Below are 69,107 nucleotides of genomic sequence, written 5' to 3' on the forward strand. Positions count from 1 at the left end.
TATTCGTCGAAGGCTGTGTGGCGACAGCCGAAAGGTCATTATTTTTAATATTTTAGCCAGTAAACGTTTTTTGTTGTTTTTTAATATGTTTGTTTCCTGTTTTGAAGCTTTCAGATGGAGATGTGAGTTCTGGCTGAAAGGAACGAAACAACATCTTCATCCCGCATCGTGTTGGGTGAAGGTGACGGAACGTTTACGCTGTCTCTTTATCAAGCTTTTATTTTTATCTCCGACATTCTGTCAGCGATATATTCTCTCCTTTGGCGGAGGTAACCAAGCTGCGGAAAAACTTTACTGAACTCAAATTACGTTTTTAATTTTTAAAAGCATTGCCTTACTTTACAATCTTTACTAGTTCTTGGCTACTATTAAGCTGTTTTGTAACAACGTTATTTTACAATCGGTACTTATATGTGATTTCTCCTTACAAATCATCTTTGCAATCATTTCTACGTATTGGTATTTCCTAGCTGGATAAGAAGTAAGTTAACCCACTAAATAAAGATACATCAATCAAAACCTATACATTCCTATCATAATTTTCAAGACCTGTCAAGATCTTGGGCCAATAATCTCTTAGTGCGGACCACGAGCTTGGTTAATAAGATGCAAAAAAAATGTAACCCGCCAAAGCTGATTTAAAACAAGAAATATATCGGGTGATGACAATATGGTGATGACAAACCAAGGGGTGAAGTTTATGTTCAATTTTTACGAATAAACTAAGTAATGTTTAATAAATGAGCAGCAGTGTTTTATCAAGTTTAAAACAAGAGGCGCAGCCGAGTGTTTTAGACTTGATAAAACACGTACTGCGAATTTATTGAACGGCTTAAAAATCTTCTGATGTAGATCAACTCATTCTTGTACTAATATTTAGATTTTGGGTTATTTTGGCCTAGAAAATTGGACGCAAAGTTTAGCCGTGTCTTTATCAGCTATAAAGACCCTCATTAAACATTAATTTCTTTTGTATTTTCTTTATGAATTATTAATGAGTTTTTTAACATTAATTAAATCCAAATTGGAACCATCTTTGTCACTTGAACATGTATGTGTACAATCTGAATACGTTATTGAATGATTTAGTGTAGTACCACTTTAAATTGAAACTTGACAAAGGAGCGTTTAAAAAGTTCTTATTAAAAAGAGTGTATTACACATTGAATCAATTGAAATTAGTCCTATCGAATCTTACTTATACATTGTTCATCAGCATTTACTACTATTTTATTTTAAACAGCAAGTTTAGAGTCTAAGCGTAAACTGGAACCTGATTTTCTTGAAGATGTAGCTCGCGGTTGATCCTACTCAACGAATCCACAGATTTAGTGAGTAGGACTGGGACGGAGCGTTTCCTGTATTAGCATCATAACCAAAGTCATATTCACTTTCAGTCGTTCCCATATCAACAAATGAAGCATCGGCAGTTTCCGTTATTCCAATCCCGTGATCAGCACGTGTACAAGCACTTCCTCCTCCACCAATCATCATCACTGATCCATCACCGCTCCAGTCACACCAGAAGCCGATCTTGTTGGCGCTTTGGATGTTTCCACTGCACTCGGCCTGTTGAAACCCGTCTGTTGACTTGTACTGACCGCCATATTGAACCGTGCAGCTTCCCAGACACTTGTTACTGGCCCAAACTTTGCCATTTCTAAAGTCGCCATAACTTGTGATTTTAGATCGGAATGTTTGTCCAGCCAAACAGTTACCTGTGGTCTGTAACAAAGGAGTGTGACTTGGGTCATCACTGCGCGTGATCTTAAACTCTCTGCCGCTGACCAACCAAAAGGCTGGTGAGATCATGTCAGTGTTAATGGACGGATCTGTTGTTGTTCCCATGGCAACTTGTTGGTCATACCACCAGTCCCCGGTGTCTTTCATCCAGTTCTTGTTGTCATTATTTGAGAATCGGGCGATAAGAGTCCATCCTTCACGACCGGCTAATTCGCAGTACACCTGTTAAAATACAGGTTCTTTCAGTTTGTTTAAAGTGAAATTATTAATTTAAAAAATAAGTCAAATAATAAACGAACAAACAACCAAATAAATATTAAAATAACTAAATTTATTATATGACTGCAAAAGTAACTTCACTGTTGATTGGCTTAGCATGCGAACACAGACTGAAAAGCTCAAACAGACTCGTGTAATCTTGTAGAGGCTCTTGCAATTTTAAGATAATTTTCAAATACGCTCTGTACGCTATCACTCAAAGCGTACGTAAATCCTTAATTGAACTTAAATTTATAAGGTTACCAACACAAATAACGAACTAAATAAATCATAAAAAAATGACCGACCGGACAGCCGGGGAGTGAGGAGGAGGAGGTGAGTGAGTGAGTGAGTGATCGCATGAGTGAGTGGACGACCGGCCGGATCGATGGATAACTATTTTTTTTGGCGGCAAAACAACAAAAAAGGTTTTCTTGATTGTTAGCAGAGACACTTAATAAATAGAGTCTAGTCGGTGCTGTTAATGAGAGTCAAACAAAGTGTTTCCAGTTTATATTTGAGATGCGAGTCCGCTATAATAGATTTCTAATTTATTTATTTAAAATACCTCAAATTCTGAAGACTTTATTTCGAGTTTATAACTTCCACTTGATCTTCTTGACTGCTTAGATGCAATAGCTTCACAAGAATCTGCAACTGCGAAAAATAATTCAACAATTACAGACTCGCTAACAAAATACACAGCAATTCCGATATTCAAAAGTCGTTTAACTGATAAAAGAAAATGTTAAGGACACTTATTTGTTAAACTGGTATATTAATGCACAGGGCACAGAGGAGTCAAGTTTGTCCGCAGTTCAAAATCTCTATCGTGCAAAACGACCTTCAAAGCGATTGTGTAAGCGTACGTGATACAGCGCCGTCATGCGATACTTGTTTGCAGATCGTCTGGTGATATCGCATTCTGACAATGGTCGCCTGGGGCGAAAAAATCGTCGCCCGACGGGCGACGATTTTTTTTCGGAAAGCGAAGCTTTCTGGTCTCTCTGGTAACGCCCACAAACATTGCTGTCTGCGGATGTCGCATGAGGGTACGAATACGATATCACCAGACCAGACGATCTGTAAACAATTTAGTATCGCATGACGGCGTTGTATCACGTACGGCTTACACGATCGCTTTGAAAAGCTAGCGCTTTTGAAGGTCGTTTTGCACGGTAGAGATTTTGAATTGCGAACAAACTTGACTCCTCTGTGCCCTGTGATTAATGAGAGAGTATTTGGATATAAAGGGGCAGAGATTGGTATTTATTTGTCAAGGAAAGTCACTTGACCCATCTAAAGACACCATCCTACTTTAAAATTGTAAATTGAAGTCAAACCTCGTAAAAATGTTCAAAATGCGCGCCATTTTGTTTTGAACTGGCGTGAAACGTCCGTTTTTACTGATATATAGATAATTTCAAATCCATTTTTCTCTCGCGGGGTCAGCTTGAGTGCTAAAGTTTTGTCAGGTTTTTGATAGCTGTACTTTAACTGTTACCATACTATGAGGTCTCTTTGGTAACTTTATTTTTGCCTGTATTGCTCGAATGTTGGGCGGAACCCATCTTAACCTAACTGTGTAGTGAATTTGGTTCCATCGCCATTCTTGTCCCCTAAAATGTATGGAATAGACTATTTTCTCCGAAATCGTCTTTGACCCAAGCAGCCACTAATGAACTTAACTAGTAGTTACAGTATTAAGAGATCTTAAAAGAAAAGTAAATGCTTGAAAATTACCAGCCTTTCTCTGAAATCCCAGGGTTGTGAAGGCTGAGACTGAACCAAGCTTGTTTCTTGCAGTACAAACGTACATTCCAGAGTCTGCCATCGAAAAATCTTGAATGCTTAATGTCCCATTATGAACAGTACTCCGCCCTTTTGGCATAGTCGCCAGCGCACGTGTCCACGTTATAGTAGAAGGTGGATTACTGAGTGCCTCACATGAAATTACTGCTTTTGTTCCTTCCTCAATAAGACGAAAACGGTCTGGCACTTTGATCAATTTGGGTGGAGCTGTTGATAAGAAAGATCCATACAGTCAAGGCAGTATTAAGCGAACCTGTAATAAACGGATATCTTCAATTGTAAATCTGCTATTTCGCCCTCCCCCTCAAATAATTATAAGCCCTCCTCTTCAATGATACCCTATCTCCAACCTCTTTAATAGGTCCCCCTCTCAAATTAGGGGTTCTTTTGGTTCACAGGAATTTATATCCTCCCATGGCCACTTTTTCCAATTTGTAATTTTGTTTATTGCAGTTGGGTAATGTCTAAGCATTCAAATTCGTGGAGAATGTCGCGATGTGATAACCAATCAATCAATCAAGGTATTGACTGTTGTCATTGGGTAATCAAACGCTGTTAAATAAAATCAAACAAACAAACAAACACGAAAAAACAACAACAACAATAACAATAATGCATAAAGAAGCTAGGCTGCTTCTTACCTTCAACAACAAGCTTTGCAATCTTCTGATCTCTTCCTAAAGCACTTACAGCTGTACACATGTAATCCCCCGAGTCATTGAAGGTTGACCTTATTATAAGGCCGCCATTTTTATTGCTTGTCACGCGCTCTGCCACAAGAGAGCCGTTGACTTTGCTCCAGGTCACGACAGGCCTTGGGTTCCCACTGGCCGAGCAATAAAATGTAGCGGTCTGGTTCTCAGTGACTGTCTGTGTATCGGGTGATACGGTCACCTCTGGAGATGAAACGATCTCCCCGGGATCTCCCTTCAGTCCTGGTATCCCTTGGGGACCAGCTGCGCCTGTTAATCGCGTTTAAAATAGAAAAGACGTCTTGAGAAATTTAACTCAAACAAAACAAAGACAACATTAATTCGACTACCTTTCTCGCCTTTGTCTCCTTTTAATCCTTGGTTTCCCTTAATGCCTTGCTTGCCGTGTCTACCAGGTAAACCCATGATGCCTTGCGTTCCCTTTTTACCCTTGGCACCTTGCGTTCCTCGTCTTCCTCGAGAACCTCTGCTTCCTTTCTTACCGGGAGGGCCTGAGACGCAAACTTTCTCCATTGGCTGGCACAGTGAAGCTGGTTTAAGTTTATTAACCTGTTTGGTGATTTCACTGCGAACATCTTCTATGGTGAGAGATTTGTTGCTGACTGTTAAGCTGCGACGAAACTTGGTGTTTGCTTTCATCACGAGATCTGTATGAAAAAGGTAATTACAATGAACATACCACAAGGAATGACTTCTCGGTAGCAGCGTTAAAATTTTGTTATATTTTAATATGACAAGGGCAGTATAACACTTTGTTCTGATATAGATCTTTTTAACAAGTTTTGAACCCCGCGGTAACTCGAACCCCGAAGGGAAACGAAAAACAGTTCGAGTTAGCGGGGTTTTCGAGTTAACCAAGTAAAAATGACTGAAAAGTGGGTCTAAGGGAAATGGAAGTTAGTTCGAGTTAGCGGGATTCTACTGTATCTACATTATGTAACTAATACGAACTAACAGAGTATACAACTGCTTCTCATAAAGTAAATATTGTAGATATAGAAATAAAGACTGTTTTCTTTGAATTGTAATAACAAAAAATGCAGTGCCACTTTAACCCTATTCAGACCGGGGGGGGGGGCTTTTGAGGCCCGCGATGACTTTGAACTTTTATAACTTTTTTAAGATTTAACCAAACGCTGCCAAACTTTCTGAGTTTTCCTAAAATTATCTGGCAAAAATTTGATAGGGTTGGATGATGTGTCAGGAACTTGACATCACCATGGCAACGACATTTTGACAGGCATGTTTTCCCAAATTTGTAATTTTGCATGTTTCTGTTAATAAAAATCAACTTAAATGGAATTATTTTTACATATTTACGGTTTTAAAGCATATTTTTATTCATTTTGAGTACTTTGCAGTGATTTTGGGTGGTTTTCTGGCATTTTGGAAGAATTTTGAAATCCAAGATGGCGGATCCAAGATGGCGGCTGTTTTGACATCATGATGTAATTGTCACGTGATGTGACGTCACCATCCCACGTGACGTATACCAAAAGAAAGAGTTTTGGACGTACAATACATCCTATAAGTTTCATGGTGATTGCTTTAATATTCTGGAAGTTACATAGGGGGGCTTCCGAAGCCCCCCCCCCTCCCCGGTCTGAGAAGGTCCAAAAAAGCCCGGTCTGAATAGGGTTAAATAAAAAAATATATATATCAGCTAATGTTCGTGTACTGTCACTATCGGCCTATGCCCGAATGAAGTAATAGAAAAGGACTGTTATATAAATCCGAAAGTAAATGGATTCGTTTCTCTTCATTTTGAAACTTTGCACTGAACCGGGTAGTCTAATACGTGACAGTCCTTACTGATTTTGTCATTTCATTGCCTTAACTTGAAACTGAAACCAGTGGCGATATGCCAAATATTTCTCTTTCTTGACAAACATAATGACCTATTGAGAGACATCTTTCTTTCAAAGTCTTATCCGGTGTTAAATAACGAAACTGATTAAATCGGGAAAACAAATACATGTATTTGGAATTATAGTCAAGAAAACAGGATGTTTGATTTTAGTATTGTTTGATGACTGATAAAGGGTTTAAACGTATTTCCTGTTTTTCTTCAGTGTCGTGGTTTTCTACCGTAGGTAGGTTGAACGTTTCCCAGAAAGCGCGTGGCACGAAATATTACTCTTCTAAGTTTTGCGGCTGATTTTCAGCTATACTTGTTCATAAGGTTGTTTTACCTGTAGTTCGATTATATACACAATAAAGAACAAACGACTTTTAACGATGTGTTGAAAATTGCATATAACCTTCAATCACACGACAGAAGAAAAAGAATGCCCATTCCCAGGTTACAAATAACAGAAATTGATTCCATATACCAAAAAACTAGACTCTCTAAGTCGCAAAAATTAGATCTCGCAAAACACATAAAAGTCACCAATGCGCAAATTAAAGTTAAAATTAAACTTCTATGACGTCACGTGTGTAACTAAGCTGTAATAAAGCTTTGTTTATCAAAGTTCTAGCTGGTGTCGAATTCGACCTGGTTCTCTAGCTGACAGTTCTTTTCTTGAATACAACAGACCAACATTTCTCGATCATGATCACTTCCAAAGGTAAACTATACATTTTTACATTCTTGATAATGATGGATCACAGTACGAGCCCGCAGTATAAAACTGTTCAAAGGAAATGACAACAACAGATCTATAGCTACACCACATCTTGTCATAGCTTCTTTTCACTCTAACCAAACTTTATAGTTAACTTTCGCACTGGCGCAAAGCAATTACAGAAACTCTGACGATTAAAAATTCTCTTCTACTTACTCTCTGGCGTTTCCATTTCGTGTTTGTGATCTGTTGTCTGCGGTGATCGTGTCTCGACGCGCTTTTCGACATTCGTAATGCGCAATTCATTCATCTCCGTTTTCCTGTTTATCGATTCTATCCTCAAAAACAGCGCCACAATCAACAACATGGAAATAAAAGACAGAACCGAAGAACCTTTGTGGAGAACCTCGCCACATTTGGCGGAAGATTTCTTGTTTGCGTCCATGATGGATTCCAGTTAACAAACAGTTGTTCAATGAAGCTCGACTGCCGTGCTAACTGTTTGATTTCCCTTCAGCAGTTTCATGTTCCTGTCATACGGGACATGCCAAGACATAACTATAAAGCGAAACCATTGTTAATTGATATGTCATTGCGTGTGGCGGAGGGACTTTAACCACCCAACATGTTGTTGTGAATTGTTTTAGTTACCAAGGTTGTTCAAGGTTTAGCCCACACTTATAGTTCCTTGGTTTTTGAGCAGTTTTGTCTAGTGTCTAGTTTGAAAGAGTCGTTTGGGTTGTCGTAGTTCTTTTTCTTTGAGTAGGCATGCTTGGGAACCGTGTTTCCCACCTATATGGGGGTCTCGTTTGATGAGTTCTTAGTTCAACTTCGCTCGGTTTCACCATTAAAATTTAATTGGTTATTCTCTACTTTTGTTGATCATCTAACAAGTGTGTTCTCACGAGTTTAGTCATGCTGTGGGATATGCGGTAAAAGTTCCCACGCTCAGCAAATCCAAACATGTCTACATTACAGCTATAGTAGCGGAAGGGCTAGTTGTTCGCTTTAGTTAGTTTTAGTTGTGAATAGCTGTGCAGTAGAAGACGAACATTAAATAATTGAAGTTCGAGAAGACGTTCTAAGAGTCTTGGTACCTTCTTCAGCCAAGCGACACAGCTCCCAAGTTATTCCTGATAGCAGTTCAACAATGTCAGTTTTCTCTATATCTAGCCTGTTCTAGGCTTCGGTTTGTGGGCGGGAAGAACGAAAAATGCGGGTGAGTGAGGAAAAGAGGAGGAGCACGCTTTTTTCGCGCTTTCCCACAAACCGAGAGCCTCTCTTATGAGGGTATTTTCGTGAACCGTGATCGGCCCTTTTTATTTCTCGTAAAATGTGATCAAATGGCTATTCTTTTTTTCTCGTGAACCATGATTTTCTAAAACGTTCTACGTGAAGCGTGAGATGCCAATATTATATATTTCGTGAATTGGGAAAGGGTCGTTTAATTTTCCGTGAAACGTAACGTTATCTATAGCACCCCCTCTCCCCCCCACCCCCCACCCCGCCCTCTCCTTTACCACCGAGAACCTTACATGGGGTGACTTCTTCGACCACAGATTCCTTGTGTTATTTTTGAGTGATATACCAGCTTAGTAAATGAGTAAATGGTAACCCCACATATCTCTTTCCTGAGTCCTCCCCTGAAGCGCCTCCGTCCCGTCCTGCCTTACTCCAGGTGTCCTCCTCCTTGGTCGTGCACGGATCGCTTGGCGTTGTGGGCCTGATGCGGCTCGCACCCTAACCATCAACTCCCGCGCTCTAGTTTTCGCGCCTTACTGCCTTAACCGGCGGGCGCCTGGGGACGAGACAGCGCCCTGTCCGTTATTGACCTTGTCATTCAATAAACTTGATTTCAGTAGTATAACATTTATACTTTCTTTTGTAATCCGTCCCAGGGCGCTTTTCCTTTCTGATTTCTTGGTCCCTTTAGTTCTCGAACCTCCCGATAACTCGAACCAAAACGTCGTTTTCCCAATTTTCCAGTCACTGTTCAGTCGGTGAAAACACAGAAATTCAAATTACGTGTACCCCTTACCTGCGATCAGGTGACAAGTAGGGAGGGACGGCATGATCCTCCGACTTCTCGAACTCCCGCGGCCGATTTCTCGAACCAATTTTAGTTTCAGTTAGAGGTCTCATGTTACAATGTTTAAAGGAAATTGAAAAATTATTAGTGGGAAATCGGCAACCAATCATATAAAGCCCAGCATCTCCTCTACTAGGATTGTTTCGTGTTTGCTTTTGTAAGTAGCGGATGCGGTGAACATAGTAAGGGGGCTTGGAATTTCATCTGGAATTGTGATTCTCTTCCGGCGTGTGGGAGCAGTCGCGTGACGAGCCCAAACAACGGCTGCAAAGGAGACTGACTCACTGAGGATTGTGATCCGCCTACTTCGGAAGTGAACGTTGAACTCATCTGCCAGATACAATGAGGACGGTCAATGAAAAGCGGTTCTGACAACCAAAGGGGACAAACATACATTACAGTCCACATTTTACCTGTTTTTATTCTCAGAGACTCAGGGGCAGACTGATGAGTGGAGGCAAGGGAAAGTAGAAACTGCGGGGAAAAATGGCGATGGAAATTTGTAGCGAAAGCGAGGAGCCCTTTGAGAAAGAGTCTTACCACTCGCACTGCGTGCATTTTTTCGGTGCACAAGACAGACAAGTATGCCGAACTGCCGCCAATTGATGCATAGCACAGGTAAACAACCCACTACTTACGTGTATTTACGATACCTGACTAATCAGTCTTAATCGACTTAATGAAAATTTCCGTAGATCTTGAAATTTCTTTCTTTCCGGGCATCCGAAATTATTTCCCGACTTTTTTCGACTTTCTGAACACACGAAAGGACTCTATAAAAGTTACTGTTGGCCGATTTTGCAGAATAATACAAAGGTACTAACGGAGTTTTTCTGCCCAATCAGGAGGTAGCATTTCTAGAGCTGTTTGGAAATGGGATGGTAAGACTTTTTCCCCAGGGGCTCCTCGCTTTCGCTTCAACTTTTCTTTGTTCGCCGCTTTTTTCCCGAAGTTTTGACTTTCCCTCGCCCTCCACTAACTGCCCCCTGGGTCTCCGAGGATGGCCTGCTTCACCTTCTAGTTTTGTGGCCGTTCCGAGGTTGCGCGAGTTTCAAATTTCAAGTAATCGATAATCTGACACCACCACATGAAAGATCGCGATGAGATTGGTGATTTGACCAAGTTTTATGCTTTCAGGTTGGAAAGAAACGAAGTTATGGACCTTGAAACATGGTTAAAAATCCATACAAACGTCTCTAATTGTAAGCCAGCGTCCCCCAGAACTAGGCATGAATAGACTGTGCTAGTAAATTCAGGAAAAGTTGCTTCACAATTTACCCAAAAGTTGCTCTAAAGTTGCTCAAATATTAAAAAGTTGCCACCAAAAATTTAGAAAAGTTGCTCGCTCTAGAGTCGTTTTGTTTTAGATAAATACTCACAACGTGTTTGTTTGTTTGTTGTCATTTAAACATTTTCATTAAATATTCTTACAATCATTAAGAGAGGCCAAAAAGCCATTGTTACATGAGAAATATAAATACTTCGTTGTAATCAATATATGCTTTAAACTCAACTTAACTCTTAACTTCAATGATAGATAAAAACAAAACAAAAAAATAAAAAATAAAAATAAAAAATAGATAAAAAAGATAAAAATCCTTCAAAATGAAACGACCTTTTATGGTTTGGATCGGTTTTATATCTATTTGTTGCTCAAAAGTTGCCAAGGAAGGCAAAAGTTGCCCTAGGTTGCTGGTACTACAAAAAGTTGCTCAAAACGCTAAAAGTTGCTCAAAAGTTGCCGAACACAATCTATTTATGCCTACCCAGAACCATATAAACTCTTAAAATTTTTATCCGTTTTGTGACAGCTGCAAAATCCTGCCAAAGACCCATTATTTCAAAGAAACTAAGATGAAAATCACTATGTTTGCCCATTTTAAAGAGTATCACAAAAATCATAAAAAATTTAAGAGTTTATATGGTTTTGGGGGACGCTGTCTCAAAATAAGAGAGGTTTGTATGGATTTTTAACCATGTTTCAACTTTCAAGGCCCATAACTTCGTCTGTGTGCATCCTAAAAGCGTCAAACTTGGTCGAATGACCAATCTCACCGGGTTCTTTCGTGTTGTGGTGTCAGATTATCGATTACTTGAAAATTGAAACTCGCCCCAGTTCCCTGCGCAACCTCACAGGGAACTGGGAACTGGGAACTGGGAACCATTACCACCGAATGGTTACCAAGCTTACAGCATAAACATGGCGGACGGTACATTTCGATTGTAACAAGTCAGAACAATCGCAGTTATTGTGAAATGTACGGTGGTCCTCGCCGTCCAACCTTCTCTCCATTTCAAGGGCGAGCCAGAGCACCTTCACCCAACTTTAGACCGCGGTTTGAGAACCCAGGATTTCAACCACCGGGCCATAATGTTTATCCATCTCAAAGACAACCTTTCCCGCCTCCGCAGAGGCAGTTTATGAATTACCCAGCTGGCCCACAGAGAGCAAGACCAGGTTTTCAGCCAGGGGTTTGGCAGTCAGCTGGACCAAGACAAGGCTTTCGACCTACAGGATATCCTGAACAACAAAGACCCCACAGGGTATGTACATCATATATAATGAAATGGGCTGTTGCATAGGGCCATTCCATAATTTTAATATCCGCACTCCCCCTATTGAGGGTTTTTGGTCTCACCCCCCTCGGAAATAACATTTGAAGACCCCTTCAGAATTTTTTGATCAAAGTGCCGACACATACAATTGATCTTCAGCAGTAACTTAATATTTACATTTTGGTTAATAAAGTAACAACCTCTCACTGCCGACATTGGCATTTAAAGAAGGTTGTAGTTCATGAATGTATAAGGTCTCTTTACGACCTTCTTTAAATGCCAATGTCGGCAGTGAGAGGTTGTTACTTTATTAACCAAAATGTAAATATTAAGTTACTGCTGAAGATCAATTGTCTCAGTCTCGGTTCCAGACCCCTTTCATAACAATATATAAATAGTTGCCATAATTTTAACGGTCATACTTTTGAAAATGTATGTAGCTTAGCATACGAAACTTCAAGTTTATAAAAATGCGATTTTTCATAATGTTTATCACCGCTGTTTGTGTTATATTTTTAACAAGAATCTGCAAGCAGTTTTCAACCGTGCGGTTAGTGTTTAACCACCTCTTTCAGTTCTTTGGCTAGAAAGGCGCGGCGCTGCACAGTAAAAAAACTTTAGAAAAGCAGTCACTTGAGAAACACACAAGTTGTGTTTGGGTCAGTCACGGAGTGTGCGTGACATGAATTTCCTTCAGCACGACTGGCCGGAGAAATGCCTGCTTACGCATACAAATATTTATTTTGTTCTGAATGTTCAATAAAATAAACACAAACCAGTTCATGAATGGCATTAGAAGAAGTCCATTTCACCGGAGGTCTTTCCGACAACTTTCTCGAATTAGCTGCAAATAGCGCATACTTGCCTGCGCAGGTAATTCCCCTGGCGCGATGGCATGTATCCCGTGCCTTGACACATTCTTGCTGAGCTTGCAATATACATTTCGATTCCAAGAATAAACTCAAAACAAAAATTGGAATATCCCGAAAACAAGTCGTTGTTTTGCAATGTTCAACACATTCCGGGTAAATTGTACGACTTGTACTCGCTCCGAGCCAAACGCCTGAATAACACAAAAATAACTATTTCACACAGAGCGCAGAGTGTTCGTAAATATTTTTAAAATAGGTGAATGATTATTTATAGCTACAGGTGAGCGATCGCGTGGCATGGGTCTGACATAGTGGTAGTTTTTAAATAGCTTGGACATGTCCAAGCGGTCATCAAATCTTGCGTGACCGTGACAAAGGAGCCGGCTGGGCCGCGTGGGTCTGGATTGATTTACCGACAAAAAAACTACAAAAAAACGAAAAAACGCCGGCCAGATTATGAACGGGCGGAGCACGGTTAATCAGGAATGGCCCATATTTAAAGCTATGAATACTGAATTCTACTATGAATATTGAATTCTGCAAAGAAAATTTTCGGCACTTCAAAGAAAATGCGCTAAATATTTCCGAAATAATAAGGGGGGACCCAGGCCCTGCGGTACTTCAAAGTGGATCTGCCACTGGCAAAGACCCCGGGGGGGCACCCTGTATATTTTTGGGTGGGGGTGTGCCGCTGGGAATTTGAAGGCCTTACCCTATACTAGACCATTTTCAGCTGATTTTTGCAACCCTATACTAGACTAGACACCGAAAATCCCTACCCTATCCCAGACTTGCATTTTTTTAGAACTGTATCACTATCAGTGTTTTAATGGAAAACTATCTGTCAACAAGGATGCCGCGATGTTTTTATCAACGTTTAGGAATTAATCCTCTTTCTCTTCTGAGTTTCTATTCCTATTCTGGACTTATTTCGTAATACCACCGATCAGTTTCCCGGCAAATGCTACCCTTTTCCAGACCAAAACTCTCTGATTTCTATGTACCCTATCCCAGACTAAACTGCTTGAAAACCATACCCTTCACAGCGGCACATACCTATATAGCTCATGTATGGGAGTGCCCCCCCCCCCCCGGGGTAAAGACCCACTATCAGACTGCAGGACCCACTATTGAAGGAACCTAACATACATTGTAACAGTCCATTTTGATTAAACATTGCTATATTAGAGCACTGAAACTGTAAAATGAGCATCTGGGCTCAAATGGAAACGGAATGCAACTTGAAAAAGTTAGGCTAACGTTTTCAAGTTGTTACACACATCATCAAAAGATCGATATTTATAGCCGTAGGTGGTCTAGTGGTCAGTTATTTATTTAATAAGTGATTTGCACCTTCAAAAAAATCACCTGTCAATCTGTTTTTCCTAATTTCCAACCCTGCTATTGTACATCCCTGTGATTCATATATTAAATAATCATCTCAAATTATTTCTGTTACTGTTTTCCTGCATAAAGATTGCTATAATAATTGAATTAATGCTAGTGTTACTTGTACAAAAGAAAAACCTACATTTTGTTAGAGCATTTTGACGTAATTTTATATTTTGTACAAAGTCCTTGTCTTGTTGCAAGTTTTTGAAATCTTGTACATGTGTTCCTCAAACTTTAAGGTGATCTATCTAAAGAGTCACTTATATTTAACTTGAGGGTGGTAAAGGGGGGGTATAGATCACGTTTCATGAAAAATAAACCAGCCCTTTCACAATTCACGAAAAATAATAATGGTATTTCACGCTACACGAAAAAAAGGTTTCTTAGAAGCATACCGTTTAAATACATTTTGAAAAGTTACATCCAAAGCAAAGCCTTGTTTGAGGTTTTCACTATTAGTCCGCCTCGCGTTCAGGGCACTTAAAAAAAAACAAGCTCTGAGTTCTATGTATGATGAACAGCACCATCTTCCTCTACTACAAAATCAACAGAATCGCTGTCGAATGAGTCGTCATCGTATTCGAATTGCTGATTGTCTCCTGGGTCCCTTGATGTAGACGCGTCTTCTCTTCCCTCGTCCTCTGATAATCCAGGTTGTTCTTCGAATTCTAACTGTTCTCCTTGATGGGTAGCGGTCTGATACACATTAAAAGGAAGAGTTACAGCTTTATACTTTTTTATTTTATTTTATTTTATTTAATATTTATTTTTTTTTATACTTGGTCTCTTACCATGTGTGTTTGTCCAGTTTCTCGTCATATCTTGGTCTGCTGAATTTACGAAAGGGAGGCTTTGTTGCGACATTCTTGGCAAATCTTGAACTCAAGATGAATTTGTGTTGAGGGCTCAGGATAATATGATGTCGTCTGTGTAAAGTAAAAAGTTGACCACTGTGTCATTTGTTTTGCTGATTCGAGAGCGGTGATCCCAAAATCCACTCTCCTGTCACGTCACGCAATATTATTTTTTTAAAAATCACGGTTCACGGTGAAATAAACATCTATTTCTCATCTATTTCTCATTTTGCTACAATAGAAATCACGATTCACGAGAAAAAAAATAGCCATTTCACATTTCAGGGGAAAAAAGGGGGGCCGATCACGGATCACGAAAATACCCTTTACCACCCTCTAACTTCAGGCACTAAATTTCGTAACAATGGATTGCATAACTCACGCTTACACACAAGTCAATAATCCTTTTGAACCGTCATTTTATATTTCTACTCGTGCTCCATGCAAAATGGCCGTGAGTTCTTCGATAGGTAGTTTCTTCCCTATCTGGACGATTTGGTGACCCGTACAGGAGACCAGGAGATTTTTCCTGAATCGGGGAGACTCCCAGATAATCAGGTCGGGAGAGTTGGCATAGATGTGTTTGAAGGCAACTTACCACACTTACATGATGTGCAAATTAGTGGTGGAAATACCTTGTGTGTGTGTGGGGAGGAGGACTAAAAATGGGGAGGGAAGGTGAGCAAAGTGCAAACTGGACTTAAAAGAGAGGGGGTAATTGTAAGTAAGGTGTGCTCTTCTTGTTCAATTAAGTGGAAGAGGTGATATGTCCTTTCAGGCCTCAACCTGATTTAAACAAAAAGGGCAATCTCGCATCCCTCTGGACCACTACTTCAAATAACTAACTAGACACAATACATTCAACTCTCGTTATGGCAGACACGCTCAGGGCATTGTTTAGTGTCCATTATAGTGAGAGTCCGTAATAGCGGGAGTCGTTTCCAGTCAAGCTTTTTGCCAGGGATCTGGATTTTGTCTGTAATAGCGAGTGTCCGCAATAGCAGGGTGTCTGCAAGGCGAGAGTTGGCTGTACTTATACTGAGACTTTTATGTCTGCTTGTGGAATTACTTCAAGAAACAAACAGTGTATTTTTCTGTTTATAAACAGGGTAGAGGCCGTGGCAACAGGTGGGAAGATTCATCAGGAATTGAAGCTTACTACAGGCATTCAATGGTTGAAGATCCATGGAAAGAACTGGAAGAAAAGTACAAAGAAAGGAACAAACATGATTAAAAAACTTTCATTAAAGTGCTTGTAGCTTGTATTTTTGTGAATAAAAAGCAGTTGTAAATAAAACAGCATTTTTACTACAAATGGTGTAAAACCCTTATTCTTGAATGATGAGACAAAACTGTGTTGTTTAAGAGACGAACCAAATTATTTTTTTGGAGGGGGGAGAAAAATATTGAAAAAAATGTGTGCAGGGCCTAAAAAACAAAATAAATTGTTTGCAAACATGATATGTATAAAAAAAAAATGTTTGAATTATAAAAATGTTTGAATTATAAAAATCTCGATGATTTGGTAAGTGCAGAATGCAATATGGAACAATTGAAAGTATGATGTTTTATATATGTTCGTGTTTATTTGCTTTATTTTACTTTCGGAAAAACTGTTCACAGGCTACTTGTATTCTTTCTCAGGTGTTTCTTACGCTAATCTTTGCAAACGTAACACGACACTTTTGTTCGTTTGTGACAAAATACTTTTGTCTTCCTTGAAAATGCGATAACATGAAACTTTTGTTTTTTGTTTGTTTTACGGCGGCATCGATGACATTTGTTTAATTTAATTAAGTTACGGTTTAGACTGCACGAAAGACGATGCTCAAAAACTTAAGAAACAAATCTAATCTAATCAAAAAAACAATTTTTCGACAGGTTTTTTAAAACGCAGTACAGCTAGGATATTTGTTTCCTGGTTATCAGGTGTTCACGCCGAAAATCCCGGTGCAAGTTTTTGCATACCTAATCACGAAAGCGCTGTGAAAGTGTCAAAATCTAATTTAATTAATTTGCGGTTTTTACTTGGCGCCAAGAAGTCTGCAGGAAGCCTACCGCAAACACGCAATACAAGCGATGTTCATGATAGTTCCAGAAAACAACGTAGACTAATATGCGCATGCGTTTGGTGTAAATTACGTTGAGTAGTACCACAAGGAGAGTAAAGGGTTTTCTGAAACAAATATATGCGTTTGAGATCTTCATATGAAAGTAACGTAGATGTGCTCCAGGTTTTACCTAGGAGTACTGTCAGGTGCTCCCCACCCCCACCCCCTCCACAAGGAATAATTAATTAATTGATATTAATTAATTATTTGGTGATTAAAAGTTTACACATTAGCGCGTTAGGGGTTTAGAAGACGACAGCCCACCAAACCATCACAAAAGTGCATTCTGCACTAAAAATGTTTGCAGATGTGCATAAACTTAAAAAAAAGTTTGCAGAGGAAATTTTTTTATACCCCCCCCCCCCCCTCTGATCTCCAAGAAAATAATGGTCTGTCCCTAAGAAGCTCTTACAACATTCATATTAGAGAAAAATAAAAGTTAGTGTTATTTGAAATAATTTTTTTCCGTTTGTTTGGCAACTATTAACAACTTTAAATTTATAGGTAGCCAATTGGTTTGGATCCCAGAAATTAAAGAAAACAGCCACACGAACAATTGAAATTTTATTGTAGGCAAGATTAACAGGTATTTGGATTTTGGGGGTCAATTTCCTGCCCCCACCCTAGAGATTTTTTTAATTCTCAAATGTTTCAAACTCGGACCAAAGAAACTAAGATCGTCTTCTTGAAAGTTGTCCAGCTTGGATAAATACCCAGTGCAAACAACTTAAAAAAAATTGCTAGCAAAAAATCAGAGTAAAATATATATGGAATAAGTTATGCTGAAAAAAAAAATGTTCTGGGGCAATAAACGGTCTTAAAAAATATTGTGAAGGCATAAAATTTAATCTCACCTATACTCTGATTTTATAATTCACTACCACAGCAATCACCTCATTGAAACTTTTCCCATTATATATTTCCCTATATTGGAGGTCAAATTTATATTTGACAAAAAATTACTGCATGCCCCTTTTCAGGGTAAACCGGAAATTCAAGTCTTCCCTGAATAAAAGCACGTGTCGGGAATGACGTAACCGGAAGTAAAATTTACCTTATTTTGGCCAATGAGGTGTCGCCCCTGCTAGTCTCAGAGGGAGCCCCCACGGATACATAAGGAAACTCGTGGCGCAAGACTTCCTCTCACCTTCGAGAAATCGTTGTCGGTGTCGACTTATTCTAAGAATTATCAACGGTTTTTAGCGTTTCTTTTTCTTTAGCGACGCTAAAAGCCGCCAAAAAAATTTGTAAAACGTAAAAAAAGGTTCAAAAAAAGTTTAAAAGCGGTAAAAATCTTTAGAAAAATTACAAAATCCTCAAAAAATTTCCAAAACCAAAGAAACCAGTTAAGGAACAGTCATCACAAGTGCAAGTGAACCCAAAGAAATTTGAAGAAAATGAATCCTGCTCCTGGTGCACCAAACTATCCCATTGCATCCCTGTACGTTGGTGATTTGGCAGCTGATGTCACCGAAGCGATGCTGTTTGAGAAATTCAGCACAGTCGGCGCTGTTTTGTCGATCAGAGTTTGCCGTGATATCGTTACGCGTCGCTCGCTGGGTTATGCTTACGTGAACTTTCAACAACCGGCTGCCGGTAAGCGAAAAGCTGTTTTTCCTTTCTTATTAAAAACTCAGGTTTAAGACGATGTTGTTGTGTGTTTGATAGCCTTTTATGTTTGTTTTTCTCCTTAGCGGAAAGGGCCTTAGATACCATGAATTTCGATCCGATCAAGGGACGGCCATGTCGAATCATGTGGTCGCAGAGAGATCCCTCTCTTCGCAAGTCTGGTGTAGGAAACATCTTCATCAAGAATTTAGACAAGAGTATCGACAACAAGGCTCTATACGACACCTTCAGTGCCTTCGGTAACATCTTGTCGTGTAAGATTGCTCAAGACGACGAGGCGAATTCCAAAGGATACGGTTTTGTTCATTTCGACACCGAAGAGGCAGCCGAGGATGCCATTGGAAAAGTGAACGGCATGTTACTGAACGACAAGAAAGTGTAAGTGTTCCATGCTTAAGCTTCGATTTAAACGTGTTTGTTGTGTTTTATTTTCACCAGTACAATTTTTAAAAAGCCATCTTAGTCGAACACGTGCAACAAGAGTGAGTATTTTGCTATGTCTATGCGTGTCGTTTCGTAATGTGATCGTATAAACGTTATCATTTAAGAATAAAAACTATTCAAGGTATTTAAAACACAGTCACGTACAGGTTACATCAAGCTTACAGTGTACTTGCTACCTGCGAAATATGCCACCAAATGTGCGTAGCGTAAAAGTACAAGAACTTCGTGTGTATGTTGGAAAATAATTGGCTTTTACATTTGTAAAAGTATATCAGCATAGAGGCTATAACCGCTGGGTTTAAAATGTTCTACAGTAGTGTCAAATCAACCCCTCCCCCAATACCCGAAAGTCATCTGGTATCCTACCCTGTCTAATAGAAGGTATATTTCACAGTCGTACACAGATATGATGATTACCCTAGCAATCCCGATTTCTCTAAACCTCCAAGGGAAATGAAAACTGGTTCTAGGAATTAACTCTAAGAGTTGGAAAAAAATGGGTTCAATTTTTCAGTGGCCAACGTAGTGTTCAACCTTTACACCCTGTATTCCTATTTCTGCCAAAAAGTAAAGACACCCTGATCGGTTGTTCAGTGCTCGAAACTAACTTTTGCGAGTGGTCTTCCATGGACAAGTGAAGTGAAGTTTTTACTGGTCCTAGAGGAAACTTAACTGGTCCCATATTAAGAACACAGTAAGTACGGTCCTTACTGTGTTCTTTATAAAAGCAAGTTATTATATGGGGCAGCCTTGGATCAGGAAAATAAAGAACAAGATGTTTTTCTTCTAAAATGTGTCTATAATATTAACAACTTTTCAAATAAAGTTATCAGAAAATCAACATAGTCAGGAGTGTTCATTCTTTCAGTAAACAGCCTTAACAGGGTTGGTTCGGAATTCTTGCAGCCTTCGCAACTTTCTTGAACATTCTTCTCATTAACAGACTCTGTTTGACCTGTCCTTTTGAAGTAGTTCTGTAACGAAAAAGCTTGGCGAGCTGCCATCGTTGTTGTTCAGGTTTTAACCGCCAAATATGCAAAGAAGAACTCACAATACGGAACCAAACAGCTGGATTACACAAGTTTACCGCGCGATCACAACCCCCTGCAATGTTGATGCCTACGGCGCATGCCTCTGAATTTCTCGACCCAGTTTCTAACGAATTTCAAAATGGCGTCGAAGGATAAATGAGCGATCGTAAACAAGAGACAAAGCATGCAATTAATAGTCATTTTTATTAACTCAAGATATACAAAATCAAAGAGTAATGAAGGGAAGGAGCAGTGTACTCGTCCACGAGCAAGAGTAAGTGGAAATTTCACTCGTCCGCTGGGAAATTTAACTCGTTTTTGACGAGTGAACGACCGTTAGCTTCGAGCACTGTTGTTCACGTGAGAGAATGCCCAAAGTTGCCAAGAGCAATGTAGACTGCTAACAGTTTCTCTTTTGCTGTAAATTCCGTGGTGATGAATGCAAGCGAGCAAAATATACCAGCAAAGCTGTAGGTGGTGAGAAGCGCTGGCGCCAGAAGCTTTCTTTTCGCTTTTCTTCTGACCCTTTCACTACTTGCCGCTCATGTATTGCGCTCACTTGCTTTTGCGTTCGTTCCCATGATAAACGTTTGTTTAACAGTAAATTCTGTTTATCACTCAAATAAAGAGTTGCCACTCTCTATTCTCAAATATGGGTTTTAATCTGTACATGTATTTAATGACATTTCTTTTCATATTGTTTTACTTTTCACTTTAGGAAGCTTACAATCAACATTAAATTTATTTCTACAGGTTTGCTACAAAGTGGATGTCCCGAAGAGAGCGTCTTGAAAAACTTGGAAACCAACCAAAGAAGTTTACCAATGTGTACGTAAAGAATTTTGGAGAAGAAATGACAGAGGACAATTTCAAAGAGCTTGTTGACAGCTTTGGTAAAATTCTGAGTCTCAAGGTGGTGACGTCTGACCAGGGACGCTCAAAGGGATTTGGCTTTGTTTCCTTTGAAACGCCTGAGGAAGCTCAACAGGTAGGAATGGCACATGACATCTGTTTTCTGGTCGATTTACATGGTATTACTTTGTTGCATGCGACAAGCTTTTGACTGGCCTACAACATGACTTAGGACCATTTCCAGGGTTGACGGGTTCTGAAAAATCTGGAAAGTCCTGAAATTTAATTGTGGCACTTCTCAGGACTGGAAAGTCCTGGAAAAAGACTTCAGGTCCTGGAAAGTTCTAGAAATTTGTTTAACTCAAGTGAGAGCAACTGAATTCTCAGAACTTACATTGTAAGAAATGTATGGCAGACAGTAAGGAGAAATAATATTGAGATCTTGGGAGTGAAAGGGTTGATAAGAATTTTGGAGTCATGGAAAAATCAATCTGAGTCCTTAAAAGTCCTGGAAAAGTGCTAGAAAATTGTTTGAAAAAGGGTAATAGAAGTAGAAGTAGAAGTAACTGTAGAAGTAATGTGGGAGCCCATCAGTTGTGTCCTCAGGACCCAAAACGTCTACTTGTCAAAAACTTCTGCTTTCTTAAATCTAAACAAAAGCCCTAATCTCTTGTGCAGTCAGCTTTAGCTTTTAGCTAACAATTGGTAAAATGTGTTTGTGGTTTTCTCTTCTAGGCTGTGGAGGAACTCTCTGGAAAAGATTGGAATGGACAAAAGCTTTATGCTGCCAGGGCACAGAAACGAGCAGAAAGACAGATGGATCTCAAGTCACAGTTTGAGAAGAGGAAGATTGAGCGCATTAATCGCTACCAGGGTGTTAACCTGTATGTCAAGAACTTGGATGATACCATTGATGATGCACGCCTTCGTGAGGAATTCAGCGCTTATGGAACTATCACCAGTGCTAAGGTTATGATGGATGACAAGGTCAACTCTAAAGGTACAGTACCTAGCTCCAGAAAAAGCGGGTTTTGTTTTTGTTGTTGTTGTAAAATTACTGCCCTGTTTCTTTTTTTGTGTGTACAATTTTTTTTTTCCTGCCTCAACTCATCTGTAAGCCTTCTTACTAAGAAACTAGCACAGCAGTGACTATTTGTTATGCTTAGGCCTGGTTCACACTAGCGACGTAAAACAACATAATGACAAGGTCAAACAAATGCAAAAAACACCTTGCATTGATGCTTTATGTCACCAGTGTGAACAGCACAACATAACAGGAACATAATGACATAAGCATAACAACAAAAGGAGAAAAACTGATCTTTTCTTTGTTATGTCAATAGTGTGAACTAAATTAACCCTTTCACCACCGCACGTTTTGACAGAAAAGTGCCCCTGACACTGGCCATTTAGAAAATGGCGATTTCTCAGGAAGGAATGGTGCACAATTTTTCAAATGAAGCTAGCGCATACTATAAACATCGTATCTAACTAAAAAATACATCACGGCAACGATAATTTCACAGCAAACAAATACATTAAAACAGTTATATTTATTTCATTCAACACATTTACAAAAAACAGTGAAAATGCTGCACAACTCTTACCACATTATGTAAAGATCGTTTGAGAGCATCCCTGTCGCATTCAGGTGAATTTCTTGTTTTTACGGTCTACTGTTCGCTTGAAATATCTTACACATCTTCACTAGTTATCGATAGAACAATTTTGAAATATTTGACTTTAACTCTTGAAATTCACGGTTAAATTTGCTCTTGAATGTTGTCTTCACTTTCGGTTGTTGCTGAAAATGGCGAAAAAAATTGCGCGGTAAGTTTTCCTCTTCGTTTTACAATGCTTTCTTCATCCTTCAGTTTGTGGAAACAGGCGGCCATTTTGTTTTCAAAGCATGTGCTTTCACTTGCATAAATTAGTTTTCCAAATATGGAAAGTAGTGCCCAGTTAATCCCAAAACAGAAGAGGTCGTTTCCAGGTGTTTTTTTTTTTTGGCAGCTAAAGGGGCCACGGGTGTTACACGCACTTTTAATTTTGGCCGCTAAAGGGGCCACCGGTGGTGAAAGGGTTAAGGCCTTAGTATAGCTGTATGCATGCCCAGCTGATCTTGTATAGGAAAAGGTGTTCTCTGGCCTGTTCTTTACATTCCAATGCATTGTATGAGCAGTTTTCTTTGTCATTGTTTTTGTCTCTCTGAAAGAAATAAAAAAAGGGTGAAATCATTGTTGCTTGTAACCAAAGCTTGTTACTTTTTCCATTGCAGGTTTCGGTTTTGTGTGTTTCTCTTCACCAGAAGAAGCCACTAAAGCTGTTACTGAGATGAATGGCAGGATTTTGGTGTCCAAGCCGTTGTATGTAGCCCTGGCTCAGCGTAAGGAAGAGCGCAAGGCCCAGCTTGCTGCACAACACATGCAGCGAATTGCTGGATTGAGAATGCAACAGGTATGAAATGTTAGCCAAGTATTTTGACCCGCTATACAATGAAGATTACCCTTTTTTGAATAGTTCGAGATCTACAGAAGAGCTGTGGAGATGTCAAAAACTCATTAATAATTCTCGAAGAAAATACAAAAGAAATTAATGTTAAATGAGTGTCTTTATTTTTATAAAGAATACTTTAGGTCCAATTTTCTGGGCCAAAGTAACCCCAAATCTAAATATTAGTGCAAGAATAAGTGGACTACACAGAAGATTTTGAAACTGTTCAATAAATTTGCAGTTTGGGTTTTATCAAGTCTAAAACACTCTGCTGCACCTCATGTTTTAAACTTGATAAAACACTGCTGCTCATTTATTAAACATTACATGAATGCTTCTCTTTTAAAGACATTTCAATAGTTCCTACAAATCCCTGTTCATTTTACAAGTGTTTGCTCACTATATTGTGGTAGTACTGTAGTGGCATTTGATACCTAAACAGGGCTGCACATAATTTTTTTCACTTGAAAGGACATCTCCACTAAGACACTATCTTGGTCGGACGAAACAAAATTTTGGTTGGACAATAGGTTGAATTTTTATTCATCATTGCAGTAAAATGATTTACGATCAAAAAATTGTCCAGACATAATGTCTGACCACACTTGGCATTTCATCAGACATGAGCAAATTTTGTTCGGCCAATGTCCGATTATCGACTGTTATTAGCAGCCCTGCCTATACCATTGTATCATATACATTAAGTTCTTTGCTTTTCAATTTACTGTTGTTTATTTGATAACTCGCTTTAATGCTGGAAATCAAGAGGGGTTTCGCTAACTTGGGCTAAATTACTGCTCGATGCCCAGTGGTTTCTGTTGTGCTCTGTTCAGTGTGGGGTACATACAGTAGATATGGGCAGACAATAATCCTGTTCTTTTACAATAGATTGCTTTGTTATTATAGCAATCTATCAGTGTGAATACAGGAACATTGCAGAACACTTCTGTTTAATGGTATCAGTTATTCATAATAGACCTTTTGCCCTTGGTTTGTTTTTCCATTACAGACCATGTGATGTTCTCTAGAGAATTTTCCTTTTATCCACATAAATACTTTTCATTCATATACACGCGACTATTTGAAAATTTGAAAGAAAGAATTATCAAGAGTATCGTCACATGGTCTGTAATGGGGCAACAAAATGCCCAAGTGAAAAAGGTCTATTGTGGTAGGATTGCCAGTGTAGCAATGTAAATCAAAAAAGACAATTAAGATGGAACCTCTGCGCATGGCACCAAACGCTGGCCATATACAGTCAATAATGGGGTGTCCATAATAACGAGGTGTCCGCAAGGCGGACACCTCGTTATTATGGACACCCCATTATTATGGAGAGGAGTTGAAGTCCCGGCAAAAAAGAATTGCTGAAAATTACTCCCGCTATTACAGACTTTCTTTATAATGGACATAAAATTGTGGTCCTGAAGGTGTCTATTATAGTGGGAGTTGACTGTACTGACTGTTTCAGCCTGGTCAACAAGCAGTTAGAGGTAATAGTCGTGTGATCACAAGGCGTAGTACAGTAATGCATCAAGATTTCCTTTGAAGCACAGCCAGTATTAGTTCTCTATTTTTAGTTAATGTTGTTGATATCCCTTCACTTTAGGCGGCTGGTCAACAAGTTGGTCAAGTGTTCCCTCAAGCAGGAGCATTCTACATGCAACCTTTGGCCCAGGTAAGATACAGTGTAAAACATCAATGAAATAAACATGTTTTGTATATTTTGAGAAAGGTTGTCGAAAAAAAAAAAAAAAGGGGGGTATTGTATATTTACATCTAGAAGGCAATACATACTAGTTATGCAACGGAGAATTTGTTTTTTCTTTCGAGTGGTATACTATGGAATATCCCACGAATCACTTGAGAAAATACAAGTGACAAATACAAGTGACAAGTGGGATATTCCATTAGTATACCACGAGAAAGTTTAAACAACGGCTTTCCTGTATTTTCTGATTGGCTGTATTTTCTATGGCATGGTATAAATTTGTAAATGCTTGATAGCAACATAGAGATTGGCATGAACAGATTAAGCCTTGGCCTCGGAGCTTGTTCTGCTTGAGGAGCAAAAATTTCACTACCCTCAGATAGCAAAAGCCATTCAATACGGGAAATGTTAGCACTACCTTAAAAGATGAACTTTCTCTAGTTTGGTGTTTACAAGTTCATGAGTTTTTCATTAATAAAATTACATTTTGTGCTTACTTGCTATGTTCAGCCAGAAAACAAACCATTACAAGTTGGAAAGTGTTTCCAACAAAATGGTAGTTGTGGCTATTACAAGATGATTAAGAATAAGCTTACGTTTTCTTCTGATTCAAAGGCTGGACAGCGTCCATTCTTCACGCCACAAATGCAGCAGGTGCGTCCTCGCTGGCAGCCAATGCAGGCACAACAGCAGGTGCGACCCGGGGGTATGCAAGGAATGCCTGGAGCTGGGCAGGTTCCACGTGCCAGAGGCATCCGTCAGGTGCCACCTCGCGGTGTACCTGGGCAACAGCAGCCAGGGGGTGCAGGAGGTCCCGGTCAGAGAGTGGGAGGGATGGGCCAAGCACAACAAGTGCGTGGTCCTGGACCAATGCAGGGTCAAGGTCAGAGACCAGCCTACAAGTTTCAACAGAATGTGCGTAACCAGCCTGTTCAAGGACATCCAGGAGCCGTGGCCATGCAGCCACAGGAACAAGTGCCACAGGCCATCCACATTCCTGTGAGTAGCATTAAGTTAATTTTGTAAACAATAAGTGTTCATAATGAGTGCCCTTCTGGTTACAGTTGGGTGTTCTCAGTTTTGAAGCTTCATGCATGTCCGAAAGAATGATGGCAATATATAGATATATAGAAATTATATTAACCAAAAAACTGTAACATTTAAAATGTATCTTAAAGGAGAATTGTTTACATGCAGATTTAGACAAAGGTGTCATTGCTAAAATTTTGAAAAGGAACAAGTAGGTAACCGGACATCCTGTAATTGTGTCATTTACATACCCAACCTTGGTCGCTTTGTACTCGGTTAGAATACAGGTTTCCTTGGTCTAAAAACACAAGTCAACAAAAAAAAAAAAGAAAAAATATGAATATCCTCGTTCTAAAACTACCGAAATAGCTTGGATAAATTTTTCACTGCAGTTTGCCTACTGCATAGTAAGCTTCTACATGTACAACGGTTTCACAACTGTTGTAGAAGTGAGTAAATTAATTACCTACCGCACCTGTATTGGTGAGTACAAGCCAGCCAAAGTTGAGTATGATGTCTATGAGCTGTCTGTTTGGTGATTATGAACTGACCGAAGTTACGTTTGAACAAGCTGAGAACGAAACAGGGCTACTGAAGTTATTTCAGCTAGAACTTTTTTTTGTAATACAGTAAAAACCCGCGAGTAAGAACCTATTTTTTTTTTCAGATTAGCCTAAACAGGTTCTCACGAAAAGGTTTCCTTTTCTTTCTCCTTTTCAAAATGGTACCTAATTTTCAAATTTTAGCCTAACAGGTTCTTAAAATGTAAGGTTCATACTCGTGGGTTTTTACTGTAGTTGAAACTGAGTCCTAATGAACTGCTATTTCTCATTTCAGGGACAAGATCCCCTCAACCCCAGTGCCCTTGCTGCAGCCTCTCCACAAGACCAGAAACAGATGTTAGGTGAGCGTCTGTTCCCACTGATCCAGTCCACCCACCCAGATCAAGCTGGTAAGATCACTGGTATGCTGCTGGAGATCGACAATGCTGAGCTGTTGCACATGCTGGAGTCGCGGGAGGCCCTGCAAGCCAAGACTCAAGAGGCTGTGTCCGTGCTGCGCGCCCACAGTGCCAAGGAAAAGACCACAGAGATGAAGAACTGAAGTGTGCCTGTGCCACTGAGTTCACTTAAACCGGACAAGACTTAAACACAAACCCGATGTTAATTTTACCATGGATTTGACGAGTTATTTCAGAATGATACAATAAAGTTTTTCTCATCATTCTGTTAAAAAGAGTTTTGTTGATTGTGTCACTCTTGGGCTGGTCTGCTCAAAGCATGATTAACATGAATTCTGATTACAGCTTTCAACTTTTATTTGGTTTTTCTTTCTACCCTCGTTTTGACGTCGACTAATCGCATCTTCCCCAGAGCAGAAAAAAATTTAACTTTTTACAGGAGAAATTAAACCCTCGACTAACTTTTCGAAGATCTAGCCCCTGGTTTATGTTGTTTCTTTTAAAGAGTGCTTTGCAACGTATTGCTTCCAGGCTCGTTCCCAGTCCCTACTTATTTGTTTCTAAAGGCGATAAAAGACTGGGGCGCAATGGGGGTTAGTGTTGTGGAGGTTAAGTTTTTTTTTTTTTTTTTTTTTTTTTTTTTTTTTTTTTTAGGCAAGGGTTGCGGGGCAAGCTGGGAGGGGCGAAGAAAAAGTAGATTCCCTTGATGCATTGCGTTTTAGTCAAAACCGAACGAGTCTGGTGTTGCTTCTCTGTGCGATAGTTAACACAGCAGAATCCCGATCTCTTGAACCCTCGGTTCCTCGAGTCCCGATTACTCAAACCAAATTTCGTTTCCCTTGGATAGTACTCCTATTCTCACCAGCGATCAGGTCTGCACTTCAACATCTGATGCGTGTGGCATCATGGATACTGTTTGATTTATTTTTAAGGCCCAATCCACACTGGCCCGCGTAAATTTGGAAACGTATCTTTTTTCCCGGATAGGCCAACCGTCCACACTGAAACGGCGTTTCGCTCACTGTAAATGGTACTTAACAAAAACGCTCTCCAAAAGTGGGTAAATTTAAAAACGTCAGCTAGGTGGTCTAGTGTGGACGGCAAAAACGGGCGAAACCGGGTCTTTTTGAAAATATGACGTGTTGTAACTCAACGTGTGATGAAGCGTATCGTTTTCAAATTTACCCGGGTTGATTTGGACGGAAAACATTTTATACGTGTTTTCAAATTTACCCGTGTTTATGTGGACGAGGCCTGACTGTTTCAGCGAGGTGTGAAAAAACGGTTTGCAGAAAGTTTTTTTTATATAAATGGCGCGCGAAGAGTGCATTCTCAAACTGTTTCGAAAAACAAAAAAATTAAATGCTTCCAGATTGCCTGAATGAATGTCTATATGCGGTTCTATTTTTTACTAAAATAGACTGAAGTGGATCGGGCTCTCCTGTAAGTCGCTTAAATTTTCCGAGTGCATTTGATACGTATTTATTCGATTAAGCGCCCTGGGGTTATTAATTTTTTGGTTGGGGGGGGGGGTTTTTTGGGGGGGGTTTTTTATTTTTTTTTTTATTTTTTTTTAAAGATTTTTTTTTTTAAAAAAAAAATTTTTTATAATTTATTAAAGGTTATAAAATAATTTTAATTTTTTTAAATTTTATAAAAAAAAAAAACGGAATATACGGGATTCGCCGGTTCAGGCATTACTTAGCATGCAAGCAGGCCGGTCTCCGCGAAAGAAAAGGGGTAGGCAGAAATATGCGGCTGGTACGAGGCACGGCTGTCTCTTCCAGATGAAACTCGCAGAAATCAATAAAAGGAGGTAATCAGAACTGTAAAATATAAATCTACTTCGTACGATAGGGCCCTAGGCAGGACTTTTCGTGGGTGGGTGCGAGCCCTGGAGGCCGATGAGCATTTCGGAGTCCGGGGGTATTCTCCCCCGAGATATTTTGAAAAATCAAGCACATTTCTGCACAGTCTGGGGAGCAGGGAGAGACGGAAGGGATGGTGCAGTGGTGTGAGCGCTCGCCCACCATATGGCCCGCGGGTTTGCTTCCCGGACCCGAAGACACATGTGGGTAGGGGTTGAGTTTGTTGTTGGTGTTCGTCCTTACTTCCGGCTTTCTCCGGGCTAGGTTTTCTTCCCTCCACAAAATTCCAACACTTCTAAATTCACATTCGATCAGAAATCCAGCGGCCACAGGCAGCTTTGTTAGTCGCCATTGCGCTAGCCTGTTCCAGGCTCTGGGTAGTTTGGGGAGAGCGAAAATCGCGGGCGAATGAGGGAAAAAGAAACGAGTGGAAACGAAGGCCTCGTTTTTTTTCCCGTCTCACCTTTTTTCGCTCTGTCCCACAAACTGAGAACCTGAAACAGGTCTTGGTTCGAACACCGGCCGGGATCACTGCGTTGTGTTCTTGGCCCGGGGGGGGGGGGGGGTACTTGACCTAAGTTTAGGTATAGGGGTGCCGCTGGAGGTTTGAAATCCTGACCCTGTTTAGGGCAATAAAAACTTAAAATGCCTACCCTGTGTAGGACAACACCCCCTATTCTAAGACCCTATTTAGGACAAAGGACAACAAGAACAATCATTTACGCTTATTGTGATTGCGTCCCATACGCGATGTTTGAAGCATTGAAATGCAAAAACACCTATCCCACCGAATAAAATAATGCTTTTTATTGAAGCGAAAGCGAAAACAATGTTAATACATGGACGACAGTCTTGCAGCCATACCCTGTCTAGGACAGCTTCAGGCCCTGTTTAGGACAGAGGAGCTTGAAATTATATACCCGGCCTGTTCAGGACCGGAGGAGTCAAAAACCATACCCTATCCAGCGGCACGTCCCCGTATAGGCCATATAGGGGAGTGCCCCCCCGGGGGTTCTTGGGCCATTTCATGTAACTCTCATATGCTCCTCTTCACCCAGGCGCATCAATGCCTTCCAGGGTTGACTAACCTGCGATCAGGCGTTCTTTTTTCGTTTCTGGAGTGATTTAATATATAATAGTAGGGAGGGCATAATCTCAGGTTAATGGTTGACTAGAGAAACCGGCCTAGTCGTTTCATGCCGGGATACGCTCCGGCTCGAACGCGAACTTACTTACCAGCCCTTTGCCTGCTAATGTGTATTATTCCTGTCTCTTGAATCATTAAAATGTAATTATTTGTAGGTAAATTGCGGTTAGCGGCAAGCTGAAGCGGCGTAAGGAAATGGCGGTATCGATCGCATCAGTTCCCGCCGCGGATCCCGTCGTAGTGGCCGCGGACGGCGTGGTCAATTGTTCGTTCTTTTTACTTTGTTCCCGATTGGGAGGGTTATATTAATAGACTTAATAAAAATCACCTCGATGTTTTGCTTTCCAGAAATTTTTACAAAAACCACGTAGAGTCCTGTCAGAGTGGCCGAGCGCGAAGGACGGCTCTAGCCCTGGGGACGAGGTTGGGCTCTAGCAAACAGCGGTTTCACTCCACAAAATGCCATTTTGGCGGGAAGAAATGCGGAGCTGTGATTGGCTAACGCATGCCTGGCGCAATTTGGCGGTTGAATCAAAACGTTTTTATTCAGCGTCAGTCGTCAATACTTCAATTCACAACAAACAGCGAGAAACGAACGTGATCTTTGACTTTGTAGCAAATCTACAACAAAAATTAGTAGCCATGGAGCAAATAGATAGAAATCACAAGAAGAAAAGCTATCTGTCCGAGCTTGCAAGCTGTTTTATGACGCCGGAATCGCCAGGATATCAACTTGGTCGCATGACACCGAACTTCGACACTTCGCCATCGTCTGTTTTCCTTACTCCGCCGTGCTCCCAAGAAAAAGTTTGGAGCCCTCAGTTTCACTCGCTTGATCTTGATGGATTGCCTAAGCTCACGTTTGAGCTTGAAGACGGCGATCAGGAGAGATCCACGCCGCGAAGCCTTCAACGGTCGCCTTTGTTACCAGAGGACAGAATCATTGGAAGGCTCATCGGAACGAAATATATGGATTTCATTTCCGATCTTATGGCGGTTAACTGCAATAAGATTTGCCAAAGAATTTGCAGTTACTTGGAACCTCTAGACCTGTGCAGGTATATTTTTGCTTATTGGTTTGATTTCGTGGTTGTCTTATTGAGATCAAACATCTGAAATGTGAATAAATCAAGCATCGGATCCATATAAATTCTAATTAAGTTAAGCTTATTATTAGACTACCGATCGATTTGGACATCGATTACCAGTGCGACTTTTAGCGAGGCTATTTTGCGAGTTTTTGTTTTTTCTAACATTTCATCGAATTATAATTGTGTTTAGATTTGCTTCTGTGTGTTCGAAGTGGAGGAAATTTGTCAAGGAAGACGCCAGAATACGACAGAGGTGGAAAGAATTCCTAGGAGAACGAAAGGAATACTGTGCTCTCAAGGGAAAGGTAATGAGCGATGTATTTTCATGACTTGTAGCTATTTTGCTTGATTAGTATGAATAATATTCATAGTCACCCGGCAAGTGACTTTGTGAGTGAACTACTGGCACCAGTATTTATAATAAACTGTGATCATAAGTCCAGTGCTAATAACTAGTTTCTCACTAAAATCTCATATAATTATTCGGCAAGTGACATAATTGAAAAGATCTGATCATCAACTAGGGAACATTGTTTTGATACTCAGAGCTAAATACAAGGGAATGAATAGTTTAAAATCCCTTACTGCAATGCATTTAATGTGATTTACCCCCCCCCCCTCCCCCCACTTTCCCTGGATATAAATCAATGGGCTTATATTTAGATTTATACCATGCCATAAAAAATACAGCCAATCAGAATACAGCGAAAGCTGTTGTATATTCGACGGTATTCAACCCAACCTTCCCATCGTGCGCTGCGATGGTATTCTCGACGAAATTTAGTAAGCGTATTTTCTATGGCATGGTATAAAATAGTTACACAACACTTTCTCGTGGTATACTATGGAATATCCCACTTGTCACTTGTATTTTCTTCGTATACACACTCGCCTAAAGGCTCGTGTGTATACCGAGAAAATACAAGTGACTCGTGGGATATTCCATAGTTCACCACTCAAAAGCGTTGCATAACTAGTATTTAGCTATAAGAGAGATATCTCTCATTTCAATGTATATCTCTCATTTCAATTTTAAATGTGATGCTTATTATGACCGTAAAATATTGGCCATTTTTTTCTCAACCTTTCAATTTATGGCCCAAGCACCATGTAAAACAGAAATGGAATGATACCAACAAAATTGTCCTATTGCAGCAGGCATGCAGCAGAGTTTCCTTAAGGGCCGGCACAGGGCAAATTGACCAGCTGTGAACATTACCAGGCCCAGCTATTTTCAACATCTAAACCGATTTCATTACACCGAAAAGGGTAGGGCTTGCTAATACTTTGCACGGATGCCAAAATGCCCACCTGCTCCAAACCTTATTGAATCACCCAAGATGCTAACAGATAATGTTCAACATTTAGTTACAAAATCTCTTCCAAACATACTGGGAAATCCAAAAATTTTGAAATGCAAAGCGCCTTTTATTAACAAGTGCCCTCCACCCCTCCTTCAAAACAGGCCAACCAAAAAGCCTTTTTATTATAGGGTCAGGATAGGGCTTATTGTTCAAGTTTGACAGTAAATCATTGTCTCTTTATAGGAAAACTACGGTGCACTAACTACCCTGAAGTCAGTGTCTGACGATGATCTAACAAGACTGCCACTTAAAAGTCTCAATGTCAATAAACATTCTACAAGAAGCATTGACCAAGTTGACAAGGGTGCAATGACTCCAGTTTGTCCCCACCCCATATCAAGTCAGACAACAATACAACTTAGACCCTGCCCAAAATGTACATCACCTTCAAGTTTATCAAAAACACAAGAGGGTCATTCCCAGTGTCAAAAATGCGGACTAAGATTTTGCTCAGCTTGCCTGAGAGATTCTGATCAACATCAAAATGGAAACCAATGTGATGGACTACCGTTAGTTTCCTCCGAAAGAACTGATCAAAGGCAACGATCTAAAAAACCTGGAAAAGACGTTGTTGGAAGTAAAAAAAGTAAAGACAGAGTTAGACGACTTTGACATACATTATTTTTTAGCTTAATTTGTAAATATATTTTAATGCAACAGCTTATGTAATGTAACTAGATAGGTTTTATGAATTTTTAAGTGCGCTGTATATATATGTTTGAATTTGTTAATATTTTAGTTAGACAATTTTAAAATTGTTTTCCATGTGTATGTGTATCATAAAATAATTATCTTTATTTAATTTGCCAGATTTTCATACCAATCATTGACATGTTCATCTCATAAATCCTCCTCACTGGAATAAATGCGCTAAGATACACTGATAAATATTGTCCACATGTTTTGTATTTCTTTGATATAACATGGAACACGGGGCTGGTTTCTGCCTTATGTGCCTACTGGCATGAGACTTGATGATAACGACAGGGCTGTTTCTTGCATTTCTAAGAAAATTTTTGTGACCACCTTCTGAATGGTATTGTGCAATTAGAATTCTGTAAGAAACCACTCAGTGGAGGGGGGGGGGGTGGAGGAGGGTTATTACAATTTCTTTGGCCCCTTCTTTTTGAGCTTTAAGGATCCACCCCTGCTTCCAGCCAAGCAGCTCAAAAGTGACACCTACTTGCCAAATGGAGGGGTGGGGGTTGTTTCATTGGTAAACGGCATTAAAAGCTGCATTGAAGCAATGTGTGCTACCTTAAACATTAGCCAAATTTAATAAATTTCAAAATACCGCCCCATCAAGAATATAACTCTGAAATTCATGGTTCTGCTTCCATAGTTCCCAGCTAGTTGGATAAAGTAAGGGAATTTTAACATAACATGAGTGAGTCAGGGAAAAAAGTGACATCTTAATGAAAACTAAAGAGAAAATTTAAATTACAACATCTCTAAAATATATAATATTTATTACCAGTATCTTGGAATGCTGGAAGTAACATTTCGGGTGAATGTGATCTCTGCAATTATGTTTCTTTTGGAAGTGAAGGCTGGTGGTCATTACTATATCTGACAGTTTGTATTAATTTGGTGCAGAAATTTTTTTTTATTAGTGAATTTTGAAAACTGATACATGGCAGGCATGCTCATATTTCATTTCTTGTCCTAGATCCTTTTCAGAAGCTGTATTTTGCCCAATAATATCAATAAGACTTCAATCACATCAACTTTGCCCATTTTAATTTTTCTTTCTTGCTTGCTTTAATCCATGTGTTTATCTGTAGTATATATGTGGTTTTCTCCTAAAATTTTACTGTTACATGATGGTCTGTATGCTATATAACATTTGTTTTTTTTTATTAATTTTAGGGAATAAAAAAAAAACCCTTTGGGCGACAAAACCAAAGAAAACAAATGCATTACAGTCAAAGCTCATAAGCAACCCCTCATAAGCAACCAGCCTTAGTAAGATCACTATAATTTTTCTCAAACTCACTAATAATTCGTCAAGCTAAAACAAAGAACATCATGACAGCGAAGGAGGTTAGGATACCCTAACTTTATTCACATAGATTTTTTACAATTTTATTTCTCTGTTTACTCCTTAGTTTTTGTTTTGATTGATATCAAACATTTGATACAGTTTGTCATTGGCTATCCAAACACCCCTGAATTTCGTCAAAAATGCTCTGCTGCTTTTTCTTTTCTGTGTTTGGATATCCCAATGAGACACTACCTCTTGATATATTATGTGAAGCCTCATTTGAATTATCACTCAATCTCTGTGAATTATTTAAACGCTCCCATAAGCAAATGAGAATTATTTAACGCCTAGCCTTTTGCTTCAAAGATTCTGATTTTCTTTAGCCAACTTTTTAATAAAAGGTTCAATTTTACCCTTGGTAAAATTTGGTGTGCATAATATTTAAAACAAAGAAAAATACCAAATTGTACCTAGGGTAAAATTGAACCACAACATACACACTGCACTGCTTGATCATATTTACCACAATAATTTATAACATTGCTAGTAATGCCATAAAGAGATCTTGAATGAAAAGTCTTTATCAATCTCATTTCTTTTAACCAATGCCATGCACACGAAAAATGTTTCCTTGACTGGTATTCAGCCAAACAATCTGGGCCATTCCATTTTATACCCACCCCCCTTCCCCAAGGTAAGTAAAAATTTACCCCCCTAAGGAAAAAAATCAAAGTGCCAACATGATGCCCCCCCCCCTCAGAAAAAAACAAACATTTTTCTTAACCCATCAGAAAAGACCCAACTTTTCCCCTAACCCCTTCAGAAATATTTGGAAAGATCAACTAACGCCAACAGAGCTACCCCCTCAAATCTGACTTTCAAAACCCGTTTAAAAAATCAACAGGAAGGGGGGGGGGGGGTGTATAAAATGGAATGGCCCGTGGATTTTATATCAACAAATTTTGAAAAGACACTATTATATTTTTGTTACAATTTCAGTAATTCCCCACTCTAGTTCATTTTATAAATTGTTTCCTTACAAAACGGAATCTTCAGTGTACCAGTTTTCAGGTTGACTCGCTCATAGTATTAACCAAGCCATATTTTTCTTTAAGTTTGATTGACTTGGCCATGAAGTCTTTCTCAATCGCTTCTTCCTCTTTATCCATCTCCTTTAAGAACTCTTCCCACTGTTTCTTGGACTGTTCTTTGATTTCCTCGTGTCTTGTTCTATTAGGATCCTGTTCTTCTTTTTCCAAAATATTATGGCATCGCTGTCTGGCATCTTTTAACTGATCTTGCACGTCATTGAGCATTTCAGCCAGTTGAATGCACTCTGGAATATGATCCTGAATTTCACTCACTTTATTAGAAGCTTCTGCTAGCTTTAACGCTTCTCTGTCGCTTCTTTTACCCTCAAACTCACGAATCACGTATTTACATTCATTCTGCAACACAGCCCTGTGGTCAAAAAGCCGAGAATATATTCCACAAACATCGCGAACAACCTTCTCGCCCGCCATATTGTTTTTCTTTCAGGTTTCCAAATTAGGACATCGCCATATATGGCAGCTGGATTTTTGGCGCGAAATCTGATCACGTGGTTCAACAGTTTGCTGGATTGTCGAAGCTTCGAACAGGCAAGTTGGAGTGTTCAATAGTTTGATTTCTGGACAGATTTTAGCGTTCAAAATGGCTGCTTTGGACAATGAACAATATCTACGACAACTTCAGAGAGAATACCTTGATTTCTTGGACGACGATGTAAGTGGATTTACTTGTTTTCTTGGACGAAATCGCTCTTTGAGTTGAGTCGAATGACGATCTTCCATCACTCGCACATGTTGTGGAAAGAATTTTCTAATTCATCTTGCTTTGTCGAATTCGACATTTAAACCGCAATCAATTTTTCTAACTTCTAGTTATGTGTCACTCACGATAGAATACTGTTAGACTGTGAAAGCTACACATCACTTTGTGCACCGAAATGGCCGCAAACCACATGTTGAGGTTCCCGGGAAATTTTAATTCTTGTACATGAGCTAAATTTGCATAATTTGTACGTTTCGTAAATTCAGATTTTTCTTTCTTGATTTTTGAACATTTTGTGAGCAACATTATTAGAATGATAATGAAGTCCTCAAATTGTGAGCTTTACGAAGAGTTTTATCTAAATCGATTGGAATTGATGATATAAAAAAATTGAATTTTTGGTCACAGGAGGATCAAGGAATTTATCACGGGAAAGTTCGTGACATGATTAGCAAGAACGAATGCAGATTGATTGTGAACATCAATGACCTGAGGAGGAAATATGAGAAAAGAGCTGTTGAGTAAGTTAAGACTGTTTGTCTTGTTATACAATAACTTATTGTTTTGAAATATTAAATTTCCAAGTGCAAAGATTGTACAATCATTTGAATTTAAAAATTCTCTGTATCTTGAGCCTGTAAACTGTGACATTGATATGACTAGTCATGACTTGGGGGTCCCATAAAGAGTTAAAGGTCAGCACACACGAGGGGGGGGGGGACTTGTTGCAGGGACTAGTCCCTACGACTAGTCAGACACTTATTACACACAAAGAGACTAGTCAAGCCTATTAGTGTGCAACTTGTTTACAGGGATAAGTCACATGTAGTGTTTAAAGGGACAAGATGCAGGGACTTACCACTTTGGTTTCTGATTGGTTGATTTTTTATTTTAGTCACAGGGACTAGTTGCACAAACAGTACACACAAGGGGACAAGTAAAATTTCATGGGACTAGCTAGTCCCTGTGGCCAGTCCTATGAATTCAAACCAGTTTGAATTTGTGCGACTAGTCGCAAGGACCAAAATTTGGTTGCTGCGATGATGAATATGGGCAGTTCACATGAAAGGACTTGGTCCCTTGGACAAGTCACAGGGACCAGTTGTGGGAACTAGTCCCGTTGTGTGTGCTTAACTTCAGAGGGCTCGAGGTCACTGGTTCCCCTGAAAAAAAAAATGGGGTTCTGGTTTCCGTGCTCCATGCCCTGCAGCAAAGGGTTCCAAGCAGCAAAATGATTGGGCAGTCTCCAAGGCAAAAACTGTCGTGCTCCCGAGCCCAGGGTGGGGTACTCCGGCTTGCAAATGTCGAGGATGATCGAAGGATTTTTTTGGGTTTGAAATTGTCGAATCCAGGATTTTTTTGGGTTGGAAAATTTGGCAAGTATTTTTTTGGGTGACTTGATTTAAAGTCCCCCCACCCATTTTTTGGGTTTTTTTTTTTTGGGTTTTTTTGTTTTTTTTTTCAAAAAAAAAATAAAAATTTTCAAAAAAAAAAAAAAAAAAAAAAAAAAAAAAAAAAAAAAAAAAAAAAATTTAAATAGGGGAATTTTTTGGGTATTAAAAGCGAACTAAAGTGCCTTGGCGCGGCCTTGGCGTATTTTATATGGTATGATGAATAAACAAACACGATCGTTCAATTTTTTTATGGTTTTCTTTGCGTTATATTATTGCCCCTTCTGGCAATTTAAGGGTAATTAAGCAAGGGATTTTTAGGGGGGTTATTTTTGGTCCAGGGATTTTTTTGGGTAATGTCCGAAGACTTAGGGATTTTTTTTGTCCTGAATTTTGCCTCCATTCGATCATCCCCGTCATTTACAAGGGAGTACCCCCTGGGCTTCCGAGCTCTGGCCATTTTTCTTTTGGGACTGTAATGACTAGCATGAAGACTTGTCAGAATTGTTGCCTGGAAACCTGCCCTCCCCCTTCCCCTCACCCACAGTTATGAGGATATCGACTAATGAATTTTCTTTTCTTGTTTCATCAGGATTCTTAACAATGCTTTTGAAGAGTTAATTGCATTTCAGGTACTTTAAAAACTTGCTCATATATGGAGTAAAGTATAATTAAATAATTTATAATTTAAATAGGCAACTTCCTTTCTTGAAAATAATAGAATTATTCAGTACTGATTCTACTTATAATAACTAAATTATAAGCTGTCTGAAATGCATTTGAAACATGTTTGAACACATTTGTGAGAAATTACGTTAAGCCCCCTTTTCATATGAGGGTCACATATATGCTGCTCCTACTATCTATATATGCTGGATGTTTATAGCTCTCAGGGGTACATTTTGTGAGTTCAGTAAAAATATGTTTATTTTATTTTTTAGAATGCTTTGAAAGAATTTGTAAGCTCTGCAGATACAGCTTATGGCAAAAAACATGAAGAGTTCTTTATTGGATTTGATGGAAGGTAAAATTTTATTATTAATAAATCATTTGTTATTATGAACAAAAACAGCTTTTCCTGACGAAATTTGTTACTAATATTTTTGTTTCAGCTTTGGTGCAAAACACGTAACACCCAGATCACTTTCTGCTCATTTTATTGGAAACATGGTTTGTGTGGAGGGAATTGTGACCAAATGTAAGTCAAGTTTGCTGTACACTAACATACTATCCAAAATGCAATCCTTGAATAGGCCATTTCTGAGTTACCCTTTGCCACTGCTTTAAAAAGAGTCTGCGTGCGAAACCATTCAAATGAAAATAAGTAGATTTTACATGAAAGTGGACCTCTAGGCGAAAATCGTTTTCCTTTGAAATGGTTTTGCATGTAGACTCGTTTTGAAACAGAAACAAAGGGTAACTCTATTAAACTTCTTTTTTTTTGCTGAATTAGCAACGTGTCCTTCTGGAATATATTGATACCCTTCATTTACTGTCAAGCTCAGTTATTGTATTTTTATTTCTTGCTCTACGGGTTGTCCAAGAGAGTTATCATGTCAAGAAATAAAACACATTTTTGATCATTATATTAATTTCAGGCTCGCTTGTGAGGCCAAAGGTTGTACGCAGTGTCCACTACTGTCCACAAACCAAGAAAACACTGGTTCGTAAGTACACAGATCTGACATCTCTTGACGCCTTCCCAACTAGCTCCGTCTACCCCACAAAGGTAACCCACACATTAAATTTTCATTAATTCAATGATTTGTACGTTGTTTAGTTTTCTTAATTTTTAGTTTACTCTCTGAAGCTGGTGTTCAAAACTGGAAGCTGTAATGTGTTCCTATGTTCTTTTCACTTTAGGATGAAGACGGCAACCCTCTGGAGACTGAATATGGGTTATCAACTTACAAAGATCATCAGACATTTACAATTCAGGTAAAAACAGTTTAAATTAATTTTGTTGTTTAACTTAAAAAAAAAAAAAATAAAAAAATAACAAAACCATCTTTCACAGTGCTAGTCCAATTGAACCCTGCTTGACAACCAGCTCACTATTACGGGCAATGTTTAGTCCTTGAAGAAAAAAAGATCAATACAGCCAAATTTTTAAAGCTGGTTGGTTGGTAGATTAGTAATGCTCAGTGCAGAAAGTGGTTTACAGTGCTTAAGTATTGATGAGTTGTCTGGCTCCTCTGATAAGAACAGGTATTCCCCCTGATACTGATAATCAGCTACCTTTTGTTTTCTAGGAAATGCCAGAAAAAGCCCCGGCAGGACAGCTTCCCCGTTCAGTGGACATCATATCTGATAACGACTTGGTTGATAAATGCAAGGTAAAGTTAGCACTGTCAGGATCTTTATTCAAAAATTAAAGCAGTAATGATTGTCAATAGAAAATATTGAGCTTATAATATCTGAGCAAAGTTGTCTTGTCTTTGTAGCCTGGTGATAGAGTGCAAGTCATTGGAATGTATCGCTGTCTGCCCTCCAAGCGATCTGGATTTACCCCTGGGACCTTTAGGTAATGATGATTGATTACAATACAGTAACTAAAAACAGTTTATTTTTCTTTAACCACTGCCTCGTAAATATGGAGGATGGGTGCCTGGGACCGGGAGGCCCACTGAGGTCAGCCGGCCCCCCCGAAGAAAAAGCGCCAAGGCGCAATCCCAACAAAACAGCCATGAGCCCCCACACACAGACACCCGTCAACGAACGGAAAAATGAATTACTATAAAAGAAGCAGGGAAGGGAGGGAGGGGGGGACTCACCCTGAAAACCCCCATGGCGAAGACCGACACCACGCTGAATGTCCGAGAACCCGCACTGAGCCGACGGCAGTAACCACTGACCCGGAGGACACCCCGTTCTGTATTGCTTTTTACTTGGTTAAATCGCATTTAACCTCATATATATCATATTCACTGTACTTGAATTCTTTGGATGGTCCAATGCAAATAACAAAAATGCCAATAAACTGATAAAATTTAAAGAATAAGATAATTTTAACAACAACAGCTCTTGGAAAACAGTCCTTCACTAATTCACCAATAACCCAATTTCTAAACGCTAGACTGTGTCTTGGGCTGCTAAACAAGTCTTACAAATGTGCGAGGCAGTGAGGCATGCAAGGCAAGGCAGCAGGGCATATGCATGCGAGGCAGAAGTCCCTACTCCAAGCAACCCAAGCTGCCTAAGCTAACTGTAGGCTAACTAGAGTGCTATATAGGCTAACCGAAGTGCTAGTTAGGCTAACCAGAATTGATCTCGCACCTTGCTGCCTCGCACTTTGTGACGACCCCTGCTGAACTAGGGATGATGTTGAACCTTTTGTCTTGCCTGAAAAAATAAAATGTCTCCCTAAACTAAGGAGATGTGCTTGAAAAAATCTGTGATCATGACAGCCATGCGGTGTCTCTGCCGCTCGGTTTTGAATTTTCACACCTATCAGAGACACGTTTGCAAACAAAAAATGTGCAAAGAAATTATCATTTCTGAAAATCAGTCCTTAAAGCCATATCTTGAGGGTGTGTCACTTAGCTTGCCATGATTTACCCTAACTTTATTTGCTGTTTTTTGACAGAACTGTTTTAATTGCCAACCACATCCATGTGATGAGTAAGGAAATAGCTCCAAATTTCTCTGCAAGTGATGTTTCAAACATCAAGAAATTCAGCCGTCGCAAGAAGGTATTGTTACAGGAATAATTATTTTAAGCACCTGGACTAGCTGGCCCTTAACTCCTAGCAAACTTGTCAGGAAACGTTATACAAACCAGTAAATTTTTTCTTTGGCGCACAAAGTTTATGTTGATCACTGTTTACAAGCTGTAATTTTTTAAATTTATTTTCAATGTTTCTTTTGACAGGATGTGTTTGAAACCCTTGCGCAGTCATTAGCGCCATCAATTCATGGCCATGAATACATCAAAAGAGCGGTGTTATGTTTACTGCTTGGAGGAACAGAAAAAGTCCTAGAAAATGGAACAAGGCTTAGAGGGTAGCGTATTTGTATATATTATGCAATGTACTTGTTGTAAAATGGAGAATCAGCTAGAAGACACAACACTCCTTCCCTTCCTCTTGTCACATAAAGGGGTGTCGAATGGTAATGAGCTATATTTTTTCGGCCTAGCCTTTTAGTTTTTAGCCAGAAAAAAAATGAGACCAGAAGGGGGAAAAAAAAAAGAGGAGAAAAACTTAAATTTTTTATTTTCAACCTTTTTTAAAAGACCATCCCCCCCCCCTCATAACCATAATGTTTTGTTTCAGTGACATCAATGTCCTCCTTATTGGTGATCCATCAACTGCCAAGTCACAGATGCTACGGTAAGAAGAGTTACTTATTCTGGTAGGTCTGTCTGTCCATCTCCTTGTTCATTCAACTGCTTCTTTATTTGTTTGTTCTTTTGTTTGATTCTGACTTGTTTTCTGTATTGGGTTATTCCAGAAAAAATCCACACACCCCCTGTTGGTGGGGTTTTTTTTTACCCCCCCTTTTCTTTTTTAAACCACAAACCCCCCCCCCTTTCTTTTCCCCCCCTCCCTCTTCTTATAAAAAAATATTTTTTATTTTTTTTTTTTTTTTTCACCCCCCCCCCCCCTCCCCCTCCCCCCCCCCCCCCCCCCCCCCCCCCCCCTGGGGGGGTTTTCTGTTAGCCAACTTACAGTGTATGCCACCAAGAATTTGATATTGATTATTTTACTTTATAAGCATGAAAGCAAAAGGTATCTAAAAAGGTGAAACAACTGTCAATTAAGTATTTGGGAAAACAAGAGATTTAAGTATAACCTCAAAAAGCAGCTAGTTACATGTAATAGCCTTTAATAATATCCAACTGTTTGCACTTCACATTAAAACGACAACAAGTTCTTTTCTCATAGTAGAAATACAATGTTTTCAATTTCTCTTTTTTAGGTATGTCCTTCATTCTGCCCCCCGTGCCATTCCAACTACTGGGCGCGGCTCATCAGGGGTCGGATTGACTGCCGCAGTTACTACAGACCCAGAGACAGGTAAAAAGCTTTAATTTATTCTTCATGTGTTCTGTTTCTTGTTGTCCCTGTCCCGGGGGGGGGCACTCAAAAAAGTTTTATACAGGGAGGCTCCGCCCCAAGCTCTTACCCCTTACCCTTTTATATACCATTTTGACAGAAATTGTACCCCTTTCATAAACCTTTTACTGAGAAAAGGTACCCCTTTCATAAAAATTATACCTAAAAGACGTGAGATAGCCTTAGAACAGGACGTTTTCTTGTCATTTTTATGTAGCACTTAATAAATTAAAATAATACAGCCATAAAGTGTGTGTGTTCGAAATATTTTAATTACAGGCCTTTGATTTTCATACCCCTTCATATACCTAAACTTGTGAAATCACTACCCTTTTATATACCTGAAGTCTGAATAAGGTACCCCTTTCGGGCGGAGCCTCCCCGTATAGGCCATTATATATAGGCCATTATATTATATTTTTTTAGGCGAGCGTCGTCTGGAAGCAGGAGCTATGGTGCTTGCCGACAGGGGAGTGGTTTGCATTGATGAATTTGACAAGGTAATTGAAATTAACCAATTCGAGTTGAACCTTCAAAGGTGACAGAAATTGTTAAAATAGTACCCTTGTAAAAATTTTACCGCGATCGCGCCGCGAATCGCGGCGCGTTTTTGGCCGCCGCGATTGGCGCGATCGCGCCGCGATTGAGCTTGGATCGCGCCGCGATTCGCGCCGCGATCGGCTTGGATCGCGCCGCGATTCGTGCCGCGATTCACGGCGCGTTTTTGGCCGCCGCGATTGGCGCGATCGCGCCGCGATCGGCTTGGATCGCGCCGCGATTCGTGCCGCGATTCGCGCCGCGTTTTTGGCCGCCGCGATTCTCGCATCGCGGCGCGATGGGTCGGGGAATCGCGCCGCGATTTGGCTTGAATCGCGCCGCGATCGCGCCTTAATCTATAAATTTAAAAACAATTATCTTGGCGTTTTGCATACCGACAAAACAAACACACAGACTGTATCGAAACAACATCATTTATTTACGGAAGCTTACAGAAAAAGACGGCCAGTTTCGCTGCCGAGCACAATTAAATTTCGCAAAGCCGGAGAGCGTGATTGAGTCTTTAGTTTACAAGTAAATAAGTGAACAGTTCTTCTGTAAAATGTGAACAACACATACATAACGGCAACTAACCTTTTACTCGTGCTCAAGCGAAAGAAGATGCAATGATGTGATCTACCAAACGAGCGAACTATCTCTTGCATCTGCGAAGAAGCCGGCCGGCCGAACCGTCGAAGATGCGCTTTCTTTTCCCCCGAAGCTTTTTTAAATAATACAACATTTAAGTCCCAAGCATCAACAGGTACAACTTTGCATTGAATGGTCCTTACCGTCAAAATGTTTTCCTCTTTCCACTGTTCGAGTTTTGCATTTTTTTTATATTCACAGTTTAGCTGTAGTTCAGTCAACAAAGTCCATGACGAAGCGACGAAGCGCTAGCTGTTGAAATTACTGTCGCTCGAATTAACAAAACAAATTCTAGCAGTTTTCACAGAGACGCTTTTCCCTCAAGTTAGGTCGCTTCTAAACTCTTGTTATTCAGAAGCAGCTAAAAAAGAACACATTTTTCCAGTCCTGATTGTGAAGAGAAAACATACCAACTTTCCCGAAATAAAATTTCTTTTCTGCTTGCGATGGCGTAGCGATTGCGTGTACTATGCACTACGTGACCTAACTCAGCCAATCGTAACGCTCAGTTCACGACACCTTGCGGCAAAAGGCGGGAAAGGACTTCGATGTGTGTGGTCTACGATCGTGGTCTACGGGAAGGTAAATATAAAGCTCTAAAAAAAGCTCATTCTGACAGCCTCTTCGGAGCCACAATTAAATTAAATGCCATATAGAGGATTTTTCAATGCAAAAAACGCAATTGCAGCGAATTCCTGATTGTATTTGCATTTGAAGAAAATGGCCGACAGAAATTTGTCATTGGATTGCTCAAAGGTATTAAGGTTCCTCAAAGATAAGAAAAGAAAGAAACAAAGTGTTTGAAAAGATTAAAAAACGGACTGTTAAGAAATAAAAATTCTTATCTTTTAATTTATCTTTACTCATTATCACGCGCCGCTTTGTCGCGCCAGTTCGTCTAGACTAAAACTAAATAAAACTTTTCTCGTGGGAATCACGTCCTCACGGCTCACCGTCACGTAATAAAATGTTTTTCGCCATTTTAAATCAAACTAGTTTTATAACTACTTTGATTAGTACTTAAAGTTTATTTCATCAATACAACTCATGATTTGCGTTACGACCACAGCATGATTTGTGAGAGTTTCAAAGCATATTGACTTTCTCCCGGTGATCGAGAAGTGAGTTCTCGCCGGGAACACTTCCCGAGATTTATTCCAGCCCCCCAAATCGCGGTGCGGTGGTAATCAATCGCGCCGCGATCGCACTCATCACGCCGCGATCGCGACTATCGCGGCAATCGTGGCGCGATCGCGACATTCGCGGCGCGATCGCAACTATCGCGGCGCGTTCGCGTTCATTTACAATCGCGTCACGCACGATCGCGTCGCGATGACAACAAATCGCGGCGCGATCGCGTCAGTCGCGGCGCGATCGCAACATTCGCGGCGCGATCGCGCCGCGATCGCGGTAAAATTTTTACAAGGGTAGAGGTTTATAGTTTGTTTTGTCATCCTTTGCCTAGATTGGACAGCTCATTGGTGCATGCACTTGTCACCAGCTTCTGAAGCGTTGAGCAACTAGGGATGCTGTAAAATATAAGCATATACCTGCCAACTCTCACGCCTTAGGCGTGAGTCTCACGCCTGCGAGTTGAAAAATTTGATCTCACGCCAACTCACGCTTACGAACCAATTTCTCACGCCTAGTCAAAAAATTTGAGCTATTACAATCATATATAACCGACACACTTTCCAAAAATATGTAAACTCAAACCAATGTGAGAAACGAAAACTCCATATAAAATGATTAAATGACGATACTTTCCCCGAAATCTCAGAGTTTTGACAAGAAAAGCACTGGGAACAAGGTTGTGTTTAGCAAAACACGTCCACGCACTGGGATCGGGATATCTTCGTAACGTCTTCAGAATACTTTGGACGTTTTCGGAAAACTTCGGACTTGGTCGTATCGTCTTCAGAAATCCTGGCACTGAGTCTTAGGATAAAAATCTCACGCCTTTGACCCAGAAAAAGTTGGCAGTTATCTAAGCTCATGTGCATGTTTTTTACTTCGCAGCCTTGTCTTATCACATACTGAAGTGGGCAGGGACAGGCAACTTGTTCCAAACCAGCTCAAGATATATAGTTCAGAATAACTTGAAAAGCTGCTAGCCCTGTACATGCCATGCCAGCCATCTTTTTTAGCACTCCCCAATCTCAAAAGGTTTCGCACATTATGACGAAGTCAGGGTTAAGAAAGCACCATGCAATAAAACCAGGGCTTTCATTAAGCCCCCAAACCTGTAACACCTGTTACGGCTGAGTTCACTCAATGTTACAGGTGAAGATGTCAATTTGTGTTATATTACACTTGCATACAGTGTGCAATGCTAGCGGTGATAACTTCAATGTAACAGCCCCGGGGGGGGGGGGTACTCCCTATAATGGCCTATACGGGGAGGCTCCGCTCAAAAGGGGTACCTTTTTCTGGCTTCAGGTATATAAAAGGGTAGGGATTTCACTAGTTTAAGTATATGAAAGGGTATGGAAATCTGTCATTTGGCTATTTAAAAAGGCCTTTAATTAAAATATTTCGAACAGACGCAATTTATGGGTGTATTATTTTAATTTATTAAGCGCTACATAAAAATGACAAGAAAACGTCCTATTTTAAGTCCACGCCATGTCTCTTAGGTATATGAAAGGGGTACCTTTTTTCAGTTAAAGGTATACGAAAGGGGTACAATTTCTGTCAAAAATGGTATATAAAAGGGTAAGGGGTTAGAACTTGGGGCGGAGCCTCCCCGTATAAAACTTTTTTGAGTACCCCCCCCCTCCCCCCCCCCCCCCGGGTGTAACAGCTGCTTGAAAACTTAATGAGAGCCCTGAAAACACAATTAATTTTAATTGTGCGAGGAGGCCAAATTAGAATATCTTATTCTTGGAAACTCTGCCTGTACTCAAGTCACCAAAGAGAGGAAGGGCCAAACTTGATCACACCACTGTTCTTCTTTTTAGATGAGTGATCTTGATCGTACGGCCATACATGAGGTCATGGAACAGGGCAGAGTCACCATTTCCAAGGCTGGAATTCACGCCAAGCTTAATGCTCGCTGCTCTGTTCTAGCAGCTGCTAACCCAGTCTACGGCAGGGTAAGAATACAGCTAACCGTTGCCACTGTCATATATTGTGTACAATATTATACTCTGGCATGGCCCAACGAGTTAATTTATTGGTTCTTAAAACATTAGAAACAGGTGACAACAATGCCCCTTGCCCTGAATAACAATAAAGGTAGTGTTTACAGCGGGCGAATGAAAATAGAGGTTCCAGAGAGGAAGTGTCTTACTGCTCAGGGGGTGCTTGAAATACTGTATACATGACGGGGGGTCTGACAGTGCTTCATATTGCAACCCCCCAAAAATACATAAGCCTGAAATTTTAGACCAAAAAAAAATACCTGGCATCAAAATTTCCAACCCCCCAAAATATACAAGACTTAAATACCTCAATACTGTACTGATTTATTCAATTAAGCAGACCTTTCTAATGCATGTCCCTGAAAAAAGTTTGAAATTATGAATATTTTTTCTGATCCACTGATCGTAACGAAAACTTGAAATGAAATGTTTGCTTGGAGATCAGACCCAAAACATACAGTCACATATTTTTTTATTTAACAACAACAACAATACTTTATTTACCCACGCGACACCTAGGAGCGCAAGCGCTCGTTAAAACGTGTGCCTCAACGCAAAACTATATAAAAGGGAAACAAAATTATATAATTATCTAATAAGTATGTAAATATGTATAATATAATAAATATGTATACTAATATAATAATATAATATGTATAATATAATAATAGGCACCTAAAAAGAGTTAAAAATATTAAAACCATTAAAAATATTAAAACCTAAAATATTTACCTAGTAATCGTTTAAAAGTTAGAAGATCGTTAGCGTCCCTTACAAATGGTGGTATTGAGTTCCAGAGATAAAAGAAAACGACTGATGCTGCCATTTTAAATTGCATCTAGGCATCTCTAAAACTGTACCGGCCCCCTTTAGGTTATATGAGTACAATTTAAAATAAAAGAGATCTAACTTATTGTTTGCATCACTTTAAATTCGCGATTTTTTTGGAATCGCGAATTCCGCGAAATTAATGTGTCGCGAAAATTTCATTTAATAAGGTAGTCAAAATGAATTTTTGTGTGGTGTTTCAATTTACCTTTCATTTTTCTTCTCTTGATTTAGTATGATGAGTATAAGAATCCCATGGACAACATTGGAATGCAGGACTCTCTTCTCTCCCGTTTTGATCTGCTGTTCATTGTTCTTGATCAAGTGAGTCAAACTAGTGAAGATAATATTTATTCATTTATCATTAAGATCTGGAGGGTATATCTAAATAGGAAGGGAGAAGGTGTAGGATAGGGGGGGGGGGGGGGGGGGGAATTGGTGCACAGTTCTCAAATTAACTTTCACCAGCTATTTTCTCATATGGTTTGATGGCTTGTTGAGTACAGAATTTGGAGTTGTATAGTTACCTAATTTTCTGTTTGTTTTCTAGATGAACCCTGACAATGATCGCAAAATTTCTGAGCATGTCCTGAGGATGCACAGATACAGAAAACCAGGAGAACAAGAAGGAGAAGGTAAGTGCATTAAGTCAACATCAATATTCTCCTTGCCACTTTTCGTATTTTTATATTACATGTCATAAACTTCAGGATGTAAATGGCCCTCTTCATTTTCTTTTGCCTCGACGTGGGGAGATTGTACATAACTACGATTTAAGATCCGGCACAAGTCGTAGCACCATCAAGTCTTGCAGAACGAAGCGTTTTCAGGACTTCGTCACTTCTCGCTATTAATCTCGAACTAGCTTGTTTATAATAGAACCGTATATTGTATATATATATATTGTAATTAATAGTTTACTTTTTTTTACCTTGTATTTTACTCTGGAATTCAGTTTTTACTGCAATGAGTTTTATTAAACATTACATTACATGGGAGAATTTTAAAATAGTTTAATGTACTGTGATCAAGAAACTATAAACCTTGGCTCCAATCTTATTTTTTAAAAATACTACTGACAGTAAGTTTCTTTTAACTGGTGAACAATTAAACCAGGTGTCTGATTGCTGCAACTGTTTGCCACTGTTATTAATTTTTGTATTAATAATGGTTGCTTATGCTGATTGTTATTTGTTTGTTAGCCTTGCCATTTGGAGTAACAGCAGAAACACTGGCCACACAGGACCCTGACATAGAGGATGAAGAGACAGACACGCCCATTTTTGAGAAGCATGATGCAATGCTGCATGGGCAACGAAAAGACCGCAAGTAAGCTAAAAAACGTTATAATTTTGTGTAAGCATAAAGTGCAGTTAAAACTTTGGCAACAAACACTCTTGATGATTTTCTTTCTTCTTGTCACCTTTCAACTTGATCCACAGGCCGCCCAAGTTCACTGCGGGAATTAATTATTTATAAAGTGTAAGCGAACGTGACTCTTGGCTTCGAGCGGTGTTGTCTTACAAAGATGCGATTTATAAGGGTTTGTATGGGAACTTAGCGATTTTGATTCAAAAGGTATAAAATTAAATATTTTACAAATAAAATAGACGTACCTTGTTTCCATGTTGTGCTCTGCTCTTTGTTGTCTGCCTGCGTCTCATGATCCGGTCGTTTTAAAGCGTTTTTTATACCTTTTGAATCAAAATCGCTAAGTTCCCATACAAACCCTTATAAATCGCATCTTTGTAACACAACACCGCTCAAAGCCAAGAGTCACGTTCGCTTACACTTTATAAATAATTAATTCATGTCATGAAATGATGGGGAGCATTGAATGGAGGCAAAAATCAACACCCAAAAAAATTTCCTAGGGCTTCCAACATAACCCCCAAAATTCCTTTTGTTTGTACTTTATTCACAGAACTAAGAAGCCAAGGCACCTCCAGATTGTTTACATCCCTACTTAAAAATAACAATAAAAATTTGAACCCCCCCCCCCCCCCCTGCCAAAAAAAACTCCTTTGATCTTCCCCGTCAATTGAAATCCTGAATACTCTCCCTGGGTCCCTTTTCGCTAGGGATAACTGTCTCTATATCCCTCTTAACCTACTTTCGGGACCCTCTGTCTCTATCACCCCCCCCCTCCCCACTCCCCACTCCCCAATCCTTGAAAGAGGTATGTGGTATCTTCTATAGCCCTTCCAACCCTAGCTCCGCCACCCTAATAGAAAACCCATGGTTTCTTCATTAGACCCTGGCGCCAGCCTCAAGTACTACTAGGGGTGGCAGGTCTGAAGAAGATTCCACTGCTAAGTAGAGACCTATGGTATCCTCTGTAGCCAACCACCCCCTCCCCCCGGCAAAAACCCCCAGTATCTTGTGTGGCCCTAAATTAAATTAGTCTTATATTAGTGTTCTGCAAAGCTACTCTCAAAATGGAGAAAAAAATTCTACTTGGAGTGGAAGGGCTTAAAGAAGAAAAATAAAACCCTGTTGCATACCTTTAATTAGCTAAGGGCTGTTACAGAGGAGATATACAGTTAATAATTGAGACAAACATAATTAGTGATTGTTGAATGCATTTTCAGGGAAAGATATGTATCCATGGCTTTTATGAAGAAGTACATTCATGTTGCCAAGAGCATCAAGGTTAGTGTTCACTCATTTCTAAACCTCTCAAAGTAGTGGAGTGTCGGTTAAAATGTCACATATATAGGACCCAGAGAACTAGCTGTGCAGTTCAAGAAGCCTGTTAATTAGTGACACCCTGTTCCAATACCTCGGCCGATACTATCTTGGCTCCGATAATTTATGGTAGTCTAACCTCAAACCGTCGATATGCTTAACAATTTATTAGCGAGGTAAAAACAGAAAGAACTTACATGGGCTCGTGTATGATAGCTTCTCGAACTGATTTAAAATTATAGATTGTTCATTGTTCTTGTGGAAATCCTAAGCTAATAATATTGTCCAATAGTAGAATATTGTGACAGATAACTATCTTTAAATGATTATGAGCGGAAAGCATGCAATCAAAAGATCGACACGCGACAGCTAGCGTAACAGTACAAACGATAAATATTCTCACGCGATATATTCATGCGATAGCGTGACAGAACACACCCGCCTTTGTCATCAGTAATGGCTTTTGTCAGTGTCAAGTTTCTACTGGGTCAATATTGTAATCCTTTCTTTTCAAAGGTCATTAATATTTTGCAGTCTCTCCTTGAGTGTTTCACCTCCCTCTGGGGGGTTATTTTTCTCACGCTTGTTTTTCAATGAAGTTTGGTTCGCCCAAAACTCTTCCACAGTGTTTTTTTTTCTTGGTTTCGAATGATTTCACATTTTATTTTAGTGGGGCAGTTCTATGCCTCGGATCACAATTTTGAATTTCCAAAAAGGCGAAAAACATTTTAATAATTATTATTGTACCTATGTGTGTCTCTATTTAATATGTCAAACCTACATCTCCACCCTATTATATAAGTGTTGAGTGAGGTTGTTAACACATTGTTTAATGATTCCCTGCTTTCTACATTTTGCATTAGCCTCGTTTGACAAAAGAAGCTGCAGACAAGATCTCCAAAAGTTACTCTGCACTGAGAGATCAGGAAAATGTTGGAAACGAGAAGGCTAAGGTATACTTAACAACTGACATTTCTTAATTAACAACCTTAAGACATAAAACGCAAGAATTGTGGCTTTGTTTTAAGGAACATTCAACACACTTAGTTCAGAAGATTGTGTAAATCTAAGATATCGTTTGACAGTTGATTTAAATTCTATAATCATTTAATTATCAATATTTATTTAATATTTATTTATTTTTTTACTTATTAAATAATAATTACATTCACGGTTTATAGTGATTTCAGTTTTAGTTTTAACCCTGCAGAACTTTGTTTCTTCTCAGACCATGCCTGTTACTGCACGAACCCTGGAAACAATGATCCGTTTGGCAACTGCTCATGCCAAGGCAAGAATGAGTAAAGTTATCGACGAGGTGAATACTTTTACTGTTGTTGTATGGTATTTGCTAAAACATAGAAATTTCAGAGTCATCTAATATCGGATAAAGCTTGTTGCACCATAATAACCATCCAAAGCTTCTGGCCAGCCATAGAACTTAAAATGTTCGAAATGTTTGCTGAAACCTAATTGTTCTTTATTCAAATTGTTCTCTGTCCTTTTGATAAAATAATTATATAAAATTTATTTTTTTGTGTTTTTTATTTTTTTTTTTTTTTATTGTTAGCTTTATAACCTGTTGAGTTCACAAGAGTTTTAGGTAGGAATTGTATGGCAGGTCCAAGCCAGCCCTCGGATTGCCTCACGCGCAGAACTGCCTTATCAAAAAGTATATGTTTGTTCTATTGACAAAAATATACTTAAGACCTCAACCTGGTGTACCTTTCAGGATGACGCCAATGCTGCCATTGATATGGTGTCGTTTGCATACTTTCACAAGGTAATGTACATTTTATTGTAATGCATCCAAAAAGGTGACGACTTGTCGGTAAAGTGCTGGTAGATCTTTCCTATTGCAGTATTTAATAATGGATGGATGGATAAAAATAACAAATATTTTGGGAATCGACGTTTTTTAAGTTACATTACAGGGTGAACCAGAAAACCGTGAACACTAAACTCTATTTTGCATACTGATGTAAATTTCGACAGAAAACCATCGAATGATAGTTTAAACTGCAGGGAATATAAATAAATGTATAAAGATGAAGCAGCAGGTTTTTTTTCTTGAGCAATTCGTCAACTATTTCCTCTACTTCCTTCTTCAAAGTATAATGAGTGTTCACGGTTTTCATGTGCTCACCGTAAAAATCAGACACTTTTTTCCCTTATTTTCAGAGAGTTCCTATTTTTAACACATGGCTTCTGTTTCTGATCAGGTGGAAAAGAGAGAAAAGAACAAGAGAAAGAAAGATTCTGAAGAGGAGTCTGGTGAAGAGGAAGAGGAGGAAGAAGAAGAAGAAAGCCAAACTAGCCAATCACAACAGAGAACGGCCAGGACGTAAGATAAATTGATAATTGGCTTTTTTGACTTCCGAGAATTTTCCAAAGAATTCCGAAGATTTGTGTCTGTTCTTCTAAAGACTTCCCGAAGATTATTCACGCATCATGATTGCTCAAGAACGTTTTCCGTAGATTTCCTGACATTACTGTTCTGACAATATGTCAACAATGATTTTCCAGTCACTCGATTTACGCAAACGTCATTGATATTTTCGCATGCAAAAATATTGTGTATTTTTACAGGATGGAGGTGAGATTTTCCTTGGTAGCTAAATTCTTTTAAGAATTATAAACTGAAAAGTTAATAATTCAGCATTGTTAATTTAATGATTATCTTCAATAAATTTACGGGAACCGGTTCCAGATTGTGTTTAAATTAATAAATTGAGATCGTATTGGGAAGAGCTGTTTTTTATCTTTTCCCGCAGAGCTAGCAAGTCGCAAACCAAGAAACAAAAAGTCGCGAAAAAACAGAAAGGCGAAGAAGGCCACGATCCTTACGATTTTGATAGCGATGAAGGAGAGCAAGAAACAGGAGGTAAGTTTTGAAAACAACGTCAAGAATTTGGCTTTTAGATTCGACTAAGAATTTTAGCGAAAGATGAAGAAAATTTCTGAAAAAGTGCGATAATAAGCTATGAACTTCTATTGTCCAAGAGCCGTTTTGTTTGGGTTATGTTCGGGTACATCGGGCGTAAGTGTGTTGGAGGGGGGGGGGAGGAGGGAGGGGTTGCTTTTTTACAATAATAAATTTTGCGCTCAGAATGTGTGGCGCTATCTTTGGAAGGATTTTGAACCTGAAAAAAGTTAGGCGCGTACAAGAATACCACAGTAAAAATCTCTAAGCGTAACGATATGAAGCAAGTTATACAGTCTTACATGAACAGCACAAGTTTCTGAGCATGCTGTACAGAAATGTAGTGCAAAACAAGCTTTACAGGGTTTAATTTTCCCAAGAACGTACGGTAGCATTCTGAATGTTTTTGTTTGTTTTGCCTTAGCTGTTGTTGAGAAAATGAAACGCCGTCGGTCAGCTAAGACAAGTGACACTGAAGAGGCCATGGATACAACTGAAGACAGAACTACTGTTACCCTCTCAGCTGACAGGTAAACCCTATACCGTAACCTTTTTGGGTTCGTCACGCGTTCCTTAACGCGTGACACGTTCTTCGTCACGCGTTCCTCAACGTGTGATGCGTGACGAGCACAAAGAGTTCAAAGAATTGTAACAAAAGATTAAATTTTCACAGTTTGGAAGTGAAAGGTGGATGTTGTTTATTCAGATGAAAATTATAACTGGCATCAGTCTCCGCTTTGTAGCCCTTATCATTATCATTATAAACATCATCATCTTGAAAATCGTTATCCAAATTTTTCAATTGTTCGTTCGTAGTAGCTTACTTTGAAAAGAGGTTGGTTTGGGCCGAGAGAATCCGCGTGTGTACTCATGGGATTACTTGGGGCGGGGAAGGGGTTGGGGGAGGGCACAATTAACAAAATATCGCGGGATCAGATCAGATAACTTTATTTAAACACGGTTAAAAAAATCCTTCAGTATACAGTACAAAAATAAAAAACGGAAAAGTTAGGAGGAAAGCTTGGAGGAACCCTGAGTGCGATGGTGAATAGAGTCCTCTTTAGTTTCCACCAACTTCGTTTGTTTGTTGTCCTGGGTTTTTGGCATTGTAGACCACGTGATGCTACCCTTGAGAATTATTTCTTTCAATTCATACAAATTCACGTGGAAATGAATGAATAATTTCCAGAAAGACAAAGGAACAATTCTCTGGAGAGCATCACATGATCTACATTGGGCAATGTACATACGTAGCTAAAGAGGTCTATTCAGAGTTGAAAAAAACTAAAGAAACAACAGTGAATAATGTGAAACTATAGGAAGAAGACAATAGACAAAGGAAATTTTGTTGTATGTAACAATGCTTATTGTATGTGTTTCAGACTCGGTGAATTCAAAGCGGCCTTGTCGGCAGCCTTTACGTCGGCGCATGTTCAGACGCTACCGCTGTCCAGAGTCAAGGAGTCATTGAAGCGCGACAAAGCATTCAGTGACGAAGAAATCGAGTCTGCGTTACAAGCCATGCAAGATGCCAATCATATAATGGTAACAGAAGAGGATGTGTTCCTTATTTAAAAATTCTCTACCCAACAGAGAACGAACATTGCAGTAAACGGCTGTTATATTGTGCTTTTTGTAAATCTTTTGTAAACATATACAACTTCATAGCTATTTGTTGAAATTGGCTTGCTAGTGATCTAAAAGGTTCCTTTCGTGGACATTTCATCGAAATTCTTTGAAGTGTGTTCCATGTTGTACAGTGGAACTTAGTACATACCAAGTGTGATCGTTTTATATTCATGAATGTGATCGGAAGTAGCGAATTATCTGTAGTATGCTTTTGCTAAATAACTCTTTTCTCTAAGGATAACAATTTCCGCAAACAGCAGCAAAATAATCTCGCTAAATATCTGGCATAAGAATGTCTTACTCTCATTTGAAAATAATTTCACTGTCCGTTGTGAACTTTGTCATTGGGACAACGGGACTTGCTCGTTATAGCAAGGTTCGTTATTCGTGAAAAAGTGTTTTCCACAAGGTTTTTCGTTACTGATTTCCGGATGTGATTGCCATCGCGAAATTTCTGTGTCATATATATTGGCAAGACACCGAAAAGTTTGGTTTAAAACAATTTGAAGATAAAATTGGCATTAATGTCTGTCTTGTGTAATTAAGTTTGTACAAAAAAAAACTTTTTGTTGTTAATTGTATGTCTTAAACTTGACTTTGGGGATGTGGCTTTTTGCATTATGACCTTTTGTAATACATAGTAATAATATACAAATTGTGTTAGACCTGTAAGATAACGTGGACAACTGATTTACAGTCCATTTACAAGTATAACTTTGTCAGTGCAGTTTCTATGTAGAATAAAGTGAAGGTGCTACAGTTTTAATTGTGTTGTGAAGCTTTCTCGCCAAGCGTCTATTAAAAATGAAGTAAAAAATCAACTTTTTTTCTTGTAATAAAGGCAATACTACGCAAAAATACTAATGCTAAATCCTTTGGCCTAATTTTAGGGTTCCACAAAGTCTCTGATTATTCCGACAAAATACTTAACATCTCATTCACTTTTGCTTAACATGTTTAAACACTGTTCTGTTATTTTAATTGCATTATTTTCCAAGGCTGTGTTCTTAACTCCGCCCACAGCAGTTTTCATTGTAACTCTAAAAGGTGGAACGTTTTGTCTAATTAAATTGCTTTATCTCTGAAGTGTTAATTGCCCCAAATAGTTCGTAAAAACTTTTGTATGAATGTGGACAAAACAGACGGCTGTCGCCTGCGAGCGCTTTCCCGCTAAACAACATTAAATTGTACAGTACTTTGTTGTACATGTCGTACATGTACTTTGTTGTACATGTCGTAACTCCACCAACAAGACTAGTTTTGGCTTAAATTTCAATTGTCTCTTTTGTTACTTCTCGTTTCATAAACTCGTTCATGAAAACAGAACGCGATTTAAAGTTTCACAATGGACAACAAGACGGACTATTACCCTACTGACTGTTGGAAAAATGGAGTTTCGCCGCACAGAAAAAATTTCGAGACAGATTCCTTCGACGAAATTAGTGTTGGAGAAAGAACCGCCCTCGAGAAATCCAGCGATTTCAGGAATAGCGGTGAAAGAAAATGGAAGAAGCAAAATAACTGGAAATTTGACGACGATAATGAGAATTATACTAGGGCCGCCAAGCGGCCTGAAGTAATAATTCGGATTATATAAACAGACGAAGTGAGAAATATATGAGAAAACAAATGGTAGGAATTTCCCAGTTAGTGCTTCAAACCACTTTTTAACGCTAAAAATATAAGGGGTACCCCCTTAAAAGCAAAACAAGGGCCTGGGTCTACCCATAAGGCCCTGGTGCCTAGGTCCCGCGGACCCATGATCCTTCGCTGGCTTTTTGACGCCGTGAAATAGACAGGCAAAGCAACACCCTATAAATACACCAGGGAAGGGTGAAGGGTGGGAACCTCATATATTTCTCACTTCGTCTGTTTATATAATCCGAATTATTACTTCAGGCCGCTTGGCGGCCCTAGTATAATTCTCATTATATTTCACAGACTCCGTTCAAAATATATGAGAAAACAAATGGTAGTTTTTAACGCCACTTGTATAAGCAATTAAAAAATCATAACACAGCCAGTTTCCAAGTAAACTTAAATGAGAGGAAAAACCTCGATGTCAGTGTAGAACGGCTGTTACATCTACCTTGAGGAAAAAACCTCCATAGCAAGGTTTAAATTAAACATGGGATAACAGTAAAATGTGCTGAATGCAGTTTAAGCACAAGACCAATAGGTCATATAATGCAAAAAGTAAGTGTGAGAAATTTACTGGCGGCTGCTATTGTAGAAGCAACACACACTAGCATAGCTTTTAAATATGACTGTCTATTCCTGCTGCACACATAAAAATTTTCTAGCCAGCCCACAATGCGTTATAACGGTTTGTGGGGCAGTCTAATTGAAATTAACAACTAAACGGTTGACAGAATGTATGTTCCTAAAAAGATAAAATAACTAAATAGCGTTCAAGACATTATTTGGGAGAAAGCTTTTTGCCTTGGTCAAAGACGGGCAAAAAATGCTTCTGTAGGTTTGTCTGAATCGAGCCTGAAATATCAGATTTTCTAAGCATAATATAACATATAGCGAGTAAGAAAGACACCGCAAAAAAAACTCCGTTAGGAGAGTTGAGGTCTTATTGAGATAAATGTAAACTCAGGGAGAACAACTTCCTGGCTGGGTGAACTTAAAGTGTTAGGGGCTATAGTAGCTTTTTATAACAATGAATAACGTGTGTACTACCGCCCGAAAACATACACCCATTTGCCGCGGTTTTGCTCAAGGCGATTTCGCCTAGGAACTCCGACAGACGCGGCGCGGGCGGATTTTTCTGGATTTACCGACGTCTGCCGCGGCAAGTGAGGCCGCGGTGTAGTAAGTTATAACGGCAGTTTCGATAGGCTACAGATACGCTTGTGTTATGTTCAAGAACGTAACATTTGCCGGTGTGATACCGTAATCCCTTGCTTGGCAAAAAATAGATGGGTTCCAATAAACTTGGTATACGTGACATACACCAAAATAAATAATTATTATTATTTAAAACGACTTTTTTGGATAATTGTGGACCCAGACTTCCCTCTTGCTTTCATAGCAGATGTCGTTTTCTCGAAGGAGAAGTTTGTTTAGTTAAAACTTCTGTTTTTTTTTGTTGTTTTTTTTTATAATTAAAAAGCCCAAGCTTTAAAATAAAAACTGAATGAAAATATGCTTGAAGTGGTATAAAATAATAGCAACTAATTGAATTACTCAAGTCGCTTAAAAACAAGGACTTCACGCATTCCATTTAATTTGGCACTGCAAAACTGTCCACATTTCGCTATGAGGGAAAGTTTTTTACGCCAAAAACGCATTTATAATAATCAATTTACATTACACCATGTAATGTAAACTTATGTAAACTTTGAGGTTATGGAAAACCCTTTAAGCGATTTTCTTCTCTCATGATCTGCAGTCATCTGCTTCTAAACGTGAAATAAATGCGACAGGATACTGTCTTAAGTTTCTGAGTTTAATGTCGATCTGACAAACAAACAAATAAACATTTGGGTATTCGCCAGGTTCACTTGTAGGCTTTTATTAGGACCGGAACGCAAAAGGCGAGAAATATACAGGCATTTGCCAAATGGCTAGTAGAATCAGAACGATAAGATTTGATAGCCATGGGCTTCGCGATGTGATATTCCGCGAAGCAGACAGTGAGAACAGTGTAGAATCTTGCTGCTTTTTCCTGACGGAATGGTAAAATCACTAACATTGAAAACAATTATGAAACCCAGTAAGAGGGTAAGCACCGATGTTGGAATATGACTGATTTTCCAAGGTTACTTGTAAACCTTAAGACTGGTGGAGAGCCACTTCAGAGTGTTTTGACGACTTCCTTAGTTGCCGAAGTCAAAGGTTTATAAGGACTTGAATAGACTTTCACTTGAAGAAAGTTGAAAGAGGCTTAATCAATTCTGTAGGGCCAAACACAGGCCGAATGGGCGGGTCTTGAACCGGAACATATTCCCGTACGAAAAAATAGTCAATTTTGAGAAAAACTCGTAACGAGAACTGAAATGAACGAGTCCTTAAAAAATGTACTTGACATAAAAACTCCTGGTAAAAGCGACGCTTTTAAGCAACTGATGTTTTCCGTCTGGAAAGGTTCGGTACAATGAACTTCATTTGATCGGGTCTATCACTAGACACATGGGTCCTAGGTTTTTGGTACCAGGAAAACGAGCTTCCGTGAAAAAAATCGTGTCGTGAAAAGGGAAATCTTTCATAAAGATCCTTTTCGTGGTAACCTATGAAGTGCTGGAATAATACAAGAGCCTCCTGACCCGATACGTGGGTAAAGGTGGAGACATATAGGGATGGTATATTAAAAACCGAAGGCTCATTTCTGAGAACCCGCAATGATGTGGAGAATACACGGTACGGTTTTGGGGCGATTTTTAAGTCACAAGGCGCTAGGAGTAATTGTACTGTGCGAGTCTAATTGACTTCACCTTTTGACCGTCGTCAACGCTAATTCTGGCAACTAAGTTTGGAACGGTGCAAATACACATATCAAGTGGATTGCTAATTGGTCAAGCTGTCTCCTTGATGTTTGCTACAAAAGAAGGAACTATATAACTTTGTTTAGAAAACTATTGACTGTATAATGTGCCATATCTTTTCATCTCCCTTTTTTGGTGACAGCTTGAGGGTAGCTCTGCAAGGGTTACGACCTGATTCAGGCTGCAAGAAACACTCTGTTTGCAGAAAACAAAAAGAGCCATAGTTGTAATTTTGAACAAATTTACTGTGGTAAAATTAAGTTTCTATTTATCTGTCTGATGTCTCAAAATAGACAGAAAAGCATTTGCTCTGCCAGCAGGTAAAGCTTGCAGCATGGTTATCACATAAGTTGGACCTCAATCATACACCAGGGGCACCATACATGGGGCCAGTGGCATTCTAGAAGTCAAGGCAAACAATGAACATTGGACCTTGTCCCTTTCTTGGACAGAATATCTCATTCAAAGGGAAACTTGATTTGACAATTGCTGATCAAGTTTTGGGAGCAGATAGTGCATCCACTTGAGGAGTTCCCAATCTTCCAGAATAAGAAGATATTGCTTATATATAATTATATATATTTGCAAAAGTTAGTATCCACAAATTTGGGGAAAGAGGATAATGGTTTCCAGGAGGTTGACTTGGAAGTGAGTCGAACAGACCATTATCATCACTGTAATACTGTACTTAAGTTTGCAGCTTCGTCAGATATGTCTTATCAGACTCTGTTTGTTTCTAAATGGTCTCTACGAGTGCCATCATTATAAGACTGCATTGAGTTCCCAGCTTCTTTAGATGTCTATCAGACTCGGTTTGTTCCTTAATAAGCTCGACGGGTGCCTAAAATAGGCTCTACAGGTGCCTGAATAGGCAATATTTGTGCCTCAATGGGCTCTATTGGTGCCTCAATAGGCAATATTGGTGCCTGAATAGGCGGTATTGGTTCCTGAATAGGCAATACTGGTGCCTGAATAGGCGGTATTGGTTCCTGAATAGGCAATATTGGTGCCTGAATAGGCGGTATTGGTTCCTGAATAGGCAATATTGGTGCCTGAATAGGCGATATTGGTTCCTGAATAGGCAATATTGGTGCCTGAATAGGCAATATTGGTGCCTGAATAGGCGATATTGGTTCCTGAATAGGCTCTATTGGTGCCTCAATGGGCTCTATTGGTGCCTCAATAGGCAATATTGGTGCCTAAATAGGCGATATTGGTTCCTGAATAGGCAATATGGGTGCCTGAATAGGCTCTATGGGTGCCTAAATAGGCTCCACAGGTGCCCGAACGGGCGCAGCAAAGTCCAAATGACTTATCGGTCGCCAAAGGTTCGCTGAACTTCTATCCTGACGAGTCATTAGCCATAATCGACAGATCATCAGACTGAACTTGTTCGCAGCGAATCTATTCGCTCGTAAAGACTCTCGAGCGAGAGAAGAATCTCCTGAAGAGTATCATCGTCTTCTACGTGAAAGGTCTTTGCGTCGTTTGGCAGGACCATTCATCACGTATTTCAGGCAGACGCCGAAACAGTTTCGGCGGGAAGATGGCGACCAGCAACGAGTCCTTCTATGCGACTTTGTGTTGCCAAATGGATATCTTCAGCGATGCAATATATCTGAAGAGCGACAAAATATCGCTAAAAAGAAACCTGCTGTGCCAAAAACACAGAGGAATAGCCTGAAAAGGTAAAAAATTAGCAAAAATACAAGATAAAGGGCAAATACTTACCGTAGGGTTTGAAGCACAAGGAAAAAAAGCCAGCGAAGGATCATGGGTCCGCGGGACCTAGGCACCAGGGCCTTATGGGTAGACCCAGGCCCTTGTTTTGCTTTTAAGGGGGTACCCCTTATATTTTTAGCGTTAAAAAGTGGTTTGAAGCACTAACTGGGAAATTCCTACCATTTGTTTTCTCATATATTTCGAACGGAGTCTGTGAAATATAATTCGTCTTTTCAAAGAAACAATCTCTGGCAGTCAAAGGATTCTCAGAGCGTCACCTCTGTTGGACAAAACCCAAGGCAAATTTCGCAACATGCTCTTCGTTTTGATTGTATTTCGGAACAAGATGAGTTGAAGCTTTGTGAACATTTCAACGATAAAAGTGAAGACCTGCATGGAAAAGTTCAATTCCCGAGCATCGTTGCCTGTAACAGCGCAACGAAGCAAACCAAACCAAGTGACTATAAGTGGAAAAAGAAAGCGAGCTCGCTCGAGGAAATATCATTACCAGTTTTAACAGGAAAGTGTCTGTCTCCTAAACGCAAAAATGCAGTGTCTTGCTTGCCTTTATTAAAAAGCTCCAGTTCGTTGCCGTTGTTAAGAAATTCAGGCTTTGTAAACATGGTTCATGAATGTGACTGTCAACTCATCAGCCCAGCTGAGCCGGTTGTGTCAAGTTCTCCCAAGCTGACGAACTATCCCGAAGGTTTGACGGAGGCAGACCGAAGTGAAGTAAACTCTATTCATTGGCTAGCGAAAAAAAGTCGTCAAAAGTCGCGAGCGTTACGAAGAAAATACGACGGGCTTACATCGCCGATAAATTTTGATAGATAAGAGATAAATGCAGGGATATATGGAAGAAAGTTGGTATATGTCGCTCAGGCCAAGAGAGCAGATTTCTGTTTTATTCAGATGTGGAGCTGTTATTTTCCTGTGTTTCGACAGGCTGTAAATTCAGCGGCTGCCAATGTTCACAACTAAGTTTGCACTGTCCATATATTGCACAATATTTTTGAGTAGAATTCAGGTATTATAATAAACAGTTTCCGTATTTATTCGATTAAGCGCCCAACCTCGAATAAGCGCCCACCTCGAATAAGCGCCCACCCTGAAGGTAGGAAAAGTTAATAAGCGCCCAGCCTCGAATAAGCGCCCACCCTCCACCCCACAAGAAAACTGAAGTAGACACAAGAGACACAAGAGGAGTATTGATTATTAAAATTGACTAAGTACTACTAAGAAGACTTCCCTCATGACCGAGTTTTCTTAGTATTTTACGCAAACTTTCAATTAACAGTTAAAAAGTCTGCTTTGGTACATCTTCATGTTTTGTTATTATTTATTGTTTTGTTACGAAAATAAACTTACTTTTGCTGAAAATTTAATAAGCGCCCAGCCTCGAATAAGCGCCCACTCTCAAGGTCCAAAAATTTAATAAGCGCCCAGGGCGCTTAATCGAATAAATACGGTATATTAATTGCAAGTTTTATTTTGGGAGAAGGTCAATGTTACCTGAGCAAAAGCCTGTTAAATCAGAGACAGTCTTGAAAGGTAACCAGTGAAGTTGGAAGCACTCGAGTGAGATTTAAACGAGGACGTCCCCCCAGGTTCTGAGCCCCTTGACGGAAAATGTAAACCTTCAATCAATCAATCAATCGATCGATCAAACAATCAATCAATCAATCAAAACTTTATTTTTTACGAGGGTGACACGTTATAGTTTTTCAACTAATAAATTTGTGGTCCTCTTAATGTACAAAAAGTTAAAAATCTACTATAAACAATCTAATTTAAATTTTTGTTAAACTAATTAAAAAATCGAAATGTAAGTTAAAAATTTAAAAGCTAAGCTGCAATGTTAATCCGAAAATTATTACTAAAATATCTCAATCTAAAAATTATTATCTTAAAATGTAGTAAAAATCTTATTCTTGAGCTGACTTAATCTAAAATATTTGCACAAAGCATTCTTAAGGACATTTTCAGATGAAGAGGCGCACAGCGTAATGGGGAAGTGATTCCAACATTAACTAGTCGTTGCAGAAAACGTGCAACCTCTCTCTTTCGCTCTATTTAATCTTGTCGGTATTAAAAGTGGTAAAATTCGCGCCCCCTGTATGCTTATTGTGCTGGCTGTTATTTAGTCTTAATAAATTCTTTATGTATAACAGGCAAGCACCCATAACCCTTTCATACACCTTCCATGGAAAACGGTGCCCTTTGGTGCTGCCTCCCTTTCCTAAATCTTTTCCCCTCTTCCTACTTCCTTATGCTTCAATCCCTGTATACCGTGTACCTCCAGTTTGTAAAAAACCCCTTTCAGGCGGAGCGTTCCCACCCCGAGAGATGGAGGGAGGGAGTGGTTGCACTCCATATAGTGGGAGAAAATCGAAATTAAAGAACAATTCGCCCTTTTTTCGATGTAAGATACTAACAAAATAAACGTATCACGTTAAACTAAGGGACGGACCATTATTTTATTTGAAGATGCGCACGCGCAAGCTTGTATAATTATTCCTTCCGGTGGTGGATAACACCTCATCGAGTTAAAACTGAATAACTGTATAACTTAGAGCAGCCATTCCAACCATTTGGCAAATTATGATGTTTTCACGGATTGTATTCATTTATTGTATTCATGACGTTGCCATGGAAGCCACGTTTGACATGCACATTTTAGTCAATTCTCGACTTTTGGACATAATTATTCCTTAAGGTAATTCCCTGGAAATAGAACTGATCATAGATTTCCAACCAAACTTTGCCAGTTGGTTGTTTACCTTAAGGGAAGTTAAATTTTGAAATAAAAAAGGGGGGTCACCGTATTTGTTTAGGAGCAGGAAGACCTTGTATTTACCATACAATTCCTTATATTTCCTTTGCGAGTACTGATGAAAGTACACGTTTTCGGTGATAATGTATTATTCTGCCATAGAAATTGATCTGTATTCATTTTATAGAAATAATTTGATAGCTTCTTTCGAACTAAGAGAAAAAAATGATAGGTCACCGAACTCGTTTACGAGAAAACGATGATTTCTCTCTCTCGCGAGACAAGCCGCATAGAAAAAAGCCGCCATTTTGTTTATGTGCGCGCGCTTATTACGCGTAAAATTCTGCGCAGTAAGGATGCGCAATGCAATACTAAGGAATCACCTTAAAGATTGAACTGTAACCAGGATATGACATAATAAAAATGTAAAAAGCGTTCTCTGGTTAAAAAAGTTTAAGAAAAATATAAGCTTTCGGCTATTATACTATAGCCTTAAACGAATGTCGTTAAAGGCTATAGTATAATAGCCGAAAGCGTATATTTTTCTTAAACTTTTTTAACCAGAGAACGCGTTTTACATTTTTTTTATAATTATTCCTGTAAACCAGGAGTTTTTTCAGTTTTCTGTCCTACAGCATGACGTCATAACTATCATTACCGTCTCGACTTGTAAAGCAACACTGGAGCAGCACTGGGGCAATGCTGTGGCAACACAGGAGTAACACTGGAACAAGCTCAAGGCTATCTGCAAACGTATCTAGAAATGCCTTTTTAGAAAAAGAACTTAAAAATTTTCTCCGGAGCCGTTTCAGAGCCACCTCAAATTTTCCAGAAGTTAAAGTGGCTCTGAAACGGCTCCAATTTTTTTCACTTTGCAAAATATTGTATCCTAACGTGCTGATCATCATTCAATAATAAAAAATGGGGGTCACTGGACTCGTTTTTGAGTTATAAGGCTTTAATAGGTTATATCATTGCCGTGGTTACCAATAACGTCATGAAAACAACCACAATTTGTTTATCAATGATCGGGCACTCGTTCGATGCCATTTTTGTAGCAGTAGCTGATAAATGTTTTTAGCACTGACACATCAAAGTATTAGTGCTGGAAAGTGCTGGGAACTGTTGTGAGCCTCCTTAATTCGATTTTTTGGATTGGCTGTTTGAAATATGAAATTTTGAACGGAAGTCAAAAACACTATGACTCTCGCACACAGTTAGTTTGTAGAAACATTACGTCTGCATAAAGACCGAAAGTCCTAGAATCTAGAAAATCTGTTTCTCCAGAACAATTCGAGTCTCGTGCCAAGGCCCTACCGGCACACGGTCAGAGGTTGCGAAAGAGCCTTACATTTACTCATTAATGGCGCAGTAATGACGTAGGCTCTTGACAAAAGGAACAAGAAGATTGCAAACTTTCTTGTTTGTTTATCGTTGTCTTGAGAGAACTTTTTAAAAGAAGAATACAAGGACGACTCGCTTTCGTTATAATAAGAGAGCCTCTTAAGGCTCTATGAAAAATCCATAAAATCTTTTTTTTTTTTTCAAATATGGTTATTAAGAATTATAATTTTATTTCCCATCATTTACTCAGGCCACATGAAAACGCTTAGAAGTGTCGAGGATAAGGTAGAGTTTTGGAATCTACGTATGTGCAAAACTGCTATGTAAATTTCATAAGAGGAAATGTATTAGGAGCCACGTATCGACACGTACGTTAACAAAGGGTTTTCAACAATTGAACGGTATGAAACAAAGTAGTTTACAGCTAATAACAATTACAAGAATTGAACTGGCGGAGTAACTAGCTTCTAACAACTTCCTAGTTATTTTGTCATTTGTTTATACGTGTCATAAACGAGCTAGGTTAAAAGCCATTTAAAAACAGCAAATACACTCATTCTACAGATCAAGTCGTGCATACCACAACCCTGTGAAGACATGAGTTTTTCGTTTGTGAGAGAGGAAGACGACGAATTCGAAGAAGATATTTTTAAAAAACACAGAAAAGACGCCACAGGGGTAGACGAAAGCTGTGCAAAGGAAGTGATTATTCTCGGTGGTAAGCTGTTGTGTAGCGACGTTTATTCCTTAATGGCGAAGGCTCCGGGAGAACTTCACCACATCGAAATCCAAACAGATCTAGAAACGGAAAAGTTCACAGATGCGCTCCACGATGCCAACCGTGCTTTTGGGCGCAAGTTGAAGAAATCACGTTCGTTTGTACAGGAGCAAAAACAGAGAAGAAAACGTGACAAAACTCTAAAGCAGTCCAGTTCTGAAAAGAGCAAAGAACATGCAAGAGATTCTGTTTTGAGTAAAAAGGAGTTCAACGAATTATCTGTATTAACAGAAAGCTTCGATACACTGGCCAGGACTGACTATCTCAAAACCAGATTCCCACCGATCTTTCAGGAATCTAAATCTCTGCTAAAACGGAAAAAGGAAGAACAAAAATTTCAAACTGCGACGAAGGAATTTCTACCGGCCCTGAACATAAAGGTGAACTTAAACGAGAAAATTGTAAGGCAAATCCAAGGATCGACGAATCTCCCAACTTTAATTCACAAGCAAGGATTAACTGTAAAGGCTCCACCGCCATCGCCGGAAAGTTTATCGCCCACTCCAAGCCTAACGAAGACCGATACGACATTTTCCGAAGCGTCTCCGGTTATTCCACGAAAGAAACCTCCGAAGTGTTACGAAGACGACACACCTCCTTCGCCGAGGAGACCGACTCCATTCCCGAGTATCTGGGGCGAAGACCGGTTTTTTATGATCAGTATTGGAAGCAATGTTATGAGTGAGAAAGCTAAAACTTATCTTGTTAAAGAAGAGCAGGAGTAAAGCTCAGGGAGACATTTTATAGAGTGTTACTTCATTTGGAATGTCTGCCAATGAAGAAAGAACAAATTGTACAATTTCTAAAGCAACGTTTGCGAATGTTAACGTTAACATTTATAAAGTCAAAGAGATTTCCTCAAATGGAATGAGAAAAAGAGATGACATTTTTACATATACACTTCTGTTTATGACTACATTTTCTGTTTCATTGTTCAATTTGCGCATTTGTTGAATTAGTAGTTTCAATGTAATTTAGTAAGTTCTTGTTTCCATTTAACGTGTTCTGCTGTAGCAACGAAATTCAGCAGAAAAAGAACTCAGGTAGATTAATAATTATTTAAACTAGCGTACTTATATTCGCTTCCAAAAACAATATGCCGTTAGAAAAGGACGTTTTAGAGAAAAACTAAAAAAATCAAATGACCATCGCTGGTTATAATGTAATAAATGACCGTATCAAAAACCAGTTTCGTGTGCTTGCGAGGGAAAACAAGAATATAGGACCCCTTTTTGGTTAAGGATTATCGAGTTTTCCTTCGTTTTTATCTTTTATTGTTCATTATCTAGATCTAGAAGGAAGGATGATATGGTAGTTATCGAGACTCGCCAGTCTGATACGGAATTTTGCTGAATAGAAAGCAAGCTGTCTTAGGTAACAACTAAAAGGCTTTTCTTTTTAAAAAAAATCTGTTTCGCCAAGAATAAGGCCGATGAGAAAAATCGTTAAATACAACGCACGTATACAGGATGTACTTGACGAAGCAAGGTGTCAATTGTTTTTGCTCTTAAGACAATTAACACCCAATTACCGTCTTGCTGACGTAACTGAAATTATTTTACAGCCAAAATGTTTGTGGCAATTAGCAGGTAAAGTTATCATTACATATTTCATCTTTTAAGACTTTCAGTTCGTTTAAAATCTTCGAGAACATGCCATAACGGGTTCGTATTCCTAAAAACGTGAGTATTGCTATTTTCAGGAGTAGTCAACAACATTGCTAACAAAGATGTTCAAAGCCAAAGAAAATATTTTAGAACTAATGCTAATATTAAATGTGTAAATTCATGAATAAGTATACCTGTTTATAAGTTTTCTGATTAAATTGCGAAGGATGTTTGTCGACCAACTTTCGTTTATTACAGTTAAGCCCAAAAAGCGCAATGCATGTAACTCGTCGTCGATAAAGGCTGGTTCTCATATAGTCGCCCCAACGATCGTTTCTATCGCCTCTGTCACTTTAATTCAAACCGTTTTCTTGCGATCGGGACGATTATATGAAGATTATATGATCATTGAAGGTTGCCATTGTGCTGGATCTAAGACTAAAATGATTGTTTTTCGTAGCTCTTCGCTCATACCAGGTGATAGGGACAATCGTATGAGCGGAACCCCCGGCGAACGCTTCCAATCACTTCGATCGCCTACGATCGTCTCAGTATTTGCAAACGATCGATGCGATAGAAACGATCGGGGCGCTCATATAAATGAGTACCAGGCTGAAGTATGAATTCTCTGTGTACGGCGAAACATGAAAAGTCTTATACTCAGTTTTTGCTTGAAAAGCTAGAATACTTGCTTAAAATAGAAACTCTTTGTCAAGAAAAAACTTTTCAAAGTTTCCTACATACCTTCGTATAGAACTTCTCATTGTCAAATGGAAAAATACGTTTTGAATTCCGAAAAATCGAGTTGTAAAATTTGTGTGCAGTTTCTGTATTGAATAGGGAAATTTTTATGTTTCTTTATTTTAAAAAGTTTGGACCATGTCATAATTTGTCCCATATTATTAGAACTTTATGTGTATTGAAACATGGGGTTGCATTTTGACTCAGCTTTTGTCAAATGTTACTTTGAGGAAAGATTTTCTAGCCCAGTTTTAAAATGTGTGTATTCTGTTTATTTTTTTTAATTATCTTGAAGGTCTTTCTCAGGAAGCTTTTATATGTACAAAATTAATATTTGTTTTCAAATAAAAGAAATCAGGCGAAGTAAATGAAAACATAATTAAAATAGTTTACCGAGTTTGAAGCTCGAGGAAAACTGGATC

At 39.2% G+C, this 69,107-nt stretch overlaps 6 protein-coding genes across 6 annotated transcripts; 4 read left to right on the forward strand and 2 right to left on the reverse strand.

Moving 5' to 3' along the window:
• Window positions 1-1,042: 1,042 nt before the first annotated feature.
• LOC144666347 (uncharacterized) lies at window positions 1,043-8,409 on the reverse strand. Its single transcript, XM_078527760.1, has 6 exons — window positions 7,310-8,409; window positions 4,856-5,173; window positions 4,455-4,775; window positions 3,745-4,020; window positions 2,570-2,658; window positions 1,043-1,965 (listed from the first exon to the last, which is right to left on the reverse strand). Exons 1-6 carry the CDS (start codon window positions 7,536-7,538, stop codon window positions 1,312-1,314), a joined length of 1,887 nt encoding a protein of 628 aa, XP_078383886.1. The 5' UTR covers window positions 7,539-8,409; the 3' UTR covers window positions 1,043-1,311.
• A 2,948-nt stretch (window positions 8,410-11,357) lies between these two features.
• Window positions 11,358-16,171, forward strand: LOC144666083 (uncharacterized). The gene is made up of 2 exons (XM_078527429.1): window positions 11,358-11,726; window positions 15,965-16,171. The coding sequence occupies exons 1-2, from the start codon at window positions 11,439-11,441 to the stop codon at window positions 16,088-16,090; spliced, it is 414 nt and encodes a 137-aa protein (XP_078383555.1). The 5' UTR covers window positions 11,358-11,438; the 3' UTR covers window positions 16,091-16,171.
• Window positions 16,172-18,100: 1,929 nt separating this feature from the next.
• LOC144666184 (polyadenylate-binding protein 1A-like) lies at window positions 18,101-27,392 on the forward strand. Its single transcript, XM_078527547.1, has 8 exons — window positions 18,101-18,563; window positions 18,662-18,974; window positions 20,825-21,059; window positions 21,659-21,923; window positions 23,202-23,380; window positions 25,026-25,094; window positions 25,743-26,126; window positions 26,994-27,392. The coding sequence occupies exons 1-8, from the start codon at window positions 18,365-18,367 to the stop codon at window positions 27,258-27,260; spliced, it is 1,911 nt and encodes a 636-aa protein (XP_078383673.1). The 5' UTR covers window positions 18,101-18,364; the 3' UTR covers window positions 27,261-27,392.
• A 3,279-nt stretch (window positions 27,393-30,671) lies between these two features.
• On the forward strand, window positions 30,672-33,631 carry LOC144666744 (uncharacterized). The gene is made up of 3 exons (XM_078528126.1): window positions 30,672-31,190; window positions 31,414-31,528; window positions 32,771-33,631. Exons 1-3 carry the CDS (start codon window positions 30,775-30,777, stop codon window positions 33,197-33,199), a joined length of 960 nt encoding a protein of 319 aa, XP_078384252.1. The 5' UTR covers window positions 30,672-30,774; the 3' UTR covers window positions 33,200-33,631.
• Window positions 33,632-35,525: 1,894 nt separating this feature from the next.
• On the reverse strand, window positions 35,526-36,238 carry LOC144666745 (biogenesis of lysosome-related organelles complex 1 subunit 5-like). The gene has a single exon (XM_078528127.1). It carries the CDS (start codon window positions 36,092-36,094, stop codon window positions 35,639-35,641), a length of 456 nt encoding a protein of 151 aa, XP_078384253.1. The 5' UTR covers window positions 36,095-36,238; the 3' UTR covers window positions 35,526-35,638.
• On the forward strand, window positions 36,126-56,265 carry LOC144666743 (DNA replication licensing factor MCM3-like). Its single transcript, XM_078528124.1, has 26 exons — window positions 36,126-36,335; window positions 36,792-36,904; window positions 38,367-38,406; window positions 38,716-38,798; window positions 38,887-38,972; window positions 39,373-39,503; window positions 39,638-39,712; window positions 40,027-40,110; window positions 40,219-40,298; window positions 41,361-41,466; window positions 41,646-41,776; window positions 42,049-42,105; window positions 42,695-42,792; window positions 43,258-43,331; window positions 46,977-47,111; window positions 48,222-48,311; window positions 48,538-48,622; window positions 49,190-49,316; window positions 50,579-50,639; window positions 51,539-51,628; window positions 51,904-51,993; window positions 52,408-52,458; window positions 52,898-53,019; window positions 53,450-53,559; window positions 54,023-54,128; window positions 54,981-56,265. The coding sequence occupies exons 1-26, from the start codon at window positions 36,264-36,266 to the stop codon at window positions 55,171-55,173; spliced, it is 2,490 nt and encodes an 829-aa protein (XP_078384250.1). The 5' UTR covers window positions 36,126-36,263; the 3' UTR covers window positions 55,174-56,265.
• The last annotated feature ends 12,842 nt before the right edge of the window (window positions 56,266-69,107 follow it).

This window comes from Oculina patagonica, chromosome 9, assembly GCF_052425735.1.
Source record: "Oculina patagonica isolate OP01 chromosome 9, crgOcupat, whole genome shotgun sequence".
Classification (NCBI taxonomy): domain Eukaryota; kingdom Metazoa; phylum Cnidaria; class Anthozoa; order Scleractinia; family Oculinidae; genus Oculina; species Oculina patagonica.

Bases quoted from the DNA above. Each gene is read 5' to 3' on its own strand.
- LOC144666347 (XM_078527760.1), bottom strand. From the start codon at position 7,538: ATGGACGCAAACAAGAAATCTTCCGCCAAATGTGGCGAGGTTCTCCAC. The intron at 4,776-4,855 runs GTAGTCGAATTA...CGCGATTAACAG, and splicing joins AGGAGACAAAGGCGAGAAAG to GCGCAGCTGGTCCCCAAGGG. The intron at 1,966-2,569 runs GTATTTTAAATA...GTATTTTAACAG, and splicing joins TAAAGTCTTCAGAATTTGAG to GTGTACTGCGAATTAGCCGG.
- LOC144666083 (XM_078527429.1), top strand. From the start codon at position 11,439: ATGTACGGTGGTCCTCGCCGTCCAACCTTCTCTCCATTTCAAGGGCGA. The intron at 11,727-15,964 runs GTATGTACATCA...GTTTATAAACAG, and splicing joins AACAACAAAGACCCCACAGG to GGTAGAGGCCGTGGCAACAG.
- LOC144666184 (XM_078527547.1), top strand. From the start codon at position 18,365: ATGAATCCTGCTCCTGGTGCACCAAACTATCCCATTGCATCCCTGTAC. The intron at 25,095-25,742 runs GTAAGATACAGT...TCTGATTCAAAG, and splicing joins ACATGCAACCTTTGGCCCAG to GCTGGACAGCGTCCATTCTT. The intron at 26,127-26,993 runs GTGAGTAGCATT...TTCTCATTTCAG, and splicing joins CACAGGCCATCCACATTCCT to GGACAAGATCCCCTCAACCC.
- LOC144666744 (XM_078528126.1), top strand. From the start codon at position 30,775: ATGGAGCAAATAGATAGAAATCACAAGAAGAAAAGCTATCTGTCCGAG. The intron at 31,191-31,413 runs GTATATTTTTGC...AATTGTGTTTAG, and splicing joins GAACCTCTAGACCTGTGCAG to ATTTGCTTCTGTGTGTTCGA. The intron at 31,529-32,770 runs GTAATGAGCGAT...GTCTCTTTATAG, and splicing joins ACTGTGCTCTCAAGGGAAAG to GAAAACTACGGTGCACTAAC.
- LOC144666745 (XM_078528127.1), bottom strand. From the start codon at position 36,094: ATGGCGGGCGAGAAGGTTGTTCGCGATGTTTGTGGAATATATTCTCGG.
- LOC144666743 (XM_078528124.1), top strand. From the start codon at position 36,264: ATGGCTGCTTTGGACAATGAACAATATCTACGACAACTTCAGAGAGAA. The intron at 42,793-43,257 runs GTAAAAAGCTTT...ATATTTTTTTAG, and splicing joins TACTACAGACCCAGAGACAG to GCGAGCGTCGTCTGGAAGCA. The intron at 48,312-48,537 runs GTGAGTCAAACT...TTTGTTTTCTAG, and splicing joins TGTTCATTGTTCTTGATCAA to ATGAACCCTGACAATGATCG.